Here is a 71,921-nt window from a genome sequence, read left to right as displayed (position 1 = left end):
GCATGGAGTCTATAGTTAGAAAAAAAAAGCATGGATTGTGAAGACTCTCTCATCACCATATAAGGATGGGGAGCACAATGTAATAAGTGTATGAAATATTTGGGAAATTGGATATATTTCCTAAAACACCAATTAATAAACTATACTCGTGGGATTCACGAGATTTCTATATCTTTCTCTATCAATCTAAATATATATTCTTACATAAATATTAATCAATAAAATACATTATACTTGTGGGATTCACAAATTTCTAATAATCTATTCATAATTAGAATCGTCTCAAATTCTTCCTCTTCCTAGTCCAAAACCTCAACGGTTCCCACCCGACTCACGCAACGATCCGGAGCCAAAAGGCACGACGCAAGTGGTGAACCCGACGTGAAGAGGGGTGGTAAGGAGATGGAGAATCAACAAGAAGCGATGAATATGATGATGATGATGATGATTAAGCGGATGCAAGAAGAGCAACGCACAATGTCGGAGATGAAATCGGTAGTAGCGCGGCTTGTGCAAAGAAACGGGGAATTCGATGGAAAGGATGTGTCACGCTATCTATGCGAATACAAGGCCGAGATGATGCAATGTGGGATACCAGAAGGATTGCAAGTGACATCCTTCAATCGAGTAGTCACAGATGAGTTACAAGAGAGAATCCACAAAATAGGGCCGCAACAAAACCCAACATGGGAGTCCTTTGAAGAAGCTTTACAAGAGGCATATGATTTCAAGAGATCAAAGGGACAAGATCATCGAGAATTCGACGAATGGGTGGCATCGGAGAAGACCTACCGGAGTGCAACACAAGTATTCCTAGAGTTCGAGCATCGTTTTGCTCGACTCTCGAAGCGGGAACAAAGATTGGTGGGAGAGGATAAAGTCCTAATGTTTGTAAAATCAATCGATTGAAAAGAAAGGATGGACATCGGGATCTAGCTCGAAGACGATGACGGTGCGAATGGTCTTACCGAAGATTGGGCCGAAGTCCAAAGGGTATGTCGAAGACATGATGAGAGGAAAATGAGAATCTTGTCAAAGACATGGTCGATGAAGGATGGTAGTCTGCAGACAAACGACCATGTCTTCATGGACGAATCAATGGCAGATGGCCATATCGAAACTTCCCCACCACTGATTCCAGAGACTCCAGCGGTTGCGTTCAAAAGGCAACGTGAGACCGAAGAGACGGAAGGTGGTGGAGAGAGAACAAAGGTCAAAGCCGATTCATACGACGGAGAGATAGCTGAGAAGGTGGCTATGGTTGAAATGACAAAGGATGATAATACCGAGGGTTCATGTGCACTAATCCTAGAGATTTCAGCGGTTGCGTCCGAGAACCAACGTGAGACCGGAGAGACCGGAGATGGCGGCAAGAAAGGTAAAGTCGAAAGCCGGTTCGGATGGAAGATGATCCGGATGAAATTCCGATCTAAACAAAAACCGACCCGGAAGGGAGCCGACTCGGTCAAAACCGATCGACCGAGTCCGATTCAGCCGAATGCGAATATGGATGGAAGCTGACCTAGCCGAAAGACGATCGGACAATACCGATTCGGAAAGAAGCTAATCTGACTTAATCGGATGATGAACCGGTCGAGCCCGATGAAAACGAGGAAAAGAAAGCCAACCAAAACCGAAACCGATAGATCGAAACCGACCCGGAAGGGGGCCGACTCGGTCCAAACCGATCAACCGAGTCCGATTCGGCCGAATACAAATCCGATCAAAAGCCAATCTATCCAAATGCCGATCAGACGAGACCGAATCGGAAAGAAGCTAATACGATCCAACTAAAAGCGGATCGGACGAGACCGAATCAGAAAGAAGCTAATCCAACTAAACCAGGGGTCAAAAAGATTGAGGTCGACGATTACAACAAAGAGGCCAAGAAAAGACACTACCACGGATGTTGAGGGCCAAGCGAGCCAAGCGGATTTAAAGGGTGTTACCAAGGATGAGATCTCAACAAATGAGGAGGGTTCTAACATGAAGATTGTCAACTCTAACGCAAGATTACACGATAAAAGTGAACAAAGTGGGAAGCATGGAAAATGCACAAGACATGAAAGGTTATGCTCAAGAGGAGCACGAGGAGCTGCGACAAACGACCATGGCCATGCAAACAGTGAACGAAGACTATGGTGGATCTGATGGCGACAATGGTTCGGGTGGAAAGAATGGATATGCTCAAAATGGAGAGACAAAGCTGACATAGCGAGAGAAACGGAGGGTACAACAAGTAACGAAGAATTACGAGGGTCGGTAACCGGAGACCGGACAGAGCTAGCAACTGAACAGAACCGAAAACCGGGCGGATCCGGCAACCAAAAACCGGCGACCAAACAGGGCCGGCAACCAAACACGACCGGCGACGAAACAAACCGGGTAGAGAATGCACGGACGAGACTAACAATCACCGACAACTTCGGCACATACCGGAGGATGTGCGGGTTCGGAGGGGGCGAGTGTCGTAGTGTATTTCGTACACTACATGAAAAACTTATAAAGTAACGTTTTAGTAAATATGAAAGAAAATGTCAAAATAAATAATACGTGCATAGGGCAAGATTCGAACCTTGCAGCTCCATGTTAATAATGTGAAACCCTACCATTACACTTACATTTCATTACTATTAAAAAGTAAATGTCCCACATAGAAAGGTAAGTTCATGTAGGATAAAATTTAGTTAAAAGAAAAATGCATGCTAAAAGAAAAAGCTACGCATGCACATCTAGCATGCATGAATGCTATAGTCGATAAAAAACGCACAAAATAGAAAAAGCATGATCACTTTAGATAAAGCATATAGTCTATCTATAGGAAAAGCATGGGGAGTCTATAGTTAGAAAAAAAAGCATGGATTGTGAAGACTCTCTCATCGCCATATAAGGATGGGGTGCACAATGTAATAAGTGTGAAATATATTGGGAAATTGGATATATTTCCTAAAACACCAATTAATAAACTATACTTGTGGGATTCACGAGATTTCTATATCTTTCTCTATCAATCTAAATACTTATTCTTACTTAAATATTAATCAATAAAATACATTATACTTGTGGGATTCACAAGTTTCTAATAACCTATTCATAATTAGAATCGTCTCAAATTCTTCCTCTTCCTAGTCCAAAACCCCAGCGGTTCCCACCCGACTCACGCAACGATCCGGAGCCGAAAGGCATGACAACGTTGAGTTCTTGCAAGTTTCCTTGTCACCTAAGTTATGCTCGTGTTGTCATCCTTAGTTCCACATAAATGTTTCTTTGTTGTAGATGAACCAAACTATGAAGATCAACATTAAGTGCTTAAGTGGTGATTAAGAACCACCAAAATATTTTATAAACCACGTAAATGCCATTTCCAAGGTTCAATTACCATCAACACAATTATTAATAGTTTTTTGTTAAATCAATGAAGCACGTGTTCATTGTAACGTGTCTTGTTGTGAACATACTTCTTTGCAGTATCGATATGCATCTTTTTCTCTTGTAAAAACAGAGATTTTAGTACAATTCGAGTTCATGTAAACCTTAAACCTCTTTAATTTGAAAAAGAAGAAGATTTCTAAACATGAACTCCATACATTGTATCAAGTTGATGTGAAAAACAGGGTTTTCATCAGAAATCCATACAATGTATCAAATTCATGTTCAAAGTTTTTTTTCTCGGATTTAAAAATAAATAAAAATAAAAAAAACGAGCTTGAGTTGATAAAAAAACCAGATTTTTCACCACAATTCAATACAATGTATCGCATTCATTTTCCAACTCACCGTGCAAGAATGTTGTTTTAACATCCAACTGTTCAAGTTCCAAATTTATACTAGCCGCCATACTCAAAACAGTTCGGATGGAAGTCATCTTGACAAATGGAGCAAAAATCTCATCAAAATCAACACCCTTTTTTTGTTGGAAACCTTCACGACAATGCGGGCCTTATACTTGGGTGTACTTCCGTCTTCTCCAGTCTTTAATTTGTAGACCCATTTATTTCTAAGTGCCTTCTTACCTCCAGGTTGCTGCATAAGCTCATATGTGTGGTTCTCGTGCAAGGAATACATTTCCTCTTGCATGGCATTATACCATTTCTCCTTATGTATATCAGTCATGACCTCTTCATAGCATTTTGGTTCCCCTTCATAAGTCAAGAGAATATATTGACTGCCTGGATACCAAGAGGAGGTCTTCCTTTTTCTTCGTGGATATCTTCTTTCTTCAACAACAGATTCAGAATCCGTTTCTTCTACCAACCCATCTTCCGACTCAGATTCATGTGCATCTATTTGTTGTTGAGTGTCTGTTGCAAGCGTCTTCATCTGATGCGGAACGAGATGAACACTCCTCTCTTGGCAGATCGTAAGTAGATAAAAGATAACAGTGGATTGATGGCAGCATAGACAGAAAAAAGGGAATGCAACTAGTGCGTTAGAGAGAGAGAAACAGTTAGTGACTGGAACTCAACGCTCCTTATGCACAACGCTCGGCCACAACCGAGCTTAGAATCATACACAGAAAACAGGAAACGGAAAACACGACACAAAGGAGAGAAAAGGTACACAGGATGTTTACGTGGAAAACCCAAACTAAGGGAAAAACCACGGCAACCCACAGGCTGCAAACTATCACTATGTTGGAATGTACAAACAGTGAGTTCATGGAGGCAACGACCTCGTGCTCACGATCTTCGCCACAGGCGGCGGTTACAACAGAGGCACTCGACCTCTTTCTCTCTCTCTCTCTCTCTCTGTACACTGTTGCGCGCACTGATCTCACGCAAACAGAAATGACAACAACCATAACTAAAAGTTTGCCCTAAGTCATATTTATACTGATATGACTTTTCAGCTATTTACAAATATAGCCTCGATGGACTCTCAGAAACATATTTACGAATATGTCTCTTCATCCGGTTCATACCAGGTCTGCACCATCCAACTCTCCATAGCCAAGTACTCCTCATCCGGTTCTCACCGGTCTGCGTCATCCGGCTCTCCGTAGCCGGGTACTCCTTATCTGGTTCTCACCGGGTTTGCACCATCAGGCTCTCCGTAGCCGGGTACTCCTCATCCGGTCTTCACCGGGTCTGCATCACCCGGCTCTCCGTAGCCGGGTACTCCTCATCCGGTCCTCACCAGACCTGCATCATCCGGCTCTCCGTAACCGGGTACTCCTCATACGGTTTCGGCCTCGGCAGAGTTTGTTCATCAGCACTGTTCTTTTCCCTTCCCCTCCGGAGGGACCTGTCTCCTAACAAACTCCCCCTTCACTCCGGCATGGGGTGTCTTACTAGTCCGATCCTCTTCCGGCATGCATCCAGCTTGTCGGGTATCAACACTTTGGTCAGCATATCTAACCCGTTCTCGCCGTGTGGATCTTCGTCAGTACGAACTCCTGGTCATCTACTCTTTCCCGGATCCAGTGATATCTTCGCTGGATATGCTTCGTCCGGGAATGGTAGGCCGCATTCTTAGCAAGATGGATGGCACTTTGACTGTCACAATAGAGTCGGTATTCATCTTGACGGATACCGAGCTCTCCGATGAAGTCCTTCATCCATAATATTTCCTTGTCGGCTTCCACAACAGCCATGTACTCCGCCTCCGTGGTTGACAATGCAACCGTCTTCTACAGCCTCGACTGCCACGAAACAGCTCCCCCTGCATATGTCATTACATACCCGGATGTAGACCGGCTGGTATCCACATCAGCCGACATGTCCGAATCGGTGAAATCGTTAAGTTGAGGTTTTCCGGAGCCGAATCGGAGACACATATTTGAAGTGTCCTTCAAATACCAGAGTATCCATTTGACCGCGTTCCAGTGCTCCTTGTCAGGATTGCTCATAAACCGGCTCACCACTCCGACTGCGTATCCAATGTCCGGCTCACCACTCCGACTTCGTAAATATGTTTCTGAGAGTCCATTGAGGCTATATTTGTAAATAGCCGAAAAGTCATATCAGTATAAATATGACTTAGGGCAAACTTTTAGTTATGGTTGTTGTCATTTCTGTTTGCGTGAGATCAGTGCGCGCAACAGTGTACAGAGAGAGAGAGAGAGAGAAAGAGGTCGAGTACCTCTGTTGTAACCGCCGCCTGTGGCGAAGATCGTGAGCACGAGGTCGTTGCCTCCATGAACTCACTGTTTGTACATTCCAACATAGTGATAGTTTGCAGCCTATGGGCTGCCGTGGTTTTTCTCCCTAGTTTGGGGTTTTCCATGTAAACATCCTGTGTACTCTTCTCCTCTTTGTGGCGTGCTTTCATTTCCCGTTTTCTGTGTATCATTCTAAGCTCGGTTGTGGCCGAGCGGTGCGTATAAAGAGCGTTGAGTTCTCGTCACATTCCTCAAAGGGTCAGCACCATCCGGCTCTCCGTAGTCGGGTACTTCTCATCCGATTCTCACCGGGTCTGCACCATCCGGCTCTCCGTAGCCAGGTACTCCTCATCCGGATCTCACTAGGTCTGCACCATCCGGCTCTCCGTAGCCGGGTACTCCTCATCCGGATCTCACCGGGTTTGCATCATCCGGCTCTCCGTAGCCGGGTACTCCTCCTCCGGTTCTCACCTGGTCTGCGTCATCCGGCTCTCCGTAGCCGGGTACTCCTCATCCGATTCTCACCGGGTCTGCGTCATCCGGCTCTCCGTAGCCGGGTACTCCTCATCCGGTTCCGGCCTCGGCCGAGTTTGTTCATCGGCACTGTTCTTCTCTCTTCCCATCCGGAGGGACCTGTCTCCCAACAGTTAGGCACAACTCAGAATATCTTGCAATAGCCACGAAGAACAACCACACAACTAGGTTACAAAATCTGTTTATATACTGATTGACTTCGGGCAAGTGCCCTTCTCACTATTTACATAAGTAGCCTAACCCTAGTGTGTACAAAGAAGACAGTGTGAATGCGTCCATTAAAAGCCCGTATTCAACACTCCCCTGTAGTGGGCGTATACATCTGAAATCTGTAAACCAAAATGAATGTACAATATAGATTGATACAAGGTTTTCGAACAATCGAGAATTCGTTCAAGTCGGTGAACTCCAAAGAGAAGAAGGTTGGATTGGATGAGTTCAGAAAGACTGAAGCTGAAGTTCAAACTATCCAGGTCTATTGTCCGAGAAACATCCTGGGTGTCTGATTTAATCGGACTAACTCTTCATTACGCTCATTCAATGCCAAAGGGATCGAGATGAATCCGCCGAGAGACACTTGGTCATTGCATCCGCAACGTTATTGGTTGTAGGTACCTTCTCAAGGCCGATTTTCCCTAAAATGACATAATCTCGAATGAAATGATATCGAACATCAATATGCTTGGAGGCATTGTGATGAACCGGATTTTTCGACAGAGCAACAACACCCTGATTGTCGTTGTAACCAATTGGAACCGAGACGATTTCGGCTTGTCGAAACGTGCAAGCCAGGTGGCCAAGTCGGCTGATGTCGATGCTTCATCGTATGACATCGGTTCTCCGCCGTCTGTAAAGAAGATACCATGAGAGTATCTCTCCGAGGGTTGGGACAGTCTCTCGGATCGTCGAGGTATGACTTTGACTGGTCGCATCGGGTGTCATGGTCGGATGGTCCAAAGCTGAGTCATTTGGTTGTGTCGTGTTTGACAGTGCCGAGTCGGTGTTAGAGGGTTCAGCTACCCGTGAAGTTGACCGCGTGTTGTGAGCTAGGCCTTCGTGAAGGGTTGGCACATAAGAGAAAATTACCCTTCGGGCTTCGACTGGTTTTTAGACTGATTGATGCATGGCCAACTCGTTGAACACGACGTCCGAACTGCGGACAATCTGTCTGTGTTGGGGGTCCCAGAGTCGGTATCCTATTTCGCCATCTAGTCCATAACTGAGGAAAACACATTTCTTGGACCTTGGTGCAAGTTTGCGACGATCATCTTTCGGGATGAGGGTGTACGCCTCATATCCGAAAATCCTCAGCTTGTCGTAATTCGGCTTACTACCGGTCCATAATTCCTGAGGGATCCAAAGTCCTAGAGGCCTTCTCGGCGACATATTGATTATGTGTACTGCCATAAGTAGGGCCTCTACCCAGAAGCCATCTGACAGTCCGGAGTGTTGGAGCATGGAAACTATCCTTTCTTGAATTGCCTGATTCATTTGCTCGGCAATTCCAATTCTGCTCCAGACTATGGGGTGCCGTAAATTCACGTCTTATGCCGCGTTGTCGGCAAAATTTGACGAATTCCTTTGATTTGAACTCTCCCCCGTTATCGGTTCGAAAGCATTTCAGTTTTTGACTGGTTTTGATCGGATAAGCCCACACCTTCCAAGTTGAGTCATCAATGAAGCTGACGAAGTATGAAGCACCGCCAAGAGACTGATGTGGCATAGGACCATAGACCTCCGAGTGGACCAAATCGAGCGGACTCGATTCTGTCGGGGCGGATGACATGTGTGTTGCGACTGTCTGTTGGCAATGCTCGCAGAACTGATGAGCCGAGAAGGAGAGTTTGGGGATGGATCCAGCTCTCGATAAGTGGGTGATGCCGGCCTTGCTGAGGTGTTTGAGTCGCCCATGCCATAGTGATGACACGGGGATGTCAACCAGAAATAGGTCACCCTCTCGGAGTGTGACGTGGAAAGGATACAATGAGTGTATCTTTGGTCCTTGAGCAAGAAGGAGGTTGCCCCTGTGGAGCGTCCACCCTCCTGATGAGAAGCCAACACGAATGCCGTCTTCATCCAATTGTCCGACTGAGATCAGTGGACTTGAGAGCTCAGGTACATGTCGAACATTGCGTAGTATTAATGTAGAGCCACCCACAAGGTTGAGCTCTACCGTGTTGATTCCGATTATGTCGCATTGTTGTGAATTTCCTACTCAAACTAAGTCGGAATGTCAGGCCGTGTATTGCCGGAATTGGGATCGATGAGGAGTCACATGAAAGGACGCACCCGAATCTAAGAGCCATGTGCTCGATTCTTCAATCGTAAGCAAAACTTCTGAGTCGACTGGGTTCTCAATTGATAGTATGTTCGGGTCATTTGATAATATTGCGGGTGTAGAGCCGATGTAGTTGATCTCCTCTTGTCGACCACTCATTTGATCGGCTCGTTGAGCCTTATCGTTTTTGGCCTCGAGTGCACGGCAATCGGCTTTGATGTGTCTGGGTTTCTTGCAGTAGTTGCAAACTCAATTATCCTAGGACTTGCTTCGACTTCGCTGATTGTTCGGTTGTCGGGAAGAACCTCTTCAATGGTTGTTCGATCGGTCGGTCAAACCTTGTACTACGTAGGCGTTGTTGGCTGAATTGTTTGCAAACGATTTTCTCCGAGCTGCTTTAGTCAAAATTGCACTCAAGACTCAGGAGTACTTCACGGCAGCTGTCGACACATTGCACACGGTTGTAAACGAAGGAGGGAATTACTTTCTTTGGCAACAACAACCGTTTCGTGTCCCGTAGGATGATCGTAATCAGCGAGAATTGCGGTGATTATTCTTGCCCTACAACGGCTAAATCTCAACAATGCTTAACGTTAACTGAACGAATAACTTGCTAATGTCTGGGCGATTAAGGAGGGGAAAATTAAAACTTAAAAAAAATAGAAAATTAACGTAATGAAAATGTGAAATAGTGAGAATTTTAATTAACACAAATGGTGGTTTTACTTTTGATTTCTTCCCTCGTTAAGTGGGTTGCCTACGAGTGTTTGACCACTCAAAGTCGGCTTCAAGCATTGGTCGTATCCCCGGCAGTGGTGCCAAATAAATGTGTAGGATTTATGTATCGACGGAGTTAACTCCTCGATGTCGTTTGCGGGGCTCAGACTAGTGTATACCCATTTGATGGCGAATCAGGCGAAGATGGTTGTCAGACACCTCCGAGCCACGATTAATAGATGATTAAACACGATATCTCTCTCACTCTCTCAAGCTCGCTCTCATAGACAATAAAAGTAATGAATATGTTTATTAACCCTCTTTGCTAAGAGGTCTAGCACCAACAAGGAAAAGAGATTAGTGTTTTCTAACTAAACACCTCACTAATCCCTCTTAAGCTTAAAGGTTACAAGAAGGAGGAGAGGAAGCTCTAGCTCTTAATCAATAGGGAGATCTTTACAAATGGAAGAACCCTTACAAAGCCACCACCATGTGGTTTATATAGCATTTACATTTAGGGTATGAACCTTTCACACTTGGATGTTCCTTAGCACCTTTTTCTCTTGCCATTTTCCCTTCATAGGTCCTTTAGCCATACTACGTCCTTGTTGATGCGCTCTTCTTCATGACTGGTGGCGGTGCAATCCAAGCGCTTAACATCCCCCCCAACCTAATGAGTGCACACCCCTGGGTGCATTGTGGGTCATGTTTGTCATTCCTTGTCCCGTCGAACGAGTTCATGGGCCCACTGCCCACTGAACCGGTTGAGGATCGTGTGCCCACTTGAGGAACTCACCGGTGAGGCAGGCGATGGCGTCAGTGGAGGCAGTGTCACCGATCTAAGAGATGGCGTTACAACGATCGTGGAGGTGAGGAGGAATTTCGGTGAAACGCCAACCTTCGTGTCCGGAATACTCGGTGTGGACGACGGGGATGATGTTGGGGACGACGTCAGGGGACTTTGTGGTGCGGAAGGGACTGCCATCCACTGGCAAGTGGAGTGTAGTGCAAACATCGGCGACGTTGAACTGGAACTCAATAGGGGTAGCATCCGCGAAGGCGTGCATGCGAACATGGCCAGGATCAGGGTTGTATCCTACGAGGAACCAGTTGGCCAGCTCGGGGAGTACACCCCAAGGGCCAATCTCAAGGAAGAACTTGAGGCCTAGCCGAGAAAGGGTGTCAAAAACATCAGGCTCGAGGTACTTGAGTTGCGTGGCGGTAGTGTGTACCCGGTAGGTGCATCGGGTGTTGTTGAAATCGGCTTGAATTACCAAGGAGCCACAACCGGCGTTAGGGTAGTATGCGTGGAGGAGCTTGGTGAATGGGGTGGACGCCATCTATTATACCCTGATAGGACAAAGATTAGTATAGCCATATGTCGGTGTACCAAACTCTTACACTCCCCCTCTCTCGTTTACACGGTAATACTACCAATTATATTTTATTTATCTATTTATTTGAATTACTTATTATTATTAGTTATGATTATTATATTTTTAAAGTAGTATGAGTTGTTTTGAGGATTATTTATATCTATATTTTAAAGATACTTATGTTAGTAGGAGATTGTTATAGGTACATATATACATGTACATAATGTGTGAAAAGGCCAAAATGGCGTGTGCTCTTATTTTTAGTTTATTTTTGCTATAGGGTGAGATAGAAAACCTCTCTGCTGTATACAGGCAGAAATTTTTGCAGCCGTCATTTATGGACCAATTATGGTTTTTTGCTATGTATCAGAGTTTTTTCCTCTCCATTTTCCTGTCTTTGAAGTCTCACAGTGCATCATTCCTATCTCTATCATCGATTTCAAAATTGGACCTAGTTTGATTCTAGCAAAATGTCCGATATTCTTCTATACGATTACTTCACTAGATGCCCTTGAAAAATATTCGAGCGCTAGGATGTTGAGTAAGTACTTTGGGTGTTCACTTCCTCTGTATATTAAACAAGGATATATATTATAGCAATGGCCAAAATCAACTAAGCATGATGACGAATCGAATCCAATGAGTCATCACCAACGAAATAAAAGGACTTTTGTGGTTCTGTCTGATGGTTCGTGGTGATCTATGTTGATGACCTCGCTATTGCATCAAATTCAATTAGTGCTATGAGCAAGACCGCCTCCCAACTAAAAGAGAAGTTTCCAGTGAAAGACTTAGAATCAACGGAGTTTTGATTACACTATCAATATCTTGGGTCATTGCTACAGTTACATCTGTCTAGTTAGGTAGTCTTAATCATTAGGTGAACCAATGCAGCGAGTTAACATCTGTCTGCATCGTTTGGAGGAATCTAGGACGAATGGAAGTTTAACGAATTTCTTAGTACACCAAATCACCTTTCGGACTTAAATTCATTGATTTAGTTTCCCTTACCATACCCACATTCATCAATGGATCTCTTATGCGCAATCAATTACTAAGTTGCCCGATTCCAAAATTACGAAACAAGAATTACCAAGCTCCAATAGATACGTATCCAAGGTATTATACATTCAAATGTTGGAATAAATACAACATCATTTTTCCATCCCTTTCGGACATCCCACAGTCGGAATGATTTTGTTTCTTGCAAAACACATCTGTCTGTCTGTCTCTCTCTCTACGTGAGGGACACACAAACGTCTCCAGATCGTTATTGGGAATGTTTATGTGAAACATCAGTGCAAGGTGTTACGAACAAATGTTTCCTTGTGTTGTTGGTAGGAGTTTATTTTGGATGATCATCAACAACTATAAAAAATGTCCTTCACATGAGCAAAGCCGCTCCTATAGTAAGGACCATGAAGAGGAGCGTTTGTATCGATGCGAGTAAAGAATTAGCATCACCGCTATTAATAAGGGATGGTGGAAGAGGAGGAGGCGGAGGCGGCGAGACGGTTGGAGGCGTAGGCGGAGAGACGGTTGGAGGCGGAGGCGGAGAGACGGTTGGAGGCGGAGGTGGCGAGACGGTTGGAGGCGGAGGCGGAGGCGGAGGCGGTGATTTGAATGGCGGTGGAGGAGGAGACAAGGCTGAGAAAAACAAAGTTGCTTTGCATTAACACGCATTAACACATGTAGCGAAGATCTGTGCTGGTGGTACATAGTACATACACATAAACTTACAACGCAGCTACGACATACATAGTACACACACGCAAACCCTAAAACCCTTCTACAATGGATGGATGGAATTGTGAAGGCAAACTTGTTGACATTATCTCATGAACTAGAAGGGTGGTCTGTAACATCCTTTTGTTTGCTTACCAGCGAGGCATGCGGTAACGATGGGAGGGACAACCAGGTTACATATGTTGGGGCCAACCAGGTTATAGAAGGCGGTAACGTTGAGACTGGTAAACTCACAATAGCAACTGGGAGTGTTAGTCATAGAGCTTGAGATCTGATTACAACATTGGGTGCGTGAAGTATTGCACGCAGTAAGAAGAGCCTGCCAAGCCGCATCGCAAGTTGCTGTTGGCGTTGGGGATGGGGGTGTAGATTGTGAAGGCGGTGGTGGTGTGGCTGCAAATACACAATCAATCAGTAAAACAAAAAAAGAAAATTTAAGTATACATGCAAGACCAACATTATCTCTTTGATTTGAGGTTTCACATCCTCCAAGTGGACATATGCAATATCACTATTTCCACAATGGCCAACTTCACATTTAAGGTTTCGATTCCCATAGCCTGATAAGGCAGAGATGAAAATGAATGGGGTGGGTGCATTAACCTAGTATACCGTGTGCCCTGCCTGTCTGATTATTTGATTCATGAAAGGATTCATATATGTATATGTATATTATGTATATACTTACCTGATGGGAAGCATGAAGTGAGATTCTGGGGAAGCGTGAAGGAGCAGAGGGTGGCAAGTCCGATGAGGGCAGTGGTGTTACGGTTGCAATAGCAATCGTAGTAGGCATTGACTTGAAATTCATAGACAGGGCAACATGTGGTCGCAGTACTCGTGTCACTGCCGCAAGCGGCTTGCAATGCTTGTAGGCTCGTGCTGCAGGTTGCCGCGCTCGACTGTGCCGAGACACCATAGATCAGGGGCGGCAACCAGGGGGTGGAAGAGCTCAGAGCCATAAGGTAGAGAAGGGCAGATAGGAGGAGGAGGAGAAGCTTCATGGCCATGTATGTACTTCTCCCCACCGCTCCCTGCTTGCAAGCTATGTCAACTTTAATGGTAATGTCAGCTATATATATACACACACCACACACCCCACCCCAACAAAACAACCCACCATGATGTCCATGTTCTGACTTGTTAATTCAAGTCAATACCACTTGTTTGAGTGGTCAAGTTCAAACCCCCCTCCCTCTTCTTCCCCACATTATCCCTATCATTACTTAGATAAATTATTGGTTTAGGGTGGGCAAGTCAGAAAGGATGAGTATTGGGATTTAAACAAAACTTGTATGTGACACAAACGTGGCTCACGATGATGTTACAATATGTAATACAAGTCTCGCATCCATCATTCCTTTCTCTATCGTCCATTTCAGAATTGACCTACTGTGATTCTCGCAAAATTTTCAATATTCCTCTATATGATTACTTCACTAGATGACCTTGAAAAATATAAGAGGGCTACGATGGTGAGTACTCGCGTCCTTTGCATATTAAACAAGGATATATGTTACATTCATAGATTGACCCATGCATGATATTCTTGGTATTCGACATCCGTAATATTCCTCATATTCGAGAATACAAAATGACCCCAAGAATATTACAGAAGCATTCATTTTAGATTTACATAATAAAAAGTTATTAGTTTACTAAAAAAGTAATTAATTCACTAAAATATTAACCAAATCACTAATGATGAACCCAATTTACTCGAGATATTAATTAATTCATTAATAATTAATTAATTGTTTAGGGTTCCTAATTTCAACCAAAATTAGGGTTTTAAAAATTAAAACATTAATTAATTCACTAATAATGAATTAATTTATTATTAATTAATTATTAGGGTTCCTAATTTCAACCAAAAATTAAAATATTAATTAATTCACTCATAATGAGTTAATTTACTAAAACATTAATTAATTCACGAATGATCAATTAATTAGGGCTCCTACTTTTACACAAAATTAGGGTTTTAAACTTTATAATATTAATTAATTCATAAATAATGAATTAATTTACAAAACATTAATTAATTAGGGCTCCTAATTTCAGCCAAATTTAGGGTTTTAGTGACAGGAACTACACGCTCCTATGCGTAACACTCGGCCACAACCGAGTCTATGATCAAACACAGAAAAAACCGGGAATGAATGCACGACACAAAGGAGAGAAGAGTACACAGGATGTTTAACGTCGAAAACCCTGAGAGGGAAAAACCACGGGAGTCCACAGACTCCAAACTATCACTATATCACAATGATTACAACAGTGAGCTCACGAAGGCAACGACCTCGTGCTCACGATCTTCGCCACAGGCGGCGGTTACAACAGAGGCGACAACCTCTTCCTCTCTCTCTCACTCTCTCTATACATAGTTACACGCTCTAATCTTTCACCAACAAGAATGACAACAACCATCATTATAAACAAAGTTTGCCCTAAGTCATATTTATACTAATATGACTTTTCGGCTATTTACAAATATAGCCCCGATGGACTACCAGAAACATATTTACAAATATGTCCCTGCATCCGGTGAGTACTCCTCACCGGGCCTTCACCATCTGGCTCTTGCCGGGTACTCCTCATCCGGTTCGCACCGGATCTTCCGTAGTCGGGTACTCCTCATCCGGCGCTTGCTGGGTACACCACATCTGGTTCTCACCGGGTCCTCCGTAGCCGGGTACTCTTCATCCGGTTCTCACCGGGTCTTCCGTAACCGGGTACTCTTCATCCGGTGTCGGCCTCGGCCAAGATCCTCATCAGCACTGTTCTTCTCACTTCCCATCCGGAGGGGCATGTTCCCTAACAAACTCCCCCTTCACTCCGGCATGGGATGTCTTACTAGTCCGATCCGCTTCCGACATGCATCCAACTTGTTGGGTACCAGTACTTTGGTCAGCATATCTGAGCCGTTCTCGGCCGTGTGGATCTTTGTCAGCACGAACTCCTGGTCCTCTACTCTTTCCCAGATCCAGTGATACCTACACTGGATATGCTTCGTTTGGGAATGGTAGGCCGCATTCTTAGCAAGGTGGATGGCACTTTGACTGTCGCAATAGAGCCGGTATTCATCTTGCCGGATACAAAGCTCTCCGATGAAGTCCTTCATCCATAATATTTCCTTGCCGGCTTCCACAGCCGCCATGTACTCCGCCTTCGTGGTTGACAACGCAACTGTCTTATGCAGCCTCGACTGCCACGAAGGAGCTCCCCCTGCATATGTCATTACATACCCGGATGTAGACCGGCTGGTATCCACATTAGCCGACATGTCCGAATCGGTAAAACCATCAGGTTGAGGTTTACCGGAGCCGAATTGGAGACACATATTTGAAGTGCCCTTCAAGTACCGGAGTATCCATTTGACCGCGTTCCAATGCTCCTTGCCGGGATTGCTCATAAACCGGCTCACCACTCCGACTGCGTATTCTATATACGGTCGGGTGCACACCATTATGTACATCAAGCTCCCGAGGACAGAAGCATATGGAATCTTCATCATATCAGCCTTCTCTGCTTTCGTCTTCGGGCTTTGCTTACCAGATAACCTGCAATTTGCCGGAAGTGTCGATCCGACCGGTTTCGCATCTGACATGTTGAACCGTTGAAGCACCTTTGTCACGTATTTCTCCTGTGACAGCCACAGTTGCTTCATTGGCCGGTTCCGGATGATATGCATCCCCAGCATCTGTCTTGCTGGACCCAAGTCTTTCATCGCGAAGGTTCGGTTGAGAGCCTTCTTTAGCATCCGTATTTTGGCTTAGCCCCGTCCGACGATCAACATGTCGTCCACATACAGAAGGAGTATTAGGAAGTCGCCTCCTTCGAACTTCTTCACAAACACGCAATGATCGGCCTACGTCTTGTGGTACCCTTGATCTGTCATGAAGGAGTCGAACTTCTGGTACCATTGTCGGGGAGCCTGCTTCAGTCTCTACAGGCTCTTCTTCAACCGACATACGAGGTGCTCCTTCCCTTTCTCCACAAATCCTTCCGGTTGCTGCATGTACATTTCCTCTTCGAGGTCACCGTGAAGGAATGTCGTCTTCACGTCTACCTACTCTACCTCGAGGTCCATGCTTGCTGCTATACTCAACACCGTCCGGATGGAGGTCATCTTTACTACCGGGGAAAATATCTCGTCGAAGTCCACGCCCTTCTTCTGCTGGAACCCCCTCACAACAATCTTGGCTTTGTATCTCGGGGGGTTGCCGGCATCTCCCGGTTTGAACTTGTACACCCACTTGTTTCGGAGTGCCCGCTTTCCTTTCGGCAACTCCACCAATTCATACTTATGGTTCTGATGCAGGGAATCCATCTCATCCTGCATGACACTTAACCATTTGCGGCTGTGGGTGTCACTTTTAGCTTCGTCGAAGCTTTCTGGCTCCCCCTCATCGGTCAGCAGCACATGCTCTGCATCCGGAAATCTCCGGGGGGCCCTTCTCTCTCTGAGAGGATATCTCCATCTGTGGGCTTCGGTAACCGGCTCCTTCATTTGCTCTTCATCCGAATCCGATTCATGGTCTTGGCCGGTTCCGGTTCCAGCTTCCTCTACTTCTTCTTCTGCCGGTTTGGTATCCTCACCGTAACCGGTTGGTTCCTCGAGTGCTAACCGGTCTCCTGTCGGTTGGGTCTGCTCATCGCAGAATCGATCCTTACCGGTTGACTCGGAGTTCATTATCTTCTTCTCCGACTCCCAGTCGGCGAGCGTCTTGTCCTCCATGAAGATAATATCTCGACTCCGGAATACCTTCTTGTCAACCGGGTGTCCCACACTCGGTAGCCGAACTCATCGTCGCCGTAATCGAGGAATATGCATGGCCGGGTCTTTGGATCTAACTTTCCTCTCCGGTCCTTAGCTACATGCACGTACGCGAGACACCCGAACACCTTCAGATGCCGGTAGGACACTTCCTTACCGGTCCATACTCTCTGCGGCGTGTCTCCGTCCAAGGGTACTAAGGGTGACCTGTTTATCACATATGTCACCGTCGACAGTGCCTCAGCCCAAAACTTCTTGGGTAGTTTTGAATGCGCCAACATACTCCGGACCCTCTCCATTATGGTCCGGTTCATCCTCTCGGCCAGCCCGTTTAGTTCCGGCGTCTTCGGCACGGTAAATTCGAGCCGGATTCCCTTCGAGCGACAGTACTCCTCGAACTGCCCCCAGTATTGTCCTCCGTTATCTGCTCGAACCGCCTTCAGCTTCCGACCGGTTTCTCTTTCCACTCTCGCGTGGAGCTCTTTGAAGACGGATAACACCTGATCCTTCGTCTTCAACGGTGTGGCCCACAACTTTTGGCTGTGGTCATCTATGAACGTCACGAAGTACTGCGCTTCGGCACGTGACTTCGTGTCCACTTGACACACATCAGTATGCACCAGCTCCAGTAGTGCATTACGTCTCATCGGTGGCCTTGATCGGAGGGAGGTCCGGTTTTGTTTACCGGCCAGACAATCAGTGCACTTCTCCAAGTGCACGTTCTTCACTGGAATGAGGTTGTCGTCTGCAAGCCTCTTCATCCCCTTCTCGCTCATGTGACACAGCCTCTTGTGCCACAGCTCACCGGTAGTGTCGGATGCCACGTTCACTTCTTCCGGGGATAACCGGGCATTCATCAAGTACATCGTGTTGACCTTCTGGGCCTGAGCCACAATCAAGCTCCCTTTGCTAAACTTCATGACCCCGTTACTCGTGTAGCCTTCATCATCTAGCCGACCGGCTGATATCAGGTTCAGACGAACCTCCGGAACGTGTCAGACATCCTTCAGCAGCAGCGTGCATCCAATTGGTGTTGTCAACCACACGTCTCCTATGCCGACAATTCGGCATGTACCTTCATTCCCCATCCGGACACAACCGTGATCACCGGCTGAGTAGGATGAGAAGCATTTCCGGTCCAGGGTAAGGTGGAATGACGCTCCGGAGTTGACCACCCAGGTCATCTCGTCGCTGGCAAGGTTTATCTCACTCTCCTCGGTGATGAGCATCAACTCTTCGTCACTTGCCGCGATTGCCGTCGTTCTCTTCTGGTCCGTTCCCCTCCGGTCTTTACCGTTCCGGGCCGGTGTCCGCTTCGAATCGGTACCGTCAGTTTCCTTGTCTTTTCAGAAATGTTGACAGTTCTTCTAGAAGTGTCCCGGCTTGCCACAATAGAAGCAAGTAGGGCTCCCCCTTGACTTTGACCGTGTCCCCGACTTCTCCCGGTTGTGGGGACTACGGTTCCTTTGTCTTCCGCATTCCGATTCGGTAAGAAGCGCTTTGGAGTCGGAGCTCGTATCTTTATCTTTTCGACGCGCCTCTTCATCTAGCAAGCTCAATTTCACTCTTGCTAGGGATAACCGTTTTCCTTCCGGCCCGGCGTTGCCCAAAGTGACAACCAACGTCTCCCAGCTATCTGGGAGGGAACCGAGCAGGAGTAGTGCTAGTACCTCATCGGCGAGAGGTACTTCCAATGATATTGCCTGGTGGATCAGCCCCTGGAAGGCATTCATGTGCGCCGCCATGCTGTAGCCATCTTGGTACCGGAGTCTTACTAGCTTCCGGAATACCGAAACCTGATTAACAACATTTTTGTTCTGAAACATAATGCCGATCTTCTCCCAGAGCTCATGAGCCTTGCTCTCTTCATTGAAGTTGTTGTATAGGCTCATGTCGATGAAGCACCGTATGTAAGCCATTGTCTTCATGTGCATCACCTCCCATATCGCGGCGTCGATTTTGCCCGGTCTCTTGTCCCCAAACTGAATCGGCAACCAAAGATCTTTAACCACGAGCATGTCCCTCATCTTCGACTTCCACACCGAATAGTTGGAGCCGGTGAGCTTGAACATGCCTCCCAACGAATCATCCATTTTCTATGTCGTTTCGCTCTGATACCACTTTGACAGGTACTACACGCTCCTATGCGCAACACTCGGCCACAACTGAGTCTTGGATCAAACACAGAAAAAACCGGGAATGAATGCACGACACAAAGGAGAGAAGAGTACACAGGATGTTTAACATGGAAAACCCTGAGAGGGAAAAACCACGGGAGTCCACAGACTCCAAACTATCACTATATCACAATGATTACAACAGTGAGCTCACGAAGGCAACGGCCTCGTGCTCACGATCTTCGCCACAGGCGGCGGTTACAACAGAGGCGACGACCTCTTCCTCTCTCTCTCACTCTCTCTGTACACAGTTACACGCTCTAATCTTTCACCAACAAGAATGACAACAACCATCATTATAAACAAATTTTGCCCTAAGTCATATTTATACTAATATGACTTTTCGGCTATTTACAAATATAGCCCCGATGGACTATCAAAAACATATTTACAAATATGTCCCTTCAACTGGTGAGTACTCCTCACCGGGCCTTCACCATCAGGCTCTTGCCGGGTACTCCTCATCTGGTTCGCACCGGATCTTCTGTAGCCGGGTACTCCTCATCCGGCGCTTGCCGGGTACACCACATTCGGTTCTCACCGGGTCCTCCGTAGCCGGGTACTCTTCATCCGGTTCTCATCGGGTCTTCCGTAACTGGGTACTCTTCATCCGGTTTCGGCTTCGACATTCGATTTCTTTCCTAGAGTTAGAGTTCCCTTTTCTAATTATGCATGGGTGCGCAATTAGATGTATCTAGTCAAGAACAGAGAGCGAGGAGCGATGGCAAAACAACGACCAATACCTGCTTCGACGCACAGAGGGGGTTCCGGTGCACCTCCCCTCGATTAACCTTCTTCTTCTTCTTCCCATATTTCAGGTAAGGTCGTCTCACTCTCCTTGTCAGATAATGATAAAAATATTGTATTGGCAGAAGTACAACGACTACAGGAGGTTTCTCTGGTAGCTCATATGGAAGGATCAAGGCCAAATAGGCCTGAATTGCGTCGAATGTTGTACGCTTCCTTCCTAGAAGAAATCAACACTGTTGTGGACATCCAATTCATGGGCAAAGGATGCTATTATTTGGAGTTCTCCGATTCTTCTTCAGTGGATCGTTTGTTGAAGATTAAACATACAGCAATGCAAGGCAATTGGATATCTTTCTACAAGTGGACTCATAATGTGCTTGTAGATGAGATTTTGCAGCACAAAGAAGCCCAAATGATCTTTACAGCCATTTTTCCAGGATTGAAGAAAGAATGGCACCAAGTATTAGCCCAAATAGGTTCTCTTTTAGGTATTGTAATAGCGATTAAAGACGAGGCGGCACAGGAAGATGAGCGTATACGAGGAGCTCCAGCGGTGAGGATTTTGGCCCCCCAAAATAATGTTTTACCATCTTCAGTTTTGTTGCCAAATCTGCTAGAAAATAAAGAGCCATTGACCCAAAGGATTGTATATCAAGGGCTTCCGGATCAATGTTTTATATGTAGGAATTTTGGGCATTTAGGGAAGGATTGTCCTCGGAAACGTTATCGATCAGAGGAGGCCCCTATGTCGACTGCTAAGGTGGGGAGATCCGATTGGACTCCAGTAGCAGCTAAACATACTTTTAAACAATTTAACTCACCAGTCAAATCTATAGTTTTATTTGATGGTAATCTGTACAATACTTTGAATAATGAGGAAGATAGGAATATCTCCTCGCAAAATATTGTAAGGGAGAAGAATAAAGTTGTTGAAATACAGAATCCAGAAACCTCGAAGCAGGACCATGAAGCCTTGACTATTAAAGAAAGTAAGGATAGACACCATAAGTTTGAGGGTCCGTCTATGGGGCAATTTAATGGTAATCATTTGACTCGGGATAAAGGGAAGCATATCATTCAATCCTTGCTTCATCCGGTGCCTCAAGACAAGGCGCGACAAATTGATTGTACGGGGATGGACATGGATTGTGAAAAGGAGTTATCTTTAGTAATCTATGAGGAGGATCCATCAAAACAAAAGTCTCTCTCCGTAGTGGAAGCAATGGTTTCTCAAGACATCAATGATTTTTCCTTTTCGGCAGCAACTTTGATTGCAGATAATAGTATGACATTGGAAAAAGCAATGCCAGTCCGTGCACCCAAATATTCTGGGAAAGATATGATGATAAGTAGAAGACAATTGCGAGTTGCTGAGGAAGGAAAACGTCGAGGAGAAGTTTTGGCCGGAAAAAGGACAGTCTCATAATACTTAACTTTTTTATTAATGGATGTTCTAAATATAATCTCATGGAATGTGCAAGGATTAGGAGGTAGTCGGTTTCGAAGAATGAAAGGGGTTTTTAGACAGGAGTTAAAAAAGCCTTACGTAGGACCAATAGATGTGCTCATTATTCAAGAGCATCATTTAGGGGAACAACGCATCTTAAAATGTGGGAATCTTCTCTCCGGAAGGTGGCAACAATTCTGGTTGCCGGCTTTTGGACCGAATGATACCCAGGGGGGTTTATGTATTGCGGTTTCACATATTTGGGTTTCACATGTAAGTATGTCTAGATCATTAGCGAATAAAAGAGCACAACATATTGTTTTTCAAATAGGAGACATTAAGTGGGGTTTGCTTAACCTTTACGCACCGAATTCTAAAGCAGCGAGGTCTCATTTTTGGTCTGAAATTCTATTAGAAATACCTCAAATTGACCATTGGGCATTAGTTGGGGATTTTAATATGTTAGAGGATGTGCAAGATAGGCAAGGTGGTAGTTTACGCATTATCTCTGGGTCAGAATTTAGGGAGTGGGAGAAACTATGTATGTCACTACAATTGGTTGAACTTTGATTAGTCCAATCCTTTAATAGAATACTAGAATCTCTATCTTTTTCAAGATCTGATAGGAGATTAGCAGGGGTCAACCTTTCTCGTTTGGATAGGTTTTATAGGGATGCTTTTATGTGGACTAGAGGTGGTCAATTAGGAATTTTACCTGGTTGTTCTTTTTCGGATCATTCACCTCTTAAGTTAAAATTCGTTTTATCATTGACAAGAACGGCTAGTAGATTTAGAATCCCTAACTCCATTTTTATTAGAGACGATTGTAAACATTTTGTTCAAAGTATTTGGTCTCGATATCATTATGATCCAGAATCAGTTGGTATCTTGATTAATGTGGTGCATGCATTGAAAGAAATTCAAGAATTTTGTCAAAGTAAAGCAAAAGCTTTGTATCTTGATTATGATTCCAAGATTGGAAGATACAAACGAGCTTTGACAGCGCTACAACATTTGCAACAAAGGTGGCCTAAGTCTATAGATTTAGCCACGAGAATTATTGATGTTGGGAAAACAATTACTGATATGCAATTGCGGAAGTCAGATTTTTGGTATCATAAATCCTTTGCAAGATGGACTAGACAGGCTGATACAGTTTGTAAAGAGTTTTTTTAGCCTCATCGCATTAAATCACATAAGTCTCAATCGACGAGTATAAGACGAGTTGATTGGGTCTTTTACATTGAATGTGATAGAGATGAGGGAAATAGCATCCTCTTTTTATAGTCAGTTGTTGACAGCAGTTCCAATTTCAAGAAATAATGTGATTAAGAGGGATGTTGTTTGGATTGCGATCTCTAATCGAGTTTCATTTGAAATGCAAATTTCTTTGCTTTCTCCGTTGCAACCTTCTGAAGTTTTGTTGGCAGCAAAGTCTTTAGGTAAGGATGTTTGTCCAAGCGTTGATGGGATGGGGGTGGTTTCATGGTATATAGAGTATTGGGATATGATTGGTAATGTTTTGACTTCTGCCTACCAACAAATTCTTGACCATGGTTATAGGCCTAATATATTTGATTCCAAAGGGGGATGGCCCTTTGGATGATATTCGAAAATGGAGACCCATAACACTACTTAATGTTGTGTATAAGATCTTAGCTAAAACAATAGCAAGGAGGGTGCAACCTTTTTTACCTCAACTAATTCATGATTCCCAGACGGGCTTTGTTCAAGAGAGAAGTATTTTTTATAACATTTTTTTGTTTTGGGAAATGGTGGCTATTGCAGAGCAACAACAAGAAGATTTAGCTATTTTGTTTTTAGATTTTGAGAAGGCCTATGATAGAGTGGATTGGGATTTCATGGAAGGGACATTACAACGAATGGGCTTTCCAATGCAATGGATTAGGGCTATTGCAGCTTTGTATAGGACCGCTCATAGTTCTCTTTTGTTTGCAGGTGATGTTGGTTGTAGATTTTCAATTTCGAGATCATTAAGACAAGGGTGTCCACTAGCTCCCTTTTTGTTTATTTTAGTCTCTGAAGCTTTTTCTGATTACCTTAGGAGTAGGAATGTACATATTCGTGGTATAGCCTTACCTATACAAGGATATGCAACCATGACTATTGATTCAGAATTTGCTGATGACACTACTTTATATGTTTCTGCAGAAAAAGAGAATTTGTTGAATCTTCAACAAGCAGTAACATTTTTTTGTGATGCTTCAGGAGCTTTGATTAATTGGGACAAGTCTATGGGATTTTGGGTTGCGTCCTCCTCTCCTCCACAAGATGTGCCAACTCCAGGTTTTAGTTGGGTGCCTCGAGGTAGAGCAATAAGGTATCTGGGTTATCAAGTAGGGCTAGAATTGTCCACAGAAGATATGGTAACACCCCTTTTATTACGAGTTAGAAATAAATTGTTATATTGGGATACAACTAATTTGTCTTTACCTGGAAGGGTAGTTTTGGCAAATTCTGTTCTGCTCGCATCAATTTGGGGTGCTTCGCTGGGATCAAGGGTTGTTGCAAAAGTTGCTTGGTCGGTTTTAATCCAGCCAATAAGCGAAGGTGGACTAGGCTTAATAGATCCTATGCTCTAGAGTAAGGCTCTTCTTGCGAAGCATGTTGTGAGAGGATTTATGCTTGGGGATGAGCTGTGGAAAAAGTTATGGTTGTTAGATATTCGTAACATTAAGCCTACCTTAGGAGGACAGTGGCAAGATAGTTATAGATGGTTGTTTAATTCCGAATTTCCAATTAAGGCTCAAAATGTTGGTTCTAGAATATTTTTTACAGGTATTTTGAGGGCATGGAAGGACATTAGAGAGGCTCTATTATTTCAACTGCCTTCAACAGAAGCCCAATTTCTAAGACAGCCATTGCTATGGAATCCTTTGTTTACTAATAGCTCTGGTTGTGTTTTAGGTATTAGGCCGCATTTATCATGGGGGAAAATGGACTCGGGACCAACTACAAGTGTGGCTGACTAGGAGCGTTTTCAATTTCTCTCAAATGAGGACAAAAAACATTTGTTTTCTTCAATACATGGGGGATGTTTGATGTCCTTTCAGATTCAACAGGTTTTTCAGAATTGCCAAAGGCAAATTGCCTTACATAATAATTATACATGGTACGATCTTTTCTCACCTTTGGGCATTTTAATAGGTGCCAGGGCTTATACTGATGAGGGTAGAATAAGATTTTATGAGGTCGGAGATGTTGGTCTTTTATATTTAGTGGAAGAAGAAGCTGAAGTTATGCAACTAGCCTCCCAAAAACCCATTAGGGTCATTGCTAGGTTAGAGAAGAAGTTTTTCCTAGATCCTAACCCATTTTTGGCAGACCATGCACGACAACTGTGGGCATTTCAAAGTAAGCCGGTGGAACACCTTAATTGGGACCCGGCTGATTATGCACGGCGGTTGGTTGGAAGATCTTCGGCAAATGAACAAGAAAGTAGAACTCTCCCTTTTTTTCAGTATTCTGTGGCTTACGAGAGATGTTTCTTGTTGCAACGTCATTCCATAAGTCCCGCTACACAAAAGTATTGGGAATCAGGTGCAATATCACCTCAATATTTGGCAGCTTACTGGAAAAGTTTATGGAATTTACCATGTTTGCGGAGAGCCGTTTCTTTTAAGTGGTTATTACTTCATTATGCTTTACCTATAGGTTGTCATCTAAAAGGAGAGGTTCATGATCGTCATTGTGTGTGTTGCCAATTACAAGAGGAGACTTTGAAACATTTGTTTTGGACTTGTATTGCAGTTCAACAATATTGGGGAAGAATACTAAGGATGTTTTCTTGTAAATATAGAGGAGCGATTTTTACATGGGGAGTTGTTATTTGGGGGTCTTTGGATGCCCAAGTATCCATGTACGAGGGGGAGCAATGTGTGGAAGCATTGCGTGTGTCGGAGAATAGAATTGAAGTAGTTCTCCCGAATAGTCCGGGTGCTAAATATTTTAAAAAGTCTTTTGTTTGGAATATTGTCTCGACTAATGCTTTATGGGTGTGATAGAAGTGTAGGTGCAGCAAGAAATATGAAGGTATCGAGTATAATGTGGTGGATATGATAAAGATGTTTTGGGACAACTTAGTACATACACTTAAGGGAGAGTACGATAATATCAAAGGACCAGTAGAAAAGGTGCATAAGAAAAGAAGAAAAATTCGCCAGACATGGTGGCCAATACCTCTATGGTTGGATGGGACACATGAAAACTGTTGGAATTATGTAACACCACAATGGTTGTTTCATCCGCCTAGTCCTTTCTTAGTTCAGTCTTATAGTACATAACAACATAACTTGTTGATAAACATAATAATTTCTTTGTTGGAGAAGGATGTTGCTAGGGGAGGAAGAAGTGTTCCTATGGTGGGACAGGGAGATATTTATATAATTCTATGCAATGTAATTTGTATTGTTTGATACTTTTCGGTAGGTTTTGTTACTTACCTAATGGACTATGAAGTACTATTGTTGGACAGGTACCATGGACAGATGGTGAGGGTGGATGAAGTATTTTGTATTACTATTAGAATGGAGAGTGAGTGGATGTGATGAAGCATTTCTGTGGACTTTTATTATAACTTATTTCGTATTACTTGATAGATTTCTTCTATAGTTGATGGAGGATGTTGGATGAAGCATTTACTATAACTATTCAATGGTGGGGATCATTTATTTTTCAAATTTGGGGAGTGGTTTTCTCATTTTTTGGGGGAGGATGAGTGGAGACAAACTTTCAAAAGGTGTTGTACTAGGAGGTATACATTTGGCATTAGGTTGAATCTGAGTAGGTTGAAGCTGGGGAATAGAAGAGTGGTTTGGCTTAGCTCAGGGAAGTCATCCTTATGAGATTTTTATTTTTATTTATTTATTTAATTTTTGCTTTGTGCTTGTCACAAAGCTGGATGATTTTACAGGATGTTGAAGCAGTTCTAGGGAGTGACAGGGAGGCTAGATTATGTTTCAATTCTTTTCGAATTTGGGGAGTGCTTTGCTCAGTTGTTTGGGAAGGATGATTGGAGTCATATAGTCAAAAGGTAGTGCACTAGGATGTATACATTAGGTTGCAAGTCTTATGTATTGTTGAGTATGAACAGGTTGAATGGGGAAAATAGAAGATTGTCTTAAGATGCAGCTACCGTGTGTACGTTGAAAGTGGAAAATAGAAGACTGGTTTGGCTTTGCTTGGGGAAGTCATCCTTCTGGGAAAATCTTCTTGCTTGTGACAAAGATGGATGATGTAAAAGGATGTTTGAAGCAATCCTTGGGAGTGACAGAGAGGCTACATTATATGTTTCAAGTACTTTTCAAATTTGGGGAATGCTTTTCTCATTTTTCTGGGGAGGATGAGTGGAGACAAACTGTCAAAATGTATTGTATTAAGATGTATACATTAGATAGTAGGTTTTATGTATTGCTACTTATGAGCAAGTTGAATGTGGAAGATAGAAGACTGCATAAAGATGCAACAACTTTGTGTACGTTGAAAGTGGAATTAGAAGAGTGGTTTGGCTTTGCTTGGGGAAGCCATCCTTATGGGGGGAAAAAAATTGCTTCTGTTCCTACTTTGTGTACATTGAAAATGGAAAATTACAAGAGTGGATTGGCTTTGCTTGGGGAAGCCATCCTTATGAGAAAATCTTTTTACTATGGGTCAGAGTTGGATGATGTTTAAGGATGTTGAAGCAGTTCTAGGGAGTGACAAGGAGGATGGATTATGTTTTATTTTCTTTTCAAATTTGGGGAATGGTTTTTTCTTTTTCTGGGGAGGATGAGTGGAGACAATTGGTAGCATGTTTTAGGTGTAGCTATCTATCTGCAGGTTGAAGAAGGATGGTGTTTCACAATGCAACTTCTTTGTGTGGGGGCCATTACTTATCGGCTCATTTAGTCTGCCAGGATTAAACATGTTTGATGGGACAGACTCCCATTATTTTCATTCCGGTGCATGTGGTTACCATTGGATGTGGGACTCTAGGCTTTTTAGTTATGGTGAATGGGAGGTTCAATGCTTCTTGCTGTCCAATGCAAGATGGTGGATTGAGGAGCATAAATTTGATAGTTTTCGTTATGATGGTGTAACATCAATGATGTACACTCATCATGGACTACAGGTTTCCTTTACTGGGAATAACAATGAGTGTTTTGGAATGGCTACAGATATAGATGCTTTGAATTATCTCATGTTGGCAAATGAAATGATCTATGCTTTATAGCCAAATGCCATTACTGTTGGAAAAGATGTAAGTTGAATGCCTACCTTTAGTCTCCCTGTTGGAGATGGAGGTGTTGGTTTCGACTATAGGATGCATAAGGCAGTTGCAGACAAGTGGATTGAATTGCTGAGAAAAAAGACATGATGAGAAAATGTGTTGTTTATGCTCAAAGCCATGATCAAGCTTTAGTTGGAGACAAGACAATCGCATTTTGGCTGATGGACAAGGATATGTATGGCTTTATGGCCCTTGATGGACCTACAACACTAGCAATTGATATTAGAGGACAACACAATTGATTTTATTGGTCATGCGTTAACCTTATACCGAGATGATGCATATCTAGAGCCTTTTACTAAATAAAACATGTGTATAAAACTGAGATATTGTGATGTTTTAGGCTATTATAACTAGCATTAAGCTTGTGGATTATGAAAGTGCTAACAAATTAGTATAGTTTCAGGGAAAATAAATGTGGATGTTACAGAGAAAGATGTTCTGCCCCTAAAAACTTCTTTTGCAAGTATATGATGGCTTCTTTTGAATTCCAGGAAGAGATTTTAGAGAAGTAGAGATTGGAGAGTCCATTAGATATGCTTTAGGTGATGCTGTTGAAGGTTGGTTAAATGAACTTCTCTGTTTGAATGTTGCAAATCACATTCCCAAACTTGAGGGCAGGTTGCCTCATCCAAGTGGTTATACGTAATACAAAGAATTTTTTACAAATGTCACAGTGAAATGTGGCTAATGTTCTGAGTCATTAGCTCGCTTTCGAGGAGGCTCTTTGTATATATACCCTTTTTATGGGCTTGGTGAATTAGCACAAGGTTTTGCACGACTGAGTGCAGTTTATGGTGGGACATATATGCTTGCAAAACCAAAGTGTAAGGTAGAATTTGATGACGAAGGAAAGGTTTATGGTGTCACATCAGATGGAGAGACGACAAGGACAAAGAAGGTTGTAGGTGATCCATCATATCTTCCAAACAAGGTGAAAAAGCTAGGCAGGAAATCTGACATGAATTAGTCTTTTGAGACCCGTGGATGAAATTTTCTTCGATACCTATGATAGATTTGTACCAGTCAATGAACCTTCATTGGATCAATGCTACATATCCAGTAGCTATGATGCAACCACCCATTTTGAGACCATTGTGGAAGATGTTTTGGCAATGTATACAGCTATCACTGGAAAGGTTTTGGATATGTCTGTGGATTTAAGTGCAGCTAGTGCAGCTGATGAGTATTTCTTTTTGCCATTTCTCTTTATGGGAGACATACAGTTCATTATAGAGCCAAATTGCAATATTTTTTTCTCCATATGTTAAGACCAGCCAGATTTTCTGGTGTCTTGCATAAGGTTTGCCAAGGACAATGATCATGATTAGGAATGATTATTATGGTGGAGAGTCAGCATCTCTCAATCTTACACAGTTGTGGTCCAAATTTAGAGGCAATGACAAGCCTCCTATGTTTAAAGTTGTTGATGGGAGCTATGTTTTTAACAAAGGGAAGATCCACAAGGTTCCTGCTACAGATGTAGTAGCATTGAAGTCTCCCCTCATGGGTCTATTTGAGTTTGACTTGGGAGATGCAAGTTATTTAAGATATATGGGACTGCAAGTAGCTTGGAATGTGTCTACAGAATAGCTTGGAATAACTTGGAATGTGTCTACAGAATAACTTTTAGATTAGTTGACTAGTTTTCTCTACTTTGGAGTACATAGATTGCTTTCCTCAAACCATCATCTTATAAAGATGAGTTGGGAAAAATATTTTGTATGTTGTTGTTATGACTTTTCTAAAAACTAATGGAAGGATATGTTCTTTTGAAAAAAAAAAAATGATGTATCTAGTCACCTTTTATCATCATAGTTATCAAAAATTATTTTATGTTTTGTGTTTAAGTGGGCTTTTGCCATTCAACCTCTGTGTTAATTAGCCAAAAATGGCAAATAATATGTGTATATTTGGTATTGATACATGACTCAGTGGTGTTGCATAGGTATATTGTGGACAAACACATCAATCAATCGTGGTCTTGCCATGTATTATAGTCATTCTAAAATGGTGACATTAATCAATATGTTGTCATTGCCACTATGTGTAATAATAACAATGATAACAATATATGTGAATTTGGCATTAATGCATGACTCAAAGACATGACATAGGCATATTGTGCCCAAACACATCAATCGATCTTGGTCTTGTCATTTACTATAGTCATTCTGAATGGCGCTTAGAAAGGTTATTGTCATTCCTATTACTCGAGCGATTGCCTCAATGAGCATTGCTCCTCAGGAGAAATGAGATTCAAAAGATCTTTAACATCATTAAGTAGCCCATATTAAAGTTGTTCCAATACTACTTATTCACCCCACGAAATATCACAAGCAAGAAGATGGAATTCTTCTCCATTATCAAAGCTAGTCCTTCTCCTTGTGGAAACCTTCGAATTTTGTTGATGGTTGCTCTCATGTTATCCATGTCTCCAAAACATGATTTCAATTCCTCAATAATTTCTCTAAAATCAGTTAACAAGGTTGACCAGATCCTTTACCCAATTTCGGATGCCACATGGGAACTAGTTACACATTTATGAAATGTTCCACATGCCATTCGAGTTTTTCATCAACGATATCCTCATAAGTCCACCGCATACCTTGGGTGGCGGCCTAAGACGGAGGATAATGTGATAGACATGATGCCACAGTGGAATGTAGGGGTTAAACCCATGACCTCCTAATCTCATTGAGCAACCATACCAATTGAACTACATCTATCTATGCATTATTTTATAAGATTAAACTTCTTACATTGTAGGTTCATTACTAGAATTTTCAAGAAACTTCTCTAGATGTTTCCTAGCTTGCATGTGTCCTTAATGTCAAGCATTTTCTAAAATATTGCATATCTCCTCGTTCTTCTATAAAAACTCAAGTGCACCTTGATTCTAATCAAGGTGAGCAACACCAGTTACAAAAGCATAAATTGAATTCTTGTTCTCTTGTCTATATTCTCTCTCTCTTTCTTGTCCTCTTATCTTATGCTCTCTCTCTTTCTTGTTCTCTTATCTTATCCTGTCTCTTTCTTTTAGAATTTAGCCTCGTCTACTCGTCTGTGTAACACCATTGTCTAGGTACAATGTATCGTGTTTAGTTTTTGCAAAATATTGTCATCTTGTGGTATTTCATCTAAATCCCATCCAAATTCTATATATTCTTTTGACTTCGAGTTTGATTTTTCTTCTAATGTTGCATTATTTGTTTGTGATTGTCTTTTGTTTTCTACAGCTTGCTTGAATTGACACACCCTTTCCGTATGCCCTTCTTTCTTGCAGTATCTGTAAATCAATTTGAAACCACCATTGAACTGTTTTGTTGAAGCTTTCCAAGCAATAATTTACCTTGTTGGTACTTGATATTTTTGCATTTTTTAAAGCATTTGATTTAGCTCTATATCTATTATTATAAGATTATTTTTGTGTTTTGCTAAATGTTGCAGTCATTGTCAGAGACTGAGTGGATTCTTTTAATTGTCGCCGAAGTTTTTAATGGAGGATCTTGGCAATCAAATCACACAATGAAAGAATTACCTTCACTAATCATGGTGACAAAAGTACTCCAAGATTCCAGAAGTTTACTTAGTAGGAGCCCAATCGTCAATTTTCTTGTAGGATTTCATTTCCCGCAGTACTGGCTTCTTCGAGATATATCGAAGAAGGTAAGAACATTTTCTTCTCTCTACAAAACACACATGTGAAACAAGGTAGCAAGAGTATGGATTCTAGTAGTACCATCTTGTGGTTCAAACATTTGTTTTAGTTTGGACCACATTTCTGCTGCAGTTGTGAGTTTTCAAATGACATCAGCTTGCTTGTCTTCTACATGTGGTAGTATTTCAAGCTTTTCCCTTTTGTCTTTGTTTTTCCAATCTTTCCATGCTTCTGATTGTGTACTTTTTGGTGCTTGACAAGTTCTGGTAATGACTTCAAGTAGCGCCTCTAGATCAAGTAGTATCTCCATCCTTGGTTTCTAAGTTCTATAGTTTTTTGCAGTAAGTTTATCTACCGAGTATTTTCTGACTTGTCTGAGTGGAGATTGCCAATATAATATAATATATAGTTGAACAACAAAACTAGAGTATGGACAAGGATATATATTTTCAAGCTTCGTACTATTGATGCTCTATTACAATGTTAAGTTTTTGACACATTGTACAAACTTATAACAAGCAGAAGCTATGGAATAACTTGGAACAAACAACAAGGAATTTAGATAAATTTAGCAAGTCAGTAATGTAACAACTAAGAATAATAGCTAAGAGATGTAAGGATGCAGAGAGCTCGTCAAACAGGTTCCCCAACTTCCTCTTTATATAAAAGAGAAAGTGGAGGGGAAAATGAGGTAGGCTTCTTTGAATAACAATTAACATGAAAACTATTTTTACTAATAATTTGTGGTGTGCAGTTACATTTAGAAATTAACTATGTACTTGCGCACTATCCGCTAATTAGTTAATTATAACTTCTAACATATATATATATATATATATATATATATATATTGTGGTGTCCCTTTCATGCAAGAGCATGCATTTGAACACACCACTCTTTTAGCCACTCCCGTTTAGCACATCACCCATTTTAGCCCACCCCTTTAGCACACCATTTTGGGACACGTGTAGCTAGGCCGTCCCAAAATGGGTTCTTTGTATCTTCTATATATTGAATGATAAGTATGAAGCTAGGTAGACTGGTTTGGATCTCTTATGTGCATTTCACATATTGGTGGAGATGATGGGTCCCAGTCCCCCACATCCAAGCATCCGCCTCTTCCGCTTCGTAGGTAGCATCGCCCTCACCACCATCACCGACACTCTTGTTAGTCTCTTGTAGTAGTATCTCTTCTATTAGCACCGCCTTAGTTCACTAGTTAGGCCTCCCGATATCCACTGCTTCATCATCAACATCGCTTCATTGTCTCTATTTTTTAGTTTCTTTCGTGTTCGTGTTCGTGTTCCAGTTCCCAGTGAGGGCCGCATGGTCGCTCATGCCCGTTGGTGTTTGAGTTCCCGATGAGGGCCACACATGGCTGCTCACTCCCGTTGGTGTTCGTGTTCTAGTTCCTGGTGAGGGACGCATGGTCGCTCACACCCGTTCGTGTTCGAGTTCTCGATGAGGGCCGCACATGGCCGCTCACACCCATTCGTGTTCGAGTTCCTGGTGAGGGCCACATGGTCGCTCACTCCCGTTTGTGTTCCAGTCTCCGGTGAGGACCGCATATGGCCGCTCACTCCAACTATTGTTCGTGTTCCAGATCCCAGTGAGGACCGACATGATCGCTCATGCCCGTGTTGTTCGTGTTCCAGTTCCCGGTGAGGGCCACATGGTCACTCACTCGTTCGTGTTCCAATTCTCGGTGAGGACAACATGGTTGCTCACGCCCGTTGGTGTTCGTGTTCCAACTCTCAGCGAGGACCGTTCCAGTTCCCGACAAGGACCACACATGGTCACTCATGCCCCTCAATCTCTTGTTTTTCTGAGGGGAGAAATGTGGTGTCCCTTTCATGCAAGAGCATGCATTTGAACACACCACTCTTTTAGCTACTCCCGTTTAGCACATCACCCATTTTAGCCCACCCTTTTAGCACACCATTTTGGGACACGTGTAGCTAGGCCGTCCCAAAATGGGTTCTTTGTATCTTCTATATATTGAATGATAAGTATGAAGCTAGCTATACTGGTTTGGATCTCTTATGTGCATTTCACAATATATATATATATATAGTCATTCGACTAGTTGAATTGATTAGTCAACCTTAAGTTCAACCAACCTATAGTTCGACCTCTCTACTCAATCCAACCAGTCAGCCCTCAATTCGACCTTTCGTTCGAAACCAACCAACCGATCCTCAAATCGGACGACTAGTCGATCCGACGATTTCGTCCTCATTCCAGCCGATATCTCCTGTCAAGAGAGACCCAGTACATAACAATGCTTATTACATTAAATGCTTACGTTGTTTGTGATACGGCATGTCCAAAGGTTGACAATAGAAAAAAGAGTAGATGAGGATAGTCGTAGAAGTGTGATATGTTGGAAGATATCGATGAAGCAAATGGGTTGACTTTAAGATTGGGGTAAAGTGGAAAGAGTACGCCCACGACATGATAAAAGGGAGATGGGAATTTTACTGACAATGACAAAGCCTACTAAAATAGGCCGAGGAGGTCTATAGGGGTTTATGCCTTTCCACCAAGAGAAGAAAGCTCAAGGGAGAAATGTATGATGGTATTAAATATGGATGCCTACATTAAAAGTTCGTATAAAAGCTTAAAGATGTATGTAGATTTCACATGAAGAAAAGGATATATTGAGCCATGGAGCTTAAACCAAGGCAAAAAGTGGAAGACAATGGAGTGGCCTCCTTGGATATGAGGACAAAGCGTGAGGCCAATATGAAGGCCCTATTGAGGTAAAACGAAGATACCAAAGGAGAAGGTGTAGAACATACTTTCTCATCATGGGACAGTGCATAGGCTAATAATGAGGCCGAAAGGCAAGAGAGATGTATATCATCTCAAGAGTGGAACGGTCGTGTAAAGAGATGGCACATGGAGATGAGCCAATGGTTGTGGAAGTGGAAGAGAGTTTGGAGACATGCATTGTAGTGGAGCCTCATGTAAAGGAGGAAGGAGAAGGTGGATGGACAACAAGATGAAACGTTTTTTATGAATATAGCATTCAACTACAAAAATGGGCATATAATTTTAAGCCACATATATTATTTATCTTAACTTTTTTTTTTCCTTGACATATATTTCTTTATTTCTCTATTAATCAAACATCTCATCCATCTTTATCTTCTTTGTTGTTGTGGATTTTTCACTCATATCAATGTGCGTATATCGTATATTGACACATAACAACAATCAGAATCTCCCAACAGCCCAAAAGACCCTCCAGATTTCTCAAAATTATCGTCATCTTTGGAGAAATCTTGGACAAATGAAGTCTACGAAATTCCCATAGACCAAATTACTTTGAGACTTAATCATTGACTTATACCTTACCATATCCACATTCATCTTTGGATTTCTTATCGCATTTGACTGCTGGATTCCAACAATATAAAACAAAATTGATCAAGCTACAATAGACGATCATATGTCATTATTCCATCCCTTGGGGCAATCTCACAATTGAATACAAAAAGAATTGTGATTTTGTTCTTAAGACATGGGTCTCTCACTAAGGACACACATACATACACGTATTTTGATCATTATTGGGAATGTTATGGGAGATATTACAGTGCAAGGTATTAGGTACATATTTTCTTGTGTACTGACAGTAGGCTATTTTGGATCATCATCAAATATAAATACTTCCTTCACATGAACAAAGCCACCACAATTGTTACAGCCGTCATGATGAGTGTTTGTGTTGACGGTAAGAATGGTGGTGATGTGCCTGCAAATATACAATCAGTTTTAAAATTTAAGTATACATGCAGTTACCCTTCTTTCATTATTCAAATCCTATGGCTTCAGATCAAGTATGCATAATGTATGCACATATATATTATGAGGATGCATCCGGCATGTCCACATAGGCATCATTCACATGCCGGATGCACATATATATATATATATATATATATATATATTATGAAGAAGCATCCGGCATGTCCACATAGGCATCATTCACGTATGTTGCAGTAAACATTTACATTTTCAAGATCCATGTTTTTCAAAATCGATCACTTGATATTTAAGGTTCCAATTTCATATCCTAATACGGTTGTATTCATGGTGCTTTGCCAATACATACATAGATAAATGGATAGATAAGATCGAATAAATGGAGTGCATTAAGCTACATCGCCTGCTTGATCTGGTTAATGAAATGATTACAATATATTATACCTGATGAAAAGCATGAAGTGAGATTTTGGGGGAGAGTGAAGGAACAGGCAGTGGCCAGTTGGACGAGGGAAGTGCGATCGAGGGAGCGGTCGCAATAGCAATCGGGGTGAGCATTTACTTCTGTTTTATAGACAGGGCAACATGTAGTTTCGCTGCTGTAGAATCCAGCACAAGCGTCTCGCGATGTGCTTAAACTCAGGAGACACGTTCCTGAGATGCCCTGCGCCGACACACTGTAGATTGAGGGAAGCAAAGAGGAGGAGCTCAATACAGTAAGGAGGAGGAGGAGGGTAAGGGCAGGCAGCAGGAAACACATATGGAGCCTCATGATCATCATCTTTTCTGTTAAGATTACCTGTTTACACCACAAATGATAAGACATGAGTTATGAGGATAAAGCCAAAACATGAGTTACAAAAAAGACAATAAGGAAAAAGACAAAACAACAGTTACAAAGAAGTAACAACTAGTATTGTTTAGTAGTGTGTGTGGTACTACATCTAGATTTTTCTGTAGGTTCTTACATTGCAATACACCTGTTTTTAATATAAGATCTTACCTTGTTCTTCATTCTTTGAAAACTCTCTCTTGTTCTCTGTTGTCAATCCAGCCCATTATCTTCTGAACTTTTCTTACATGGTATCAGAGCTCAGTTGCACAATCTGAATCTCATACTCCCCTATAACCAACAAAACTCATCACAGATTTTCTGAAATAAACAAATCTAAAAACTATCACTATGGCAAGCTCAAGCAGAAAATATACCTTGGACAAATTAACGGAGAAAAACTACAAAACCTGGAAGACTCGAATGGAGCTGCTACTTGATGTTGAGGAGCTCCTCGACATCACTACTGGCGCTAGTCCAGAACCTGCAAAACGAGAGTCAGACGAATGGCATGAGTGGCGAAAGCTGGATAAAAGAGCTAGACTAGAGATAATGTTAAATGTAGATGAAAAGCAGTCAGAAATTATTCGAAAACTCACATCTGCAACTGCAATGTGGGCAAAACTGAAGGAACTATACGAACCTCAAGATGGTACAACTAAACTCCACACCTTAGCTACCCTGTTTAATATGTGTGTTTTACAGGAAGAAGAAGATGTTCCTACCTTCTTATCAACTTGGGAGGCAGCCATGGATGATGCAACTACCGCCGGCAACTCCATCTCAGAAGACATCAAGATTGGATTAGTGTTAAGCAAACTCCCCGAATCTTGGGGAACATTCATCACTATGCATAGTAGCACAGCAACATTGTCTGAGCTACTTACTAAGATCCGTCATGAAGACATTCGACGACAAAAGAAGAATAATGCTCAACCGATTGCAATGGCAGTCTCCATCAATCGATTCCAAAGGGGTCATCCAGCAAACCAACAAAGATACAGACCTGAAAAAGTAAGAAATAATGAATCTAATAATAACAAAACATACATCAAGAGTGAAGCACAAAAATACTAGGGAACAACTCACGACAAAATGGAAGCTTTAGAATCGTCTGTAGATATTGCAAGAAGGAAGATGTGGTTATCCAACCGACCCCAAGCACATAATGTGGTTATCCAACAAGAAGATGATAGAAATCCAGAATATTCTTTTGAAGATGCACCTGAACAAAATGGAGAACCTGATGAAGAAGAGTATATTCAAGCATATAATGCAAACACATTTGAAGAAAATGAAGATGATAGCACCTGGTTCTTGGATACCTGGGCTACTCACCATCTAACATATCGAAAAGACTGGTTGGACAACTATCAAGAGCTCCCAATACCATTGAAGGTCACCTTCGGAGACAAAGGTCAAAAAGTGCCGGTTGGGAAAGGTAATATCAAATTAAGACTCATTAGTAATCATGTTGTACAAATTTCAGATATATACTTTGTACCTAGAATTGCAAAACATCTATTATCTGTGGGACAAGCTACTGCAAAAGGAATGACAGTCAAATTCAGCAAACAACAAGCTACCCTATACATCCAAGATGATCAACATGAGATAAAAATTGTATGTCCAAAACAAGGGCAACTATATCCTGTCAAGGCAAATCTTGGAGAAGTATTAGCTGTTGAAGTACATCAAGGAGGAGTAGACAATGTGTCTCCCACCTATCTATGGCATTGCCGGTTCGGTCATCTACATACACCAATACTCAAGTTGTGTCAAAATCAGAACCTAGTAAGAGGTTTACCTTCCACAATCTTTAAATCTATTGATATTTGCGAAGGATGCATGTATGGGAAAATGGCTCAAAAATCATTCCCGCTCAGTAACTCAAAGACAAAGGAACTACTCCAACTTGTTCACATGGATGTATGTGGACCGATAACTCCCAACTCACTCTCCGGAGCAAGGTACTTTATAACATTTATTGATAACACTTCGCGATTTACAATGGTTAACTTTCTTAAACAAAAGGGAAATGCATTCAAAGCATTTTGTGCATATAAGAGCTTTGTTGAAAATCAAACACAACTTAAAGTTAAAGTAATAAGAAGTGACAATGGTGGGGAATTTGTTTCACAAGAATGGGAAGCCTTTAACGAAAAAAATGGTATATTTCATCAAAAGTCAACTGTCTACACACCTCAACAAAATGGGATAGCCGAGAGAAAGAATCGCACCTTATTAAATGCTGCTAGGAGTATGTTGAAGACGAGTGGAATGGCCTCGAGATTCTGGGAAGAAGCAGTCGCCACAGCTTGTTACCTACAAAATAGAACCCCTCACCAAGGTATAGAAGGACAAGTGCCATACACCATGTGGTATGGGTACCCACCTGAGATATCACATCTTCGAGTATTTGGAGCAACTGCATTTGCATACATACAACCTGCCAAGAGGACAAAACTTGAGGATCGATGCATCAAAGGAAAATTTATTGGATATGGGGAGCCATATGGAGTAAAAGCATACAGAATTTACCTTCCTGATACAGGTAAAATAATATTTAGTTGTTCTGTGGAGTTTGATGAGAAAAGTCTTTTTTCTAGGTCATCATATGTAATGAAAGAAACCGAGAGTGAACACCTCACCAAGGAAATCACAAAGTTAAGACTTCCTCAAGCAACAGCAATGGAATTTGAAAATGATGGGACAAACATCATCAACGTCGAACTACACAACAATCATGGTGCGCCAACAACTAATGCAACAAAAAACAGAGGAGAGAAACTCAACCAATTACCTCATTCTCAGATCTTAACCACTCAAGATGAGGGGTTGGGAATCTCTACTGCGAAGACCGCCACCAAGCCTATGATTACCAAATTAGCCACTCGAAGTCTCGAACCTGAGGATGTGCTAATGCACTGCCAACAACCCAACAGCTCTTCCTCAACATCCGAATGTCGAAATTGTGAATCTGAACATACAAGTTCAGGTCACCTACAACCTTACACCTCAGAGTGTCCTCAAAACCTCAAAATTGGTAGTCAATTTTTCCGCCAATCTGATGCTCAAAGCCCCGAAGGTGAACAAGTGTATGACTGGAGCCTCGAAAGCAACAATCAATCCACTGCACAATATATTACTCGAAGCCTTGAACCTGAGCATACGAGTGGCGACCACATCCAACCCTGTGCATCCTCCATGACTGCAAGAAAACAAAGCTCCAGATCTGAGAATATGGATCTCGACCGCCTAAAAACCTGCAACCTCTCCAAAACAACCTTAAAAGACAAAGAAATTAGGGCTAAAAAGACTAAGGTAAGGTTACTTAGTGATATCTATGATGCAACTAAGGACGAGGTGCTTGAAAAGTCCACATGTCACTTCGCAACAGAGACGGAGTCCGACATATCCATCTTTGCAGCCATCATCGAAGGAGACAACTACGACACAGCTCCAATTCTCACCTTCAAGCAAGCATTAAAAAGTAAAGAAAAAGACAATTGGGTTGCGGCAATTAAATCTGAATTCTCAGCACTCCAAAAGAATCACACATGGACATTAGTACCGCGGCCTTGTCGCGCCAATGTCATCACTTGTAAGTGGCTTTTTACAAAGAAATATGATGCCCTAGGTACTCCCGTGAGGTTCAAAGTGAGATTAGTAGCTCGAGGATTCTCACAAATACCAGGTGTGGACTACCATGAAACTTTTTCACCCACTCTAAAGATCACTGCACTTCGATTGATTCTTGCCATTACGGCATATTTAAATCTTGAACTTCATCATGTTGATGTTGAAACAGCGTTTTTACATGGTGATTTAGAAGAAGATATATATATGGAACAACCCCAAACGTTAGATAATAATATAGACCCTAAGTATGTGTGTAAACTTAACAAACCTTTATATGGCCTAAAACAATCCCCTAGACAATGGTATGCCAAGTTTCATAGGTTCCTCTTATCAATCAAATTTCAACAACTTCAATCGAAACCTAATATATATATAAGGAAAACAAGAACAGAATTCTTACTCTTGGGAGTCTATGTAGATGATTTACCTATTGTTGGGACATCGGAAGACTTGGTAATGGAATTTATTGCAGAGTTACGACAACAATTCCCTATCAAACATCTTGGGCCACTAGAACATTTTCTTGGGATTCATGTAAAAAGGAATCGAACTCTAGGTACACTCTCCCTATCACAAGAAAACTTTGTTGATAATATACTAACCAAGTTTGATATGTTTGAGTGTTCTCCAATCTCCACTCCCCTCACAGTACCATGCAAATTATCATCTGAAGATTCACCACATACAACTGAAGAAACTTACTTTATGAAGAATATCCTGTATCGCCAAGTGTTGGGGAGCATTCGATACCTCGTCAGTTGCACCCGACCCGACTTATCTTTTGCCACTGGATACCTATCAAGATTCATGGAGAATCCAGGAGTTAACCATTGGAAAGCACTTAAAAGAGTATTACGTTATCTAAAGTACACAAGGGATATGACACTTACTTACACATCATACTCTAAAGCCCATAATTCAAATATCCAAGGCTGGCTATCAACACCACTACATGGTTGGACGGATGTAGATTGGGGGGGGGGGGGGGGACAAGGATACCTCTCGATCCACCTCTGGCTATGTATTCCTATTTGCAGGTGGTGCCATTTCATGGCGAACAAAGAAACAAGCTATTGTCGCCCTCTCTTCCACTGAAGCAGAATATATAGCAGCTACTCTCACTACTAAGGAAGGATTATGGTTGAAGTCCATCATTGATGAACTTGCCATCCTCAAAATTTCTGAATTCAAGTTATGGTGTGACAACCAATCCTGCATCAAAATCACTAAGGACCCCAAGATCACAGAGCAGAACAAGCATATCCGTGCACGGCATCACTTCATCTTAGAACTTCTTGAAGAATCTAACCTCTCGATTGGACATACTTCAACACAAACTATGTGGGCTGATTTTCTTACCAAGCCAGTACCCAACGCAAAACATTGGAGTTGCTGCCACCATATTGGATTAAGTATTCATCCAAATAGATGAGTTGGTGGTGTCACAGCTACGGGGGGGTGTTAAGATTACCTATTTACACCACAAATGATAAGACATGAGTTATGAGGATAAAGCCAAAACATGAGTTACAAAAGACAATAAGGAAAAAGACAAAACAACAGTTACAAAGAAGTAACAGATAGTATTGTTTAGTAGTGTGTGTGGTACTACATCTAGATTTTTCTGTAGGTTCTTACATTGCAATACACCTGTTTTTAATATAAGATCTTACCTTGTTCTTCATTCTTTGAAAACTCTCTCTTGTTCTCTGTTGTCAATCCAGCCCATTATCTTCTGAACTTTTCTTACATTTTCCTCCTTCAATCTCAATTCCTCTTGAAGCTAATGGCCATGCTAAATGTGGCTATATATACACTCACTCTCTCACTCGGCAACGGATATCTCGGCTCTTGCAACGATGAAGAACGCAGCGAAATGCGATACGTAATGTGAATTGCAGAATTTCAACGACTCACAAAACATGCCAGGAATCTCATGGAAATACAGCCAGAAATGTAATGGAATTATACCTCTTTGTATGGTCAACCCCCAAAGTACACGTATCCTTCCTTTTATAAATTATTGCTCTTTTGTACAGAAAAACAGATCCTATTCCTTTGATAACTTATTGGTCTTTTGTACATAAGGACGGATCATCTAAGGAGTATTGGGATTTAAACAAAACTTTTGTATGTCATAGACATGGCCCACAACTTATTGGTCTTTTGTACATAAGGACAGATCATCTAACGAGTATTGGGATTTAAACAAAACTTTTGTATGTCATAGACATGGCCCACAACGATGTCTAGAGAATGTGTCATGCACCGCATCACTCCTCCCTCTAATATCCAGTTTACAAAATTCGGTCTACTGTGTGATTCTTGCCTACCAATGCGCTCTGTTTCAAACTTAACTCTACAATTGCTTCACTATATGCCCTTGAAAATATAGAAAGGTCGAACATTGAGTACCCTTGAGTTTGCTTTCTCTCTATATTAAAGAGGGATATATATTATATAAGTAATGTGGAATGTCACCTAATCCTCATGAGATCTTACCAACAATTTCTACTAACTATACTTGGGAATGCCATGAAGAAAACAATGTAGGAGAAACAATCCGGGACATACGTACTACCATACAAGGTCACCAAGTGACAAGGAAGGCTTGCCTCCTTTCTTTAGGAACCTTAGAAGCATCTCAAGGTCTCGTATATATGTGGCTAAACCCACCCTATATGATACTTAAGGTCTCCAACATTGAATGTGTCATTGCTAAGAGCATTAATTCTTGAAACATTCCACAAACATATGTTTGATCCATACCATTAAATGCCATAAAAATTGAGAGAATCCGAATTCAATCTTTGTCATTGGTTCGACCCATGCGATCGATCACATTTTAGATTGTATTTAGGTTTCTCCAATGGATATACACAATTTGTGTTTAGATATGGAGGCCTAGCTCGAGCAAGAGCACCTAAAAATTATGATGGACATGCCCACCATATAGTAGTAGCTATTGGATGTTATGATTCCCCATTCTTTGTTAGCTCGTTCTGCGATCCATGGATGCCTACCAATTTCATCTCCATCGCTCTCTATTATAGAGAGATAGGATTGTTTTGGCAACACGAAAAGAGATCTTGGTATTTAAAAAATCTTAAGGGTGTTATTGGAAATTTTGTAAAACAAATGACTACCCTTTTAAAACTCCCCAACTAAAAACAAAATACTCTAATAGGTGCTAGGAAATGGATACTTTATACTTATTAAGCATTATCACTAACATTTATCTTCTTTTCTCTAACAAAATATGTACACTTTTGTTGGTAGGTTTCATGGGTAGGCACAAGAGTAAGCTTTGTAAAACAGACTCATGATTAGGCTTCATTGATAAGCTTAAGAGTAGGCTTCTTTTGTTGATACACTTCATTGAGTGGCCTCATTGGTTTCCTTCATTTACAAGCTTCTTCAGTAGGCTCACTTCATTGTTGGGCATGCGTTTTGGTAGGTTTTGTTAGTTTATTTTTAAGTAGGATCAGAACACAAAGTAAGAAAGACAAGAAGAATGATCACGGCCCTCAAGAATTCATGACTTTGCCATAGGTACACTAACTCAATCACTCAAAATAAACAATCCACTCAAAACACAAAGACAAACACTCCTTTCAAAAGGTCCCTCAATCATAAACACAAACATACATTAGCACATAATAAATATGGATTATTCTAATACGAGAAAAGATGTAAGACAATAAGACAATTACAAACCTTGCTATTATAAATAAGCTTTGGTTTAGAGTGGGCTGGACAAAAACAAACGAATTCAAAGATGTTAAAATCCAAAGCACATGTATGACTTGATCATCCTTTAAAACTTTCGATCACTTTGCATCAAAATTGATCTCCTCTAACACCAAAATCTAGTCTTACTATCTTACGTAAAATCCCCCTATGCGAAATCGAAGTTCCAAAAGACGACGGAATAAAAAGATCAAGGAAAACCTCTCCACCCAAAAATCACATGATACCCAAAAAAGTTGTCGTAGGGATGCGCTTATAGTAGCTTAGACATTTGTTTTCATTCCTATACGATTTCCCTTTTCTAATTATGCATGGGTGTCCACTTAGGTGTATCTAGTCACCTTTCATCGCCATAGTTATCAAAAACGATTTTGTGCTTTGTGTTTAAGTGGGCTTTTAGCCTTCAACCTCTGGGTTAGTTAGCTACGAATAGCTACACCAACTAAGCTCATTCATTGTATTATCTTATCCATTTTCTTTTTCGTTGTGAAACTAATCATAAAGTATTCAACAAATATCCAACCTCCCAATTCCTAGAGTCTTGGAATCCACTTAACACTCATTGTAGATGTAGAAAGAGAGTGATTGACATTTGAATAATATATAAAGTTGTATTGTTAAATAAGGAAGATGATAGAGGTGAAACTATAAAAAGCTAGAGCTTAATCCTTTCTCTCTCTCTCTCTTTAATCACTTCCTTTATAATCTTAATGCCTAATGTTAACCATATGGCGTCATTGCCACTATGTGTAATAATAATAATGATAATAAAAACATGTATGAATTTGGCATTGATACATGACTCAACGATGTTACATAGGCATATTCTGCTCGAACACACCAATTGATCTTGGACTTGCCATTTATTATAGTCATTTTGATTGGCTCTCAGAAAGTTTGCTCTCAATTCATGCTACTCGAGTGATTGCCTCAATGAGCATGGCTCCTCAGTAAAAGTGAGACGAAGATCTATAACATCATTATGTAGCCTGGCATATTAAATTTATTCCACTAATGCTTGTTCATCCAAGGAATATCACAAGCAAGAAGATGGAATTCTTCTCCATTTATCAAAGCTAGTCGATCTTCTTGTGGAATTCTTCAAATTTTGTTTATAGTTGTTCTCATGTTATCCATGTCTCCAAAACATTATTTGAATTCCTCTATGAATTCTCCAAAATCATTTAACAATGGAGACCCTTCTTTAGCAAAGGTATAAATCATGCTATTGTTGACCCACTCACTCATGTGCCTATAAACTTACTCAAGATGCATCAATCAAGGAACAAGCAAGGTGCATATAGATTACAAAATCGTACATGATTCAAGAATCCTTAAATTGTAAACATGAGACATCAAACTTCCCAAAAAGGATAATGTTTGGCTCCTCTCCACAAACTTGTGTTCTGGCTCCTTGTTATTGTACAATTTGCAATGCTAATTTCAATTTATTGCACCGGTTGTGTCAAATCTTCATGTCGTTGTTGCATCTCCATGTTGACTGGTTGTAGATCCCCCAGCAAGTGTTGTTCTAATGTCATGAACTTGCTTTTCAAACATTTGAGTTGAAGACTAACATTGAACTAGAATGCGTCATCTTGATCGTGAACCTGTTTGAATAGTTTCTCTCTTAAATGCATGAAGGATGTGTAGGTCATAGGTTCGAGTCATCATATGGTAATCATAATACTCTATATATTACTCCAAATTTGGTGCATGTGGTTTGTTAACTTGCTTGTGCAAAAACATCTTCTTGAACATGTCCATCTTTGGAAAAATGTTGGACAAATGAAGTTAGGAATACCCTAGACCAAATTACTTAGGGAAGTTAAGCATCAACTTCTTGTGCCCATCTTTGGGAAAATCTTGGACAAATAGAATCTAGAGAAACAGAGACAGGGAGATAGAGAAAGAAAAAATGATGAATTCTGTTATTTTTATTTCTTGTTGCTCTTCTCTCCTCAATTAGAGAGAGGTGTGTGTTCTTTTTATGTATGATACATGTGACTCTTCATATCAAGAGTCGTAACTATTTATTTTTTAATAATTTTACAATTTTATTGTTTTCCTTATATTTTCCAACACTCCTCCCTAAGGAAAATAATCAAAATTCGAAGCTTTTATCTTCAGTTTTTGTATGATTGAGTAGTCCAATGTTTTTGCAACATTGTAGATGTTTATGACTTGCTACTCGCTTTGTTAAGAAATCTGCCCACATCAAAGTTGATGGCATAAACTTTATGTTGATCTTCTTTTCTTCAATCATGTCTCTTAAGAAATGATGCTTGAAAGATATGTGACGTATATTGTCGCTAATTCTTGGGTTGCTTGCCAACTTCAAACATGATTAATTGTCGCAGTAGATTTCTATTGGTTTTTCTTCAGCAAAATTTATTTCTTCTAATATGGCTTTTAGCCAAATTCCTTCTTTTGTAGCTAGGGTAGCGGCAACATATTCCGCTTCTGTCGAAGATAGTGAAACCATAGTTTGTTTTTTCGACGTCCACGCAATCGCTCCTCCTGCAAAGGTGTAAACGTAGCCACTTGTGGATTTTTGGTCATCCACATCTCCTCTCCAGTTGGCGTCGGTCCATCCATGAAGCGCAGTTGAGGGGTTTGCCCATCCACACAATTTTGGTTGGATCAACTCCGAATGCATGGATTGAAAAGTAAGACACGAGTGTTTAGTATGTTTAAGATATCTAAGAATTCTCTTAAGTGCTTGCCAATGTTTGGGGCTAGGGTTCATCATAAATCATGATAGTAATCCTGTACTAAAACATAAATCTGGTCTCGTACTACAAACTAGATATCGTATGGAGCCTATTACTTGTCTATAGAGAATGTTTTCCATTTCAGTTTCTTCTATGAGTGATTTTGGACTATCTTCAATGGACAACTTAATTGTGGTAGGAAGTGGGGTAGATATGGGTTTGCAGTGTTCCATGTTAAAACATTTTAGAATATTATCAATGTATTGAGATTGTGAGAGTGAGATTTGTCCTAGACTTGTATTTCTTTTTACTTCTATTCCTAGAAAATAGGTCATGGGTCCAAGATCGGTGATAGGAAAAACTAATTTCAACTCTTGTTTACAAAAATTTAAATGAGATAGAGAATTTGATAATAAGGGAAAATCATCCACATATACTCCTAATATGATGAAGTTGGATGCCGATTTTCTAAGATAGATGTTAGGTTCACTTTTAAGTCTACTATAGCCACATTTTATTAAGAAAGTATGGAGACGACAGTACCACGCTCGAGGTGATTGTCTTAGGCTGTAGATAGACTTCTGAAGTTTGCAGACGTGTGTTGGAAATTGTGTATTTTGAAAATAGGGGGGTTGCGCCATATAGACTTCTTCTTCGAGGTCACCATGTAAAAACGCAGTTTGAACATCCAAGTGATGAAGCTCAAGCTTTTGAGCCGCAGCGATGGCCACAAGTAGTCGAAAAGATGTTATTCGTAGTGTAGGACTGAAAGTATTTGTGAAGTCTATTTCGAATACTTGTGTGAAACCTCGAGCAATTAATCTTGCTTTGAAGCGAACAGGTTGTCCTTGAGGGTCATACTTTATTCAGAGTACCCACTTGCAAGTGATGATCTTACGGTCGGAGGGTTTTGTCACTGGGTCCCATGTTTCATTTTTGGTGAGGGAATGCATTTCGTCTTTCATTGCGTTTATCCAATAATCGGCATTTTGGCTCTGAAGTGCTTCTTCAACATTGGTAGGTTCTTCGAAATCAATATGTGGACTGTCTACATCAAGGTTAGATGTATGCCCCGTCTCGAGATCGCTAAAATGACACTCTAGTTCGTCTAATTCCTAGTAGATGTCTGACAGTTTTCTAAGGCGTCTAGGAGGTGTAGTGTCGATGTTAGAGATGGTCTGATGTTTAGTTTGCAGGGTGTTTAGAGAGTTAAAATCGTTCAAAGTCTTTGGGTGTGACAAAACATGTGGCTGCCCGATGTTTGAGTGGTCAGTTCTATTTTGGGAACTGAGTGAAGGATGCGGGCTCGGTGACGTGATCTTCTGTTTCCTGCTGTGTAAGTCAGCAATGGACAGTTCAGGACAGTCGCGATGGTCTATCGGTGTCGGTCGCATGTGGTCGTGACTGTCTTCTCCATCCTCGTCAGAAGACATGGTTCTGTAGGTAGTAGAGGACGAAGCTTGATCAGTGACGTGCAAGGGTGACTGTGGGCGATGATCGAGCAACCGAGCAGAAGATGGAGTTGGTCAAATATGGTCATCTTGCTCGGCCCGTGGTAATGGAGCGTTGCAGACAGGTCTCTTTGCTCAGGTAAGTTTTTGATATTTGTACACATGGTTGTCTTCATACAAAGGGGAAGATTATGCATCGTATGATGAGTTTATTTGGGAGTCCAAAAAATGTGGAGTCATATTCATCATCAGAGAAGTGATAATGTGAGGGTGTCGTCAGGCTGAGGGAAATTGAGGATGGTGTAGCGGTTGTGCCGGAGGAGCCGTGGTGCGGATCATGTAAGGAGTGTTAGTCAAGTTGTAGTGGCCAGGAAGTGACATTACCTTGATGGTGTTTATCTGTTTCTATGTTTGTTAAAGAATTTGTGGGACTCTTAGGTTTTTGAAGAATGTTATCTTCATCAAATAGGACGCTTCTACTGAAAAAAAATGTGTTTGTGTCAAGGTTATATAGGCGATAGGCTTTATAACCGTGGGCGTCGCCATAGCCGACAAAGATTGCTTTCTTGGCTTTTGTGTCAAGTTTCTTTCTTTTGGTGTCTAGTATGTGAGCAAATGCAGGACAACCGAATATTTTCAAATTTTGGAGGTGTGGTTTATGTCCATATCAGAGTTCAAATGGAGTGAGGAAGCCTAGTGAGTGATGGTAGACTCGATTTTGGATATAGCAAGTTGTCGCAATAGCTTCTTCCCAGAATTTTGATTCTAGTTTTGCAACATGTAGCATGTTGCTAGTAGCATTTAACAAGCTTCTATTTTTCTTTCTGCAGTGCCATTTTGTTGAGGTGTGTGTGGAACGGACCTCCGATGGTGGATTCCTTGTGATTGGCAAAAATGTATGGATTCCTTTGAGTGATATTCCCCTCCACCATCAATTGTAGGGATTTTAGTTTGTGGTTAGTTAGATTTTTAGCGAGGTGAAGGTAATTTTTGAATGCAGATATGGCTTGATTTTTTGTTTTTAAGAAAGTAATAACGGTGAATTTACTATAATCGTCGATAAAGCTTATGAAGTATATTGATCCACTAAATTATTGATTTTGTAGGAAAAGGGCCGTAGAGATCACTATGGACAAGTTTTAGGGGTTGACTACTTGTGGTTTGTTGACGTGGAAAAGGATGTTGGGGCATTTTTCCAAGAATGCACCCTTCACATATTGTCAAGTTTGTGAGGTGGGCTTTTGGAAGGCCTAGTGCCATATTATGAAATTGCATATTTTTTATGGCTTGTGTATGAGTGTGTGCGAGTCGATGGTGCCACAGAATTGTTAAGGTAGATTGTTCATTTGTTGATGTATAGTGTGCTTCTAAAGTGATGGTTGTGGGTGTGCATGGGATGCGATAGAGTCCGTTGTCGTGAAGTACGAAAGCTTCACATTAAAAGTCTACAATAAGATAAATACGTAACTAAAATAACATTTGATAATGTTTTATATATAAAGATAATATTAACAACACATATGATAATATTATATATACGTAAAGAAAAATAATATATATATAGATAAATATATTATATTACACAAACAAGAGAGGACTTGAACCAATAACCCCACCCTATGACTCTCAAATCTTACCATTTACTCTATACTAGTAATATAGATAAAATAAAGCATACTTTATATTACATAAAGGATTTGCTTCATGATATAAAAATAAAGTTGTATGTTCAATTCAATAGTATTTTGAGACTTGAACCCACAACCTCATACACCAAAGTTAACACACTTACCATTAGGCTAGGCCCTTTCTCTTTAAGGTTATATTTTCATGTTTATTGTTATTGCATATATTGTTTCATACATAAAAACTCAAATGAGCGAGATGTTTATCATGCATCACATGCATGACTTGTACCCTCCAATGCATCATATGCATGGGGGCACCTATTTAAAGGGTGAAAGAGAAGATCAAAAAGGGGGAGAGGTATGAGATATCAATCAAATTATGTATTACATAAGAGATATCATAAAAATAGATAAAGAAGGGAAGAAGTTTAAGATAAAGGTGGAGCTCTAGCTTGGCGGTCGTGGTGGTCAACTCTCAACAAGAGGGAGGCGGTTCGAGCCTTATCTTCATCAAAATATTGAAGTGAAGATTGTAGTGGTCTACGATCAAGAAAGAGAAGAGCGATTACCTTGCAAGGCAAAGTTCGGAGGTTCAACGACGTGCACAATCATTTTGTAACTCTTTCATGAAAATGATTATAAATTTCATACACTTTCTCATATATTAGTTTATATCTTATCTTGTCTTATCTTATATTCCTTAAAAATCCTATTTTGTCATATCTTATTGATCTCTATTCATTCCATCTCTACTCTTTCGTCTCTTCCGTCCATAATCCTAGTGATTCCTTCCTCACTTTCACGTTATCCTTTGCGTGCGCAACGCTGCGCTTCTAGGCGAGCCACGTCACGACACCGTCATCTAGATGTTTACAGATGTATTTGGTTATCTGTCTATGCGGGGTTTTATGCTTAATTTGTGCATATGTTTCTTCAAACTTTATGGAGGTGCCATTTTTGGTTGCTTGACAGACGGATAGTAGGTTTTTTGTGATTCCAAGGACAAAATAAACATTGTCTACTATAAGAACTTGGTTGTTTTCCAGAAAGAGGTTTACATCCCCTTTTCCTAAAGCATTTAGCCTACCATTATTACCAAACACGACAGGGATTGGTGATGGTAAGGGGTTATAATTTTTTATGGATTGTCTATTATTTGTCATGTGATGAGTGGCACCGGTATCAAAATACCAGGTGTTGTTAGATTTCTGTTTTGTGTCGATTTCTGTTGTTAAGGCTTCGGCAAGGAATGCTTGCAAGAGGTCATCATAACCGTCGTCAATTTTTTCATTGTTTGTTTCAGTTGGGTATGATTCATCTTTTGAGATTTCTTCAACTAAGTGGGCTTCTACTCGAGATCTAGATCTTTGATATGGTTGTTTAATTTTGGTTTGTCTAAACCTACATTGATTGTTTGTATGTCCAGATTTCTTGCAAATGGTGCAGAAAATTTGTGAGAACCTAAGACCTCCGATTTGTGATCTAAAATTTTCTGGGTAATATTTGGGCTTGTATTCCGCTCTTTGATTTTGAGAGGGTTGTTTGCTATGGTATGCTACCATTGTTAATGTGTGTTGTGTTTGTTCCGGTCGACATGCCTTTTTCATTGCCTCTTCTTGTCTTATACAATTTATGAGGTCAATGAGAGTTGTGTTTGTATTGAAATTTTGGGTGGTGACGAAAGTGCTCCATGATGGTGGCAATGCACCTAATAGGAGAAGTCTTTGCAATTTTGACTCTATTTCAACTCCAGACGTAAGACAGTCATCTAGTTTGCGTTTCCATGAGTTTATAAATGCACACATATCCTCCTCTTCTTGCATTTTTAAAATTACTAATGAGTTTAGAGTCATGACCTGATTTCCATCTGTGGTTGGTTCGAATTCGTTTTTCAAGTCGATCCACATCACGTTTGCAGTGCAGCAATTTCTGATCGTGTCAGCTTGCTGGTCCTCCAGATTCGACATAATTTCTAGCTTTGCCACTAGATCTTTTTCTTCCCATGCAGCATAGTTCGGGTCTAACGTTGTGGGTTGGGTCTCTTTGCCCTCAACAACTGCCCATAATTTTAGTTGTTTGAATATGAGGGTCATTTTGCTGCTCCAAACTCTGTAGTTGGTGCTATTAAATTTGCTAATTGTTGTTTTTCTATATAGGAGATTTTGAGATGATGAAGAAGTTGCCTGAGCCATGGTTTAATAAAAGTTCAGAACCAGGAATGTACAGGTCTTTAAAGAGGTAAGAATTCTGGTCTGCAGATCGATGTATTGATTCTGTTGTCTGTTTCTCTATAATTGTGGCTCTGATACCATCTACAGAAACAGAGTCAAGGAGATAGAGAAAGAAAGAATGATGAATTCTGTTATTTTTATTTCCTGTTGCTCTTCTCTCCTCAATTAGAGAGAGGCGTGTTTTCTTTTTATGTATGATACATGTGACTCTTCGTATCAAGAGTCGTAACTGTTTATTTTTAATTATTTTACAATTTTATTGTTTTCCTTACATTTTCCAACATAGAAGGCAGGAATAGCCTAGACTAAGGCAATGGATTTGTGATGAATGTACCAATACAAAACACTCAAGGTATTATGTTGTGTGGAAAGAGAATCATTATTCCATCCCTAGACTCCTCAAATTATTATGAATGAAATGGACAAATAACGTAGACCAAATTACTTTCCAATTTTAAACATCTGACTTAGTTCCCTTACCATATATCCACATTCATGGGTAGATTCCTGATTGCATTCCATAGGAGTTCTAAATTCCAGACAATACAAAACCAAAATTGCCTAGCTACATTGGACACAAAAGTTATTATATATAACATGTTAATTTTAAAGAAAAATAATTATTCCATCCGTTTCGGCAAAATGCCACAAATCAAATACAAAAGAAAAAACGTCACTTGTGATTTTTTTTTCTTGATCCACAGTGTGGCTCACTAGGGACACAAGTATTTTGATGATTATTAGGAATGTTATGGGAGATATTAGAGTGCAAAGTATGAGGCGGCACAGATGATGTTTTGCTTGTGTGGTGTATATAAAGTCGGTAATTATGGTGGGTCATCAACATCAACTAGAATGGAGGAGTTCCTTGTTCCTTCACATGAAGAAGGGGAGGGGTAGTTGTATAGTTATAAGCATGATGAGGAGAGTTTGTGTGGATGTGGGTAGAATGTTAGCACCACCAATGACGCTTGGCGTGTTAGATGGAGGAGGAGGGGCGGTTTTGGCTACTGGTGGAGGCGGAGGCGGCGATGTGAGTAGCGGCAGTGATGGCGGTGGCGGAGCAGTAGAAACCGGAGGTGGAGATAGCGGTGGCGGTGGCGGTGGCGGTGGCGGTGGCGATGATGTGAATGGCAATGGTGAGGGAGGAGACAAGGCTGAGAGAAAGAATTAAAATTTAGCAAGAGGACACAGCTAATGGATGGAATTGGTGAGCTTAGGCAAACCTTATGTCATGAACAGAGAAAGGTTTGTTTTTTGGGGTGCTTACCAGCGAGGCATGCGGAAACGGTGGGAGGGACAACCAGGTTACATGTGTTGGGGGCAACGATGTTATAGAAGATGGTTACGTTGAGACTGGTGAACTCACAATAGCAAGTTGGAGTGTCAGTCATAGAGCTTGAGATCTGGTTACAACATTGGGTGAGTGTGCCATTATTGCAAGCAGTACGAAGAGCCTCCCAAACCGCATCACAAGATGTTGGAGGTGGGGGTGGAGGTGGTGGTGGTGGTGGTGGTAGTGATGGTGGTGGTGATGATGGTGGTGATGATGGTGGTGTGGCTGCAAATATTACAATCACTACGATTCGTAAGTAGTCTACAAGATGCAGACGCCATTGATAATTTCTTGAAATCTTATGGTTAGTGTGTGCCCTGCGTGTCTGATTATTTGATTCATGAAAGGATTCCTGTATGTATGTATGTATGTATGTATCAGTATGTATCAGTATGTATGTACCTGGTGGGAAGCATGAAGTGAGATTCTGGGGAAGCATGAAGGAGCAGGCAGTGGCCAGTTGGAGGAGGAGAGTGGTGTTGAGAGAGCAATAGCAATCGTAGTAGGCATTGACCTGAGATTCATAGACAGGGCAACATGTGGTCGTGGTACTTGTTTCAGTGCCGCAAGCCGCTTGCAATGCTTGGGTGCTCGCGGTACATGTTGCCACGCTCGACTGCGCCGAGACACCATAGATCACAGGCGGAAACGAGGCGGGGCTGAGAGCCGTAAGGAAGAGAAGGGCAGGTAGGAGGAGCTGGAAGGGGAGGAGCCTTATCATCTTCATCATCATCATCATCATCATCATCATCATCATCAATGTGTTGCTCTGTTCCTTGGAATTCCTCTGATTCAGCTAATGCCAATTCGATGGTAATGCTGGTAATGTCACATTCAGACCTGCTGCACATACAAACACTTAAGATGGCCAATGCTCCGACCCAAACCTAATGGAAATTCAGTCTCAAATCCGTCTGATTCATTACCTCCATCGTTCCTTCGATCAATTTGTGGTTTTCTAGAGTGGAGTAGAGATACATACATAATATGAGTCCAATATTTGGACCCATTTTACAAGTGTCCCCCCTCCCATGCCAATACATATGGCCTCATTCCTTTCTCTAACGTTGTGTAGATAATTGGGCCTAGTGTGATTCTCGCCATCCAACACATCGCGTTTCAAATTTCATCATATGGTTACTTCACTAGATGCTCATGAAAAAATAAAGGAGTTGAACGTGAACTACGTTGGGTTCAGTTCCTCACTATATTAAATAGGGATGTATATTGTACAAGTAGTAGCCAATGTCATGTAATCGTGATGAGATTACAGAAATACTGCATCATTGCATTCACCAACACTTTGTGCTAACCATACTTGGGAGTGCCATGAAGAATAATGTTAGAGAGATCATTCAAGAAGTGCGGACTACCATACATGAAGCATCCCAAGGACCCCTACATAAGTGGACACATTGAGATACCCCAAATTCGATCTTTGTCATTGGCTTGATCAATGCCATAAATCACATTTAGATGGTATTTATGTCTCCTCAATCTAGATATATAAAGATATATAATCTCTCCCTTGAATGTGTGTCTACAATGTACATATGGAGGCCTAGCTCATGCAAGAGCACCTCAAATTTATGATGGACAATCCACCAATTGCCATTAACAATTGGATCTTGTGATTCCCCATTCTTCACTAACTCATTCTACCCTCCGTGAATGCATACGAATTCATCTCCATTGCTCTCTATTATGGAGAGAAATTCCCAAATGGAAAACAACATACTCTAATAGTATTGGGCCATAGGTACTTTTAGACTTTTTCTCACTATTGTTTCTATGTATATGTATATATTCTCTATAACCTAATGAATAAGATGGTATCACCACCCGATCTTTAGTGTAAATTTCCTCCATCACTTAGTCTCTTTCTTCATTGTCTCTAACCGATCAACCAATGGTTGAAGTTATAGTTTCCCCCTCATTGACGTTATGTGTGTGTGGAGGGGATGTTCCTTCTCTATTGTGAAAATGAAAATAACTAGAATGCATTGTGTCAATTTTCCATTTCATCAATATAAGTCTACGTATATATTTTGTCAATGTATGCTCGGTTGTTTGATTAATGATATCATGGTGATTCATCCCAAAACACTTTGTTTTTAAATTTTATCTTAGAAATTGTATAGCTATAAAGGGACTAGTATATTTGAATGGATTATTTAGGACGAATGTTAATAGTATTGACCTCTTGACATTTTCAATTACAATATTTTAGGTCATTTTTAAGAATATTGGCATGCTTTTGATGTTTACATTATATCCAAGGAAACCAAAAATATTATTGAGACGAAAACATTCAAACATACACATACACATGCATAGGTATGGGCCCTCGTTCAGCTGAAAACAAACCAAACAGTTCAATGGTGGTTTAATTTGTTTGATCAGTTTGAATATAATTAAACAATGTGGTTTGGTTTCGAATATTTTTAAACGGTTTTGTTTCAATTCAATTTGCTCTAAATAAAGGTTTTATCAACTACAAATTAAGCGGCCCGGTTTAAAGGTTTTTTGTTAACATTTGCTATCGTTTCCTAATGATTTAATTAATACAACTTAGAAGTTTTAGTGTTATTTTTTATTCAATTGTTTAATGAATTTGACTGAAATGGTTTGGTTTACATTTGTAAATAAATGGTTTGCTTCGGTTCCAACTTTTTTTTAAACAATTTGGTTTTAGCTCTCTTAAAACGATTTGGTTTAAATACATAGCTTCATCATTCTTAAAAGTTCTTGTTCAAATGGTTTTATCATTCTTAAAAATTTTGGTTTTGTTTTGTTATCTTGTGTAAATAGTTCGGTTCGGCTTAAAAACCAAGAAATCAAAGCAGGCCAAGCTATGCCAACACATGCTTTTGGCATTACTAGTAGGTTCTATCATGATAAAAAATTGCAATTATATTAAGCCTAGTAAATTCTATCAGTTGTTGACCCTTACATAGAAATATAACGCGTGATGGGAAAAGATCCTTTAAATTTCAGTTCACCATATCATATTTACATAAACTGTACAATTAAACCGATAGATTTACTTTTTTATTTTATATATGACTCTTTTTGCTTATAGTACCATTCCAATTATTCTATACATTGACATGTAACAAACATGATAACACAATGAAGATCCTTGGGTTGTGGCAATTTAATGCATTGCATTATGGCAAGCTAATCTATAAACACTTATACAAGAGTTCAAAACAGTTGATGACAAAATATTCTCAAATTATATTAACGTATGGGTACCAAATTCCAATTCAAATTCTTTATACGGTAGAAACAAACTATTATACGCTATTTTTGCTTGATATACCCCAACCCAACAACAGTAGCTCTTCAACCATATAGAAGAGGCGGGATGACTCATATGTGTGTTGTTTAGATTGGAAAGGCCAAGGGATTAAGGGAATGATGAAGAATTAGAGACCTCGATCTTCAAGACCCATGTCTAGTACTTACCAGTGTGTAGATAGTTTTTTGTTGAAAGTAGAGGAGAGCTCGAGCACTTGTTTTCTGCTATATCGATTAATGGGAGAGAAAGGAGAATAAGATAAGGAGTTTATGAATCCCAGTTTTGTTATAACTTCTTTTTTTATTTAATTTGTAATTTTGAATGTTGAGTTTTTTTAATTTAATGTTTAGCGTCACAATGTAGTACATATAGAAACATCCCATTTTTTGATGTGATGCTAAATTCTAATTCTCACAATTAGTGATGTAGGCTTTCTACAACGTTTAGTGTCATCTTTTTGTTAAATATGGCATACCATTACTTGCACATTATGTAATTGTGTGACCTCAATCTCGGCCCCATCAAATGTCAAATGGTTAATATGTAGTTCATGCATGGGAGTAACCCCTAATGTAGCTTTAATATGATTTTGAGCCCATGACAAACAATTTTCCTTGTAAGCCCAACTATTTTCTCTCAAGTTGCATTCCTAGGCCGTCTCTTCTTAGTGCTTGATGTAAACATGGATTGCTAATGTTGGCTCACCTTCTTTTCTCCATTTTTAGGAGTCCCGCTTCCCATGCTCAACCTTTGTCTCATCCGTCCCCTAATTATTAGCAAGCACTTCAACAAAATTCATGGCTTCCTACGATTTTGTGAAGCTCTTAATGCTTAATTATTGTCCCATGGATATTAAAAGGACATGCATCTATCTCACACCATCATTCAAAACTCACCCTAGGGACTCTTGCTTTCCAGGATTCCCTTGAACTTCATTGCCTTTCCTCCTCATCGACACCCCTAGCGAGAGACTTCTTTGAGTGGACTTGGGGAGTGTGCACACATTAGGTTTTAGGTAATGTTAAGCATATGATAAACATATCAACTCCAATGTTATAGTTCGCAAATAGAGTGAAGACTCCTTGAATATGTAGAGAGAGAGAGAGATAGAGAGCATAAATTTGTAATAAAGTGTAATGATAACTAGTGTAAACCTTTATATACCTTCCCAAGTGTAAAAGACACAGTGTTATAATATTGTTATATAAGGAACTAGAAACCTTTTGTAGGCGATCTCCCTCATTGTAATGTCAAGCCCGAAGCTTAATCATTGTAATTAACTTAACCTTATAAATTAATTCAACTGACTAATAAAAGCTCCATCATGTTGGTGATTTCTTGTCTCTTCACTCTTCTATTGAGTGTTTGCAATTGTAGCAACTTCTCTTCATGATTAAGTGTTAAGGTCTTGTTTTATCAACATGTCATTAGGTCATATCATAAGATTAAAGTTGCTCAATGTCATTAGTAGCTCAAGACTGATTGGCATTCATTCTCGCCCATCTACTTGCTCACAAAATGATAGATGGTAGTATATTCACACATCGGGCTCGACGAATCTCTTAAGAAGAACACCTAAGCTTTAAGAAGTAGTGTTGTCGTGAAGATTTTCGGCAACGGTGTGAAAATCATGTGAAACGAACAAAACCAAGAAGGTGCAATGTGCATATGTGAAAGGGGTGGTGACCACATGCATATGCTAGCATGTTGTAATTAGGACTAAAATGAGAATCGTAAAGAAAAGGCCAGATGTAAAGTTAAACATGTGCACGTGTGATGTGCACTCAAACATTTGTAAATATAAATAAGACTAAAGCCCAATAACATTTTGAGTGTATACAAAGGGATGCAAGCAAGGCTTGAACCTTGCACCCCCCAAAATAAAAGCCAATGGACTTATCAGTAAGCTAAGTCATTTCTTTAAGGGAAAAGTACCAAGATACCCCTGGAAGTTTGCCTATTTACCAAAATGCCCCTGGAAGTTTCAAACTACCCATATGTCCAAAAAAATACACTTTAAAAGTAATTATACAATCAAATCTACATGCCCTATTTACCAGAATACTCTTAAACCTAAACTTACTTACCATAATGCCACTATATACCTATTTTGATCAATTCATACCACTTTTATTTTTCAAAATACATCATAAATCAAACTAATTTATCAAAATTATATAATATATTATATATCAAATTTTTTAATTTAAAGGTCACCTTAAAATCCAATTCTATGAATTTACACAAAGTTATACTGGCTTAATCCCATAAAACCAAAATTTGTGATTGCAATGACCAAAATTTAATCTTAAAACCAAAACATTTGATCGCACACCAAATTTTACCATTGAGATGCCACTTTGAAGCCAAAGTCCATGCATTTGCGGATTCACAAACAATTTGCGGCCAAAATGTTAAACCAAATCTCACAAAAAACTTTGCTACCAAAATGTCATTTTAAACGAAATCTCACATAATACTTTGCTATTAAAATGCCATCTTAAACCAAATTTCATGGATTTTACACTAAATTCATAGAATTGGATTTTAAGGTGACATTTCAATTAAAATTTTTGATATATAATGTAATTTTGATAATTTAGTTTGATTTATGATGTATTTTGAAAAATAAAAGTGGTATAAATTGGCCAAAATAGGTATACAATGACATTATGGTAAATAAGTTTAGGTTTAAGGGTATTCTGGTAAATAGGGCTTGTAGATTTGAGTGTATAATTACTTTATAAAGTGTATTTTTTTGGACATAGGGGTAGTTTGGTAATTTTGGAACTTTCAAGGGCATTCTGATAAATAGACAAACTTACAAGGGTATCCTGGTACTTTTCCCTTTCTTTAATTATAGTTTTACATGTAAATTCTCATACATGAGAGCTTGAATGTGATGCATGAGCGCCAAATGACAAACATGTATCACATGCATGTCTTGCACCCTCACATGCATCATATGCATGGGGGGCATCTATAAAAGAATGGATGAAAAAGAAGAGGGGAAATAAGTTTAAATGAAAAATTTTAATAATAAAAAAACTAGTTATCCTATTGGTGATGTATCTTTTCCCTCAAATTTGAAGTCAAGGGTTCAATCTCTCTCTCTCTCTCTCTCTCTTTCAATCTATCTCAAAATTGGAATCTTGGTCTCTCTTTATCTATCTTACATACTTTCTCGCTAAAGCGAGTACAAACTCGAGTTCTTCTGGTCCAGGACCCCGACGATTCCGCTTCATTTCGTGAACACGCGAGGATTTCCTCGACAACATTTGATAAGAACAAAAAAAGATGTGAAACTAACTATCTTTCATGTTTTCCTAGTCCACATAGCATAACTAGATATCTTGCCTATGATGGTTGTGAAGATTTGACTCAATCTTTGGACATCTACAAAGAAGATACATGCATACGTATGTACGTAGATTATATTGTTATCTTTGAATGTCCAATTATTACCTTTACTAATGTGAAAATAACATTTTCAAGTAATACATATGAAATGAGTAGCAATAGGGAGTGCAAACTATGATTGCGAGAGAAATTTGTGCAAGGATTGGGTTTGGTTGAAGATTCATGGAAAGCATAGTTGGATGTGATCAAAGGTAGAGCATTGTACTAAAGTGTGATACTCAGATTCCCACATTTTATTTAGTGCAAAGTGTGTAATATAGTTGATTACGCTCTTCACTTGTGCCCCAACACCTTGTCTCACATCATAGTGAGTCACATGGAAGCAATGGTTTGGATGGCAAACAAGGAAATGGACTCTAACATGCATTGATGTGTGCATTTATATTAGGTTGTAGAAGTGTCCACAACCGTCTAAGTCTAATGGATCAGATAGTGTATTGTAGAATGCAAATGTGATTCTACAAGAGCATTTTTGTGGAAGAATGATGGATATGTTGCATTGCAAAGTGTTTGGTAGCATTCCATATATGCATGCAATGGAGAAAATGCAAACCGAACTTGATTGTAAATCAAAAGTGTTTTTCTTTAGTGCAACTTACTTGAACAAAAGGGACAAAAGTGTTAAAACCCCCTCACCACGTATGACGTGTGTAAGCCGAGATGTTGTATTTGTCATTCATCATCTTAAATGACAAATGTGTTCCACTTTTATTTTCTTCTATATGTTTGAGTAGGTATCATAATGACACACTTCCACGTGACATCAACTTTCCTTAAATTAATTTGGATGTCCTCAGTTAATAATTTAGACATCACTTTTGTCAAACTTTTAAACAAATGGGAACACACTTAGATTCTTTTTATATCCAATATTGAAAAACGTGGGGACTAGTATTAGATTACTACCAATCATTAAAATAGGTTTATTTTAGCATCATTTTTTTAGTTTTAAGGTGGGAGTAACCATTCCACTAGTTCAATGTTTACTTTACCGTGCTTGGAAATAGTATCTCTACGACTTTAATTTCAAATTTGCCTTTCTTGAACCCTGTTGTTAATTGAAAATCAACATTTGTTTGCTTATGCATTTTCATACTTCATCTTTTAGAATGGACCAAGAAGAAACATTCTCAAATTTTCAATGTGAAATAACAAATGTCCTAGTGGGTTGATTATTCCTTTGACATCGCATTTGTAGGTTAAAGTTTGAGCCAATTGCATTGGGCATCTCGAGTAACTAGGTCTCTAATATTATCAAGTGCAATACTAGCCCCCTTGTTTTCTTTGTATGAGAACTATCAGGGTGGTTCTAATGCTTGTTATCAAGGCAGCTTCAAGCCAACCAAAACTTGGGAATAAATTATAATTGCAATTTTTCACTCATTAAAATCCCAAGGTACGCAAAAATCAGAAAAATTAGGATAAAACACTATATATAGTAAGAAAAATAGCAACAAATTCTATTTTTCAGTGAGAGAGGTTACAAACGTCTATTTATACATAGAGAATTATTACATGGGTGCCCTTCCATAACACAAAAAATAGGATCCAAAATGCATAAGTGGATATTATTGATATTCGGCTCAAACACATGAGGCAATGTGATTTTTGTGTATTTTCCTTGTCTAAAGTTCCACAATGAATAGAACATGTGTTTGTGATATTGTTTTTCAGGGTAATAGGGCATGATCACGCGATTTTTTTTTGGAAATAAACCAATTGACGCACATCTATACTTCTTTGTGAAGGACAAATAAACCACATCAACTGTGTACTTATGTGACAAAGAAAATGACACACACATTCGTTTCGCAATGGTAGCTCTGTAGTAAAACTTGACTGCTACGACCATCCAATATGATAAATCATCATGGAGGTGGAGGCCATTTCTATGTGTCCGACACGGCATGCCTAGCAATCATCCACCTCTCGAGAAACTTTGTTTGCACCAATGTCTGGTCTACAAGTGGCAATGAGAATATGAAAGGATAAATAACATTATGGTCTAGACATATAATAAACAATATACGATCGAGTAGAAAAGGGAAACTTGATTAATTATACTAATGACAGTAATTAGTGCGATTGTTAACATTTCGCGTTCCCTAATTAATAGTAATTAAGTAGTAATTACATACAGTAATTTGTAAACACTACTAATATCTGTTTATTTGAGAGAGAGAGAGAGAGTAGCAGAGACCAACATACGAGAGACAGACACCGAGAGACAGACGAATACCAATGGCCGTGGAATGTTCTACCATCGCTCACGATATCACACAGGTTTCAATCGTCTTTCATCCAACCGATCTTTTCTTTAGTAATTCCAACGACGAAATTTCATCGGAATCTCAATAGTTCTCCTATCCCGACAGAGATGTCGTCTATGTCCCAACAGAATCTAGGCTTTATTCCACATAGTATATCATAGTCTTCCCCACAGCTTTTTTGTTCACTGATTTTACCGTTTCCACTGATATTTTGTTATTTTCACAGCCGACAAAGAATGCTTAATCTCTCTTAAGATGTTAAAGCTTAGTTTGATTCCTTGGTTAGGTCATCGGAGGCACTCCTATGGTTTATCTGCACAAGGTAAACGAGGGATCTGTGGGAATCGTTGCTGCGAAGCTTGAGTCTTTAGAACCATGCTCCAGTGTGAAAGATAGGTATGCAAACACTCTAATCTTATGGGGTTTAGGTTTTGGGATTTAGACTTTATACTTAACATTTTGCAGACATTATGTTGAGTGTTTGGGTTTATGCACATAATTAAAGTTTTAATATACGGTTTACACTAATATCAAATGTCAGGGTTTTAATATAGGAAAGCATGGTAGAAGGAAACCATCTATTTTAATGTCTATATTGGGCTACAGCAGAACCGTAAAAAGTGCTCCACAATAGCCGTGTTGACATCTCAATCAATGAATCTCCACATTAACGATGTTGATACATGATGGTCTTAGGCACCAAAAAGATGCTTTAGTAACAGTATTTATCATCCATTCTATATATACAGCCAAAAACAGCATGTCTCATCATATCTTGGAAGTCCTGGGGATCAATGCATTCCTATGTTCATTTTAATATGTAAACACTATATCTATACAGGAAATGTACCGGGAAATCTTCAAAATGAACAGCAGTGGAAATGAACAAGAAGGAAGAGAAAAGGTGAAAATAAAATAAACCAGCGTATATATGTTGACAAGTGGTTTTTGCTGTTTCTAGGATTGGGAAAAGCATGATCGAAGATGCTGAATCCAAGGGACTCATCATCCCAGGAAAAGTAAGATCCATGTCCATTTTCCAGTTAAAAAACATTTTTATAATACTCTACTATGATGGACAACTATGTAAATATTTTTTCAGAGTGTGCTTGTCGAGCCAACAAGTGGCAATACTGGAATTGGTCTCGCTTTCATTGCTGCATCAAAAGGATATAAACTGATCCTCACGATGCCAGCATCCATGAGTATGGAGCGTCGAGTGTTATTAAAAGCTTTTGGTGCAGAGGTTATTATCACTGATCCTGCCAAAGGCATGAAAGGAGCTATCCAGAAAGCAGAAGAAATCTTGGCAAAAGACCCGAATGCATTCATGCTGCAACAGTTTGAAAATCCTTCCAATCCTAAGGTTTGATATAATGCATCTAAACAATTTGCACACTTATTTGGCATTCAACAAGTTTGCATCCATCTGTTTAGTCGAGTATAATCCATCAAAATAATTGTTTTGTTTTAAGTATTGCCTAATTCTCGTCTATCAAGTCGTGAATTGATCTCAATGTAAAGATCTGTCCCATCTTTTTATTTTCATTGATCGTATCTTTGTACAGGTGCATTTTGAGACCACTGGGCCAGAAATCTGGAAGACTACTGGTGGGAAAATTGATATTTTTGTTTCAGGAATTGGCACAGGAGGCACAATAACTGGTGCAGGTCGCTTTCTGAAAGGCCAAAATCCCAACATAAAGGTGAACAAGACATTAGGTGCAAAACAGAATTTGATATCATTCCCACCCTTACTTTGCAAACTAAGTGATAAATAGTTGCCTTGAGGAATGAGTGAGAGAGAGAGAGCTTCTTGGAGCTCAGTTGGGAAAGGTTGTTTGGCAGAGATCTGGTCATGCATTCAAGCGAGTGTGATTTGGCATACCACTAGGATGCATCCCTAATGTGGAAAATCAAGAAAATAAAGAATATCAATAAAACTTATTTAAACCCCACGTGTGTGGTAACTAGAGGTTTATGAGCTGCTACCAGATTTTAAGGTTGTTTTGCTCATTACTTTTCAAACCAGGCTTTCCATAAACAATAGATTAATTGGTAATAAATCAGTTTCAGAGAAGAAAGGGTTCCTTGTAATGCCCTAAAGTGGTCCCCCCTCACTATCTGTCTATTTTGTGAAGATTTATGGCGTGGAACCATCAGAGAGTCCAGTGATATCTGGAGGGAAACCAGGTGAGTTTTCTTTTTAGCGTAATTTTTCGTTTTAATGTGTTTTATGTATTGTCATGACTCATAATATATAATTGGCATGCTCTATACACCATGCATTTAAGGATTGTCTGGTCCTTACAGGTCCTCACAAGATTCAAGGCATTGGAGCTGGCTTTATTCCAGGCATTTTGGATGTGGATATTCTTGATGGAGTCATACAGGTTTGTTCTAGATTATGATAACACATGGTGTTCAGGTTGATTATGAGTTCTATGATTGCAATAGGCTCCCCAAAATATAGAAATTAAAAGTGAAGAATATTATATATGATGAATTATGAGATTGTCACTGTAACAAAATGCGGTCTCAGAAACAGCGTAAAGAGGGAACAGTGCGTCATGAGATGTAATTTCCATTATAATAATTTAGTGAGGAAGGTGGCAAATATATTTGACAGGTTTCTAGTGGTGAAGCGATTGAAATGGCAAAGCAACTTGCCCTCCGAGAAGGCCTTTTGGTAGGCTAGATTTTTTATATTTCCTCCTTTATTGTCTTATTTTTATTTATATAGTGGATAAAACTTATTAATTCTAAAATGATAAGACTTTTGTGGATAAAAAATGATGTGTCTAACTAATAATGTAACAATAGGTTGGTATTTCATCTGGGGCGGCTGCTGTTGCTGCAGTTCAGCTTGCAAAGAAACCGGAAAATGCTGGGAAACTTATCACCGTAAGTGAAATCTAAAATTAAATTGGATAGCAATATATATACACAAATGTAGACGCATGTATATTATTGTCTCAATGGAAAATTCATAGTATTTCCATGTTTTATGATTTATAATAGTTTATGTAATTAAGTAAAATCAGAAGCATAACTTGTGGATCATGCACATTGCACATTATAAAAACCGATCATCATAAACATAACCCATATTTTTAATTAGAAGCATAATGATCAAATAATGCTTCACTTAGGACATGCTCATCTTCTAACTAGAAAGTAAAATTGATTTATGCTACTTGATATTTCATAGTGTCTGTGATTTTGGGGGGGTTTCAGTAATTTGTTGCTTCTTTTTGCTTTGTTTTTGAGTGTCTATTGTTGGCTATATTTAAATGTAATTGAATTGTTCATAGTTAGTTGCTCATGCCCAATTCATTAAATTGCATTTTGTGTGTATATTTGATTCTTTAATCCAAATACGTCACTTTTAGATTTTTGCCATTGTTAGATTTTTTATTGCTACATTAACCATTGCATGAGTCATCTTGCAATATGTAGGTGGTGTTTCCAAGCTTCGGTGAGCGTTACCTCTCTACTGCTCTTTTTGAGTCAATACGGGGAGAAGCTGAGAAAATGACAATAGAATGAGGACTCAGAAGCAATTTTTTACTTTTTGTCAGGCTCTGGCAAAAGTACATTATATTCAAATTTCATTGCCGCCAATAACACATTTGATCGTTACTATGTCATGAACCTAGCTAAATTACAATGAATAATCCGTAGCACAAGTAGCAGTTTGATTCATTTATTATGTTATGAACCTACCTAAACTATTATGAATAATCTGTAGCACAAGTAGCAATTTGATCATTATTATGCTCTCGCTCAATGCCATGAACTTTGCTGAACTGTTGGACTTGCAAATTGCTGCTGATCAAATGTAGTCGCCAGTAAAATAGTACATTCAATGCCTGATGTAATTAATTTCTCTACATGATATGATATATACAATGGAGTATAGCTTAATTGTGATACTTCCTTTTCATTTATTTTTCTTTCACAGTAATATTTGCAATAGCTTTCCCTTATCTGGCTTAGGAGTTATGATAGGTACTGTGAATTCCTTCTCAATACTGATTAGTATAATGATAAGATGACATAGTTTTAGTATTTCCTTGGGTCTTTGGTGAGTGTTCCGTTGATTTGTCCTTGGATTGTTTGACTCATTTTGTCATTACATGGTGTATATCTAAGTTCATGACCAATATCTTACTTCTCTTCAACAATCTCTCAATGCTTTATGTTTTGTTGGCTTCTTGGACATTTGACAATATGATTATATTATAATGTAAGCACTTATTCTAGCTTCCTCTTTTAAACTCATCGCCAAGTACATAATTCCTCTAGTGGGACTCTTCTGAACATTGTAACAACATGTCTACACAAGAACAATGATATTCTTTTATTAGTTTGTTCCTACTTAGAGAACATGAATGATACATGTTTCATTTGTGCTTTGATTCTCTCCTTCATATTTAAATCTTTCAATCTTGGTGTGCCAACCCTTTCAAATGCAATCATTGGAGTTGGGTTTACTTCCAGTTCTTACTGATTATAAATGTTGGTGAAAACATTAAATACCGTTCTTGCATACATGCAGGGCTCTGCATCCCTCATGCCCACCAAATTGTTGAATCTCTTTCAGCAACAGCAAGACACCAGCTTTCGTTTAGACTTTACAAGTAGCCACAAGAGGCTTCGAAATGGCATACAATGATCTCCAGGATTTGGTGTTAGTATGGCCCATGTGCTTTGTCTCTATCTCATGGTTTCTCTACTAAATCAAGAGAGGGTACAACTTCCTCGAGATAGGGTTCTCCATATTAAAGATTCCTCAACATTATTACATTAAATTTTACCTTTGTTTGCTACCATCAACGAGCGCATAAGAATGTAAATTAAGGTTTTTGACACTTAAGTAGATGTTATTGAATTTGCAGAATACAAAAACTTGACAGTGACCCTTGTACAGAACGAAAAGGTGAAGAGGAATTAGATATACAATTTGTTGATAGTTTAATGAATGGATAGCACAAAGAGAAATGAATGAGGGTGTAATCATCCCCCCAAAAAATATAAGATATCTTCCCGACACATACACTTTACCTTAGGCCATTGAATTCTCATTATGTGCATCAAAGCTGTTGCATCAACCCACCAGTGATACTTGCCGAAACTTGGCTAGCTAGAGTTGGAGATGCTGACAAGAACAAAAGTTATGTACAAGCCTATCAACCAAAAACCCCAGAGCCGAGGTACCCGAAATTTATTCCATATGACAACAACCAGGGAACCGAGCAAGCTAGCAAAAAGGAAGAAAAAAGCCACGACAATGCTAGGGTTATACTCCAAAAGGTAAGGAGAAGGATAAATACGGCTTGTTTTCACCGCTAGTGCGAGGCCGAAACCAACAAGCATATTGAACATAGGCCCTGCAAAGCAACCCGCCATTGCCATCGCAGGTTGACCTGCTCTCGCCACTGCCACATCAGCAACTAAGTCACCAATAGAATTTCCCCATGCAAGCACCGTGAGGCCTAAGAGAGCGGGTGGAAGTTTAAGCAACACCCCAAGGGCCTCTAAACAACCCACTAATTCTCCAGCTATAAAAGAAATCCAAAACACACTCATCACAAAGGCAGTTGCAACCACGATTGGGAGCTCTTCCTTAGGTGGTTCCTTTGTGAGTATGAAGTACACGATCCCTAGAATAGTGCCCTGCAATAGAATCAAGAACCATAAGGGGAAATTGATTCCAGGCACCACAAAGATCATCTTCTTATAAGGCGAGATTGCTGAGCTTATTATGTAGAGGAAAATTAAAGGGCATAAGACAAGGTTTATTGATGCATAGACCCGATTCCATTGTGATGGATTCACAGCCGGGATGGTTGAACGAAGAACAACCTCGACAGGTAATTGCCAGAGCAATTGAATCTACAGAGAGACATAAACAAAGGAACTGTGGGTTTCAATACATCAAGAAATATAAGAGATTGAAGAGAAAAAGAAATGAGATTAATATCACATTAGAAGATATATAAACATTTGGTTCTATGCCTTGTTCCAGAGGGCGTAGTCAAACAACCATATGGTAAAGTGTTGCGTATATACCACACATACAACATCCCATACATTAGAATATCATTTGTATTGTAACCTAATCTGCAATTAATGTGAGGGAAAATCTTTCTGAATTCAAAAGCAAACTTGACCTTACCTTCAAGGCTTGATTGCATTTGCTCAGGGAGTCCTTGTGTTGTCCACAACAGAATAGTGAACAAACAAGAGTCCCAAAAACCCTTGGAAGGTCCTTTGCCTCTTTATCTTGGTAATAACCCTCACCACGAGAAGCCACTGGTGAGCTCACTCCATTACCCTTGATTATGTTACAACTTTCCCTTGATTCCACATCCAGCTTTCCACTCTGTTCGACATCATTATCACCAAGCCGACTTTTGACAAGGTTCTCAGAGTGTCCAAATATACCTCTTCCACGTCTGTGTCCATTGTCATCATGACTTGATACTAAATCACATTGTTCTTCTTCATCATCATCGAGCTCAGACACATCTAAACACGAACGAGACAACTTAAGGGAGACCATATTGTTTCCCTTCTTACCTTTACTTCGATCCATGGTGAAAACAACGCCGACAAAGAAGACATAGACACAAACAAGACCAATGGCTTGCCAAGCATAAACCTCACCACTAAGGTAGGTCCAAAACATGAGGAAAACTGCGAATAGATAAAAACACACGTCCCGGAGGAAATTGATAGGGTTAAGTTTGAAGTTACTCGGAGAAGAAGCGAGGGCGACAAACCCAACAACGAATGCTGAAACGAAGAGGCCGGCACTAACAATGGCACCAAGACCTAGACGCGAATTCTCAGCCCACACCGCCGCCACGGATGTGAAGGCGTCCGGAGCCCCATTGCCAAGAGCAAGTAGAGTGACGCCACCCGTACTTGGGGAGAGGTTAAGAAGCTCGGACATCCTCGATACAACTGGAGTAAAATGGAATTGGGCCGTATTCGCTAACACATAGAACGATAGGGCAACCAATATTAATAAACATGGTATGGATAGTATGTAGATTTGGCTGAACACACAGCTATGTAGATCTATGTAGTTTATCACTGTTTTTGACGATGAGGTCTTTTGATGATTGTTGCAGATCAGATCTGAGTCGTTTCCTTTGCCATTCCCTTCCATATTTTCTGATGCTGAAACGGATGCGATGAGAAGGGAGAAAATGAGGAAGATGAGGAAGGCGCCGGGGTGGATGCGCTTGGGGTCTCCATATCCATTGGAATCCAGTGGAGATGAGGCGGCGGAGGGCATGTTTCACGGTAGGGGGGCATCGCTGGGGTCGAATCTGTGCTGGTCAGAAATCAGGGAGGGGAGAAGAATGCAGAATGGGCAGGCAGAGCTCTGTTCCGCCATAGCCAGCCAATGAGGTCTGTGCGTGTGTATACATACATATATCAATACATATGTATGTATTGTTATGAGACTTTTTAGGCCCACAGAGACAGAGTCAGAGAAAGAAAGACGCACAACTGAAGTCCCTCTCTTTCCTTTACAACTCAACTCATTTGGCTCTCCCAACATATAAGCATCATAAGATTCTTATGTGTACGTACTTATTTACATACATATATACTTTACTCTCTCTATCCTGCCCGAGAGAGAGATTATGTCGAGGTTTCCCATCACACCCAGATCCCGGATTTCCTCCACTCCATACGGACAACCCGACTTTGACTCTCGATCACCATCTATACGTAGTCAATATTCATAGTCACTCAATTGTAACTTCCTCTGTAATAACGTTAGGAGGCTCCGTAGGCCAACAAGCAGAACATGGATAGCATCGTATCTGCATAGGTACGATCTTTAATCATGTTGTGAGGCTCTCTGTAGACCAATCTGAGCATTGATAGCTTCATATCATGCCTGGGTATGATCTACATGACAAGGGATGTTCCCACTTCCATTCATTCCCACGTTCAAGATTCAAATGTGCATACCTACCTAGATATGATCAAACGGCAAACATGTTGACTAGTTTAACACATTTCCATAAAATGTAGAACTAGGGTACACATACCATCTTGCGAGGCTATGAGTTTTCCCATGTGATTCATTTGTGGGTTGTCGATCAACATTTGACTTTATGATATTGTGTTGGCAAAGCATGTTACATGTATACCTTGTTAGTAGTAGTGGGGCATGGGGGTATGATAGTATGCGAGATTATGCGAGTTAAAAGCTAACATTATGAGCTTCTACAAGCAAGATGGGGCCAATTCATAGAAGGCTAATTGCGTGGACTTTGTTGGCTAGTAGTGAGTGCTAATACTTTGGCAAAGCACTCGATAGTTAATTGAAGCTTTTAAATTGGTAACTTAAAGGATCCAAAAAGGAAATATATATATGTATAAAGTGATCATGTGCATTTAGATAAGGTTTGAACGTTATTGTTTCTATAAGGTATTTGTGAAAGGAGCTTTTCATTTCCTATTTGCTATTCACTACTCACGATAATTTGTTCATCTTCCATATCACAACAACAACATTTACCTTCATTGGTTAAGAAAATGACTTATTTAGCGTTGCATCACATGTTAAATAAAAAAAAACCATGGATGAATTTGTACATGTGGGAAGGGTGAAACTAACAATCCCCAATGGTTCAGTTCGGTTCAAGAGGATCAAAACCGAACCATTAAAAAAAGTTGAAACTTGAACCGAACCACGAAACCGTTAAACCGAACCATTAAAATGTTTTCAAACTATTAAGCCATTAAACCGAGAAATCCATGGTTTCATGGTTCGGTTTCGGTTTTCAACTTAGGTCAAAATTCAAATTTGAAATATTTGATTATTTAAAATTTCAAAATTTTAAAGATTTTCCTAAAATGTGAGAATAAGGCATGAAAATGAAAAAATTGTTAAAAAACAAAATTTTGAATTTTTTGAAAATAAAAATAAAAACAAAAAGATAAAATAAATAAATAGTTAAATCGTTAAAACCACGGTTTCTAACAGTTGAAACCGAAACCGAACCGAACCGTTTAAACCGTTAAGCCGTGGTTTCGCGCTTTGGTTCGGTTCAAGGTGAAACTTAACAGCGTAATAGTTGGAGCCTTTTACCACCTCGGTAGCTTTCCTTGGGGTGGAGGCTATCACTTATAAGAAACATTAGTTTATGTTAAATTGTTGTCATGCTATTCCATACTTTTGTGGAATAGAAGCCTCTAAACATATGGTGGATGAGAAATTGGTTGAATTTTTATGTTAAAAAGTAACATCCAAATTACATTGGTTTCCCTTAGTTTCCCTTAGCATGCACAACTTTGTCTCCCATGGTTTACAATTCAATACCTTTACAATTATCATGAACTCCAAGGGTATCTATGGTAAATGGCTTGCCATTAAATATCGTCACTCTCTTCTAGAATTGTGCATGGATGTTATACATGCAACTTATATCAAATCATTCATTGCCCAAAAATAAAAGTGCACTAACAATGAAATAAATTGAGGATGCCCATAAAACAAAATTGCAATCCAATTTACATGCACATAAACCCAAGATGCTTGTACAAGGGACAACTACAAGGAAATAGACAAGCTACATATGTTAACATCTTTTACACAAACAAAATATATTCTATTGAGGTCATCCTTTGCCAATCATGAAGATCTTAAACATGGTTGCCCTTGTAAGGCTCAGAGGATACATT

General features: G+C 40.1%; 4 protein-coding genes, 2 long non-coding RNA genes and 1 pseudogene across 13 annotated transcripts; 2 read left to right on the top strand and 5 right to left on the bottom strand.

Annotated features, from left to right (window-relative positions):
* Positions 1-35,273: 35,273 nt before the first annotated feature.
* Positions 35,274-36,408, bottom strand: LOC147856654 (uncharacterized). Its single transcript, XM_087329554.1, has 2 exons — positions 36,071-36,408; positions 35,274-35,615 (listed from the first exon to the last, which is right to left on the bottom strand). The coding sequence occupies exons 1-2, from the start codon at positions 36,405-36,407 to the stop codon at positions 35,536-35,538; spliced, it is 417 nt and encodes a 138-aa protein (XP_087185680.1). The 5' UTR covers position 36,408; the 3' UTR covers positions 35,274-35,535.
* A 221-nt stretch (positions 36,409-36,629) lies between these two features.
* LOC147856653 (uncharacterized) lies at positions 36,630-37,595 on the bottom strand. Of its 2 annotated transcripts, none has more exons than XR_015530746.1 (5): positions 37,548-37,595; positions 37,346-37,464; positions 37,184-37,240; positions 36,869-36,942; positions 36,630-36,749 (listed from the first exon to the last, which is right to left on the bottom strand). It is a non-coding gene; the product is annotated as an uncharacterized LOC147856653 (long non-coding RNA). The 2 variants fall into 2 exon arrangements; XR_015530747.1 differs by having other exon boundaries at positions 36,658-36,749; positions 36,836-36,942.
* A 9-nt stretch (positions 37,596-37,604) lies between these two features.
* Positions 37,605-41,585, bottom strand: LOC147856652 (uncharacterized). 7 transcript variants are annotated; one of them, XR_015530740.1, is made up of 11 exons: positions 41,460-41,585; positions 40,991-41,326; positions 40,803-40,895; positions 39,262-39,931; positions 39,000-39,063; positions 38,854-38,907; positions 38,699-38,783; positions 38,152-38,210; positions 37,963-38,001; positions 37,797-37,861; positions 37,605-37,683 (listed from the first exon to the last, which is right to left on the bottom strand). It is a non-coding gene; the product is annotated as an uncharacterized LOC147856652 (long non-coding RNA). The 7 variants fall into 7 exon arrangements; XR_015530739.1 differs by having other exon boundaries at positions 37,963-38,210; XR_015530741.1 differs by having other exon boundaries at positions 37,963-38,210; positions 38,854-39,063; positions 39,262-39,669; positions 39,793-39,931.
* Positions 41,586-41,924: 339 nt separating this feature from the next.
* LOC147856651 (5.8S ribosomal RNA) lies at positions 41,925-42,085 on the top strand (annotated as a pseudogene).
* Positions 42,086-52,622: 10,537 nt separating this feature from the next.
* Positions 52,623-54,101, bottom strand: LOC147856650 (uncharacterized). The gene is made up of 3 exons (XM_087329038.1): positions 53,613-54,101; positions 53,145-53,435; positions 52,623-53,031 (listed from the first exon to the last, which is right to left on the bottom strand). Exons 1-3 carry the CDS (start codon positions 53,965-53,967, stop codon positions 52,751-52,753), a joined length of 927 nt encoding a protein of 308 aa, XP_087185164.1. The 5' UTR covers positions 53,968-54,101; the 3' UTR covers positions 52,623-52,750.
* A 7,986-nt stretch (positions 54,102-62,087) lies between these two features.
* Positions 62,088-66,154, top strand: LOC147856649 (cysteine synthase-like). Its single transcript, XM_087329184.1, has 10 exons — positions 62,088-62,217; positions 62,491-62,600; positions 63,166-63,223; positions 63,307-63,570; positions 63,773-63,910; positions 64,346-64,397; positions 64,518-64,597; positions 64,834-64,893; positions 65,028-65,108; positions 65,664-66,154. The coding sequence occupies exons 1-10, from the start codon at positions 62,176-62,178 to the stop codon at positions 65,751-65,753; spliced, it is 975 nt and encodes a 324-aa protein (XP_087185310.1). The 5' UTR covers positions 62,088-62,175; the 3' UTR covers positions 65,754-66,154.
* An 899-nt stretch (positions 66,155-67,053) lies between these two features.
* Positions 67,054-69,663, bottom strand: CAX11 (cation exchanger 11). The gene is made up of 2 exons (XM_087329482.1): positions 68,386-69,663; positions 67,054-68,102 (listed from the first exon to the last, which is right to left on the bottom strand). The coding sequence occupies exons 1-2, from the start codon at positions 69,511-69,513 to the stop codon at positions 67,347-67,349; spliced, it is 1,884 nt and encodes a 627-aa protein (XP_087185608.1). The 5' UTR covers positions 69,514-69,663; the 3' UTR covers positions 67,054-67,346.
* Between the last annotated feature and the right edge of the window lie 2,258 nt (positions 69,664-71,921).

Source organism: Azolla caroliniana, unplaced genomic scaffold, assembly GCF_043228905.1.
Source record: "Azolla caroliniana isolate FFs.n. ecotype wild unplaced genomic scaffold, voAzoCaro1.0.p SCAF_13, whole genome shotgun sequence".
Taxonomy (NCBI): Eukaryota; Viridiplantae; Streptophyta; class Polypodiopsida; order Salviniales; family Salviniaceae; genus Azolla; species Azolla caroliniana.
Note: the sequence above shows the minus strand (reverse complement) of the source record. Positions and strands in the feature narration are given on the sequence as shown.

Bases quoted from the DNA above. Each gene is read 5' to 3' on its own strand.
- LOC147856654 (XM_087329554.1), bottom strand. From the start codon at position 36,407: ATGATGATCATGAGGCTCCATATGTGTTTCCTGCTGCCTGCCCTTACC. The intron at 35,616-36,070 runs GTATAATATATT...GTATATTTGCAG, and splicing joins CACTTCATGCTTTTCATCAG to GCACATCACCACCATTCTTA.
- LOC147856650 (XM_087329038.1), bottom strand. From the start codon at position 53,967: ATGATGATGATGATGATGATGATGATGATGATGAAGATGATAAGGCTC. The intron at 53,436-53,612 runs GTACATACATAC...TAATATTTGCAG, and splicing joins CACTTCATGCTTCCCACCAG to CCACACCACCATCATCACCA. The intron at 53,032-53,144 runs GTAAGCACCCCA...TCTTTCTCTCAG, and splicing joins CGTTTCCGCATGCCTCGCTG to CCTTGTCTCCTCCCTCACCA.
- LOC147856649 (XM_087329184.1), top strand. From the start codon at position 62,176: ATGGCCGTGGAATGTTCTACCATCGCTCACGATATCACACAG. The intron at 62,601-63,165 runs GTATGCAAACAC...TGCTGTTTCTAG, and splicing joins TGCTCCAGTGTGAAAGATAG to GATTGGGAAAAGCATGATCG. The intron at 64,398-64,517 runs GTGAGTTTTCTT...TGGTCCTTACAG, and splicing joins GATATCTGGAGGGAAACCAG to GTCCTCACAAGATTCAAGGC.
- CAX11 (XM_087329482.1), bottom strand. From the start codon at position 69,513: ATGCCCTCCGCCGCCTCATCTCCACTGGATTCCAATGGATATGGAGAC. The intron at 68,103-68,385 runs GTAAGGTCAAGT...GTCTCTCTGTAG, and splicing joins AATGCAATCAAGCCTTGAAG to ATTCAATTGCTCTGGCAATT.